This window comes from Anomaloglossus baeobatrachus, chromosome 2, assembly GCF_048569485.1.
Source record: "Anomaloglossus baeobatrachus isolate aAnoBae1 chromosome 2, aAnoBae1.hap1, whole genome shotgun sequence".
NCBI classification, from domain to species: Eukaryota; Metazoa; Chordata; class Amphibia; order Anura; family Aromobatidae; genus Anomaloglossus; species Anomaloglossus baeobatrachus.
Genome location: NC_134354.1, coordinates 591907110 through 591979198, shown reverse-complemented (window position 1 = coordinate 591979198; position 72089 = coordinate 591907110). Strand labels below are relative to the sequence as shown.

The 72089-nt window shown below is 46.3% G+C and overlaps 1 protein-coding gene and 1 long non-coding RNA gene across 2 annotated transcripts; one reads left to right on the top strand and one right to left on the bottom strand.

The window, feature by feature from the left end:
* Positions 1 to 21102: 21102 nt before the first annotated feature.
* COMMD6 (COMM domain containing 6) lies at positions 21103 to 70458 on the bottom strand. The gene is made up of 7 exons (XM_075334369.1): positions 70317 to 70458; positions 67588 to 67646; positions 55974 to 56039; positions 54063 to 54139; positions 50758 to 50923; positions 45484 to 45636; positions 21103 to 21443 (listed from the first exon to the last, which is right to left on the bottom strand). Exons 1-7 carry the CDS (start codon positions 70399 to 70401, stop codon positions 21393 to 21395), a joined length of 657 nt encoding a protein of 218 aa, XP_075190484.1. The 5' UTR covers positions 70402 to 70458; the 3' UTR covers positions 21103 to 21392.
* Positions 70459 to 70699: 241 nt separating this feature from the next.
* LOC142290418 (uncharacterized) lies at positions 70700 to 71186 on the top strand. Its single transcript, XR_012750302.1, has 3 exons — positions 70700 to 70772; positions 70895 to 71058; positions 71132 to 71186. It is a non-coding gene; the product is annotated as an uncharacterized LOC142290418 (long non-coding RNA).
* The last annotated feature ends 903 nt before the right edge of the window (positions 71187 to 72089 follow it).

Sequence of the window (72089 nt, the reverse complement as noted above, 5' to 3'; positions counted from 1 at the left end):
AACGCCTTTATTATACTCACATAGGGTACAGTCCAGTCCGATTGGTGTCGCTGGTCTTGGTCTAGTGCCTCCATCTTGTGTGATTGCCGTCCTCCTGCCCAGCCCCGTGTGCATGACGAGTCATTCATACAGAGGCCTCCATTGCGATTCTGCGCATGCGCACTTTGATCTGCCCTGCTGAGGGCAGAGTAAAGTACTGTAATGCACAGGTGCAAGGAAAGGTCAAAGACCGCCTTCACATGAACCCTCAGCTGGGCAGATCAAAGTACTGTACGTGAATGATGCAGGAGGTGTCATGCACACGGGGCTGGGCAAGAAGATGGCAATCGCACAAGATGGAGGAGGCGCAGGACTGAGAGCAGAGACACTCATTGGACTGGATCGCCCCCTAGGTGAGTATTATAAAGGTGTTTTTTTATGTTCAACAGAGTGGCCTGGGCTCTTACATATACAGTATTCTGGAATGCTGTATATAAGAGCTCACTGGTGTTGACCACAGCTCATAAGGGAAAAGCTTGGTGACAGGTTCCCTTTAATGGTCAGCCAACCCTGCAGATGGAAAGAGTTGTTTGGCAGTAAGATGAGAGTTACATCCTGGTTAGAGTGAGTTTGTAGTGAAGTGAAGCTGGTCACAGGTAGAGATGAGCAAACCTGAGGTTCGGTTTTTGAACCGAACACCAAATTTAAAAATCAAGGTTTGGGTTCGGGGATCGGATGCTTTACGTGTGAACAAAAGTCGTGCCAGCAAAAGGGTGCTCAGGTACGCTTAGTGCTCAGCCCTGTTAAAGCCGCTTGCAATGTTTGAACAGCGCACACTGGGGGTAAACAGAGAATGCTCAGATGTAGTGTGCAACAAAAAAAAGTTTGAAAAAGCCTGCCCACGCTCCGCGGAAGTGATCTGCTTATGGCTGGCTGTATATTAGCGGAGACTCAAACTGTCAATCAGTGACTTGATCTGGGGTTCAGGTCAATCTTGAGCCTACGGAGCTAGGCTTGTTTCCTGCCGGCGAACCAAGCCTCAACAGAACCACTCATCTTTAATCACAGGGAGTGTGACAGACTGGGCTACACCGTAATGAGTGTGTGAATGGAAGAATAAGAACAAAGATAGCAAGATTCTGTAACTGGATAGGAAGCAGAGTAATGTGGCAGGAGCATCCTGAACCTTGTGTGGTATAGTAAATTAAAGACAGGGGAGCTCAGCTACAGTGGATACACCCAGGAGCCTAAAGGGGGTATAACTGAGTGTTAGCGGGCAGTCTTAAGATAGCACAGGTGAAGTGGGGCTGAAGAGAAGGCAACCTGTAGGTCAGACATGAGAGTGATAGTGACTAAATACAGCATTGATGATGGACAGAATTGAGTCAGTGTCCAGTCAGACAGCCTAATAACAGCAGTGTGATAGTGAGGCTCCTGACAGGGGTTTTAAAAATGATTTGTGAGAGCCAATATGAAGACCATTACGCAGTGAATGAGTACTGGCGAGGGCTTGGATCCCCATGCCTGGCCTGGGTGTCTGATGACCACTGTCAAGTACATCCAGAATTACCAACATCTTTTGTGTTTCGACCTGAAGTGATATCCCCTGTCGAGGACAAGACAGAGAAAGCAGCGCCCGTTGCAGAAGGTTTGCAGGTTATGAGGTCTAATATAATAGAGAGGCAGGCCACATCATGTCCAGTGAGGTCAGTGGTAGGCCTGGGACTGTGGCAACGCATCCTGTTATCACCTAAAAAAGGATGTAGTGAATTCCTCAGAAGTGTTGAGTGATGGTACACCGAGGGGAGGTACGTGAATGGTTTAGGGCCTTGTGTTCTTCCTAGAAACCTGATGCAGGTGTACAGGAAGTTCCAGTGGATGTCTCCATCTGGGAATTACTTAGCCCTGGTTGAAAGAAGTCTGGAGATGATACAAGATAAAGCTCTGACTGGGCCATGTAGTAAGGGTGCTTTCACATCAGCTTTTTTTCAAATGCGACACGAATGTTTTTTTTGCCACAAAACTGTATCCTTTACAAATGCGTTGTCATTTCAATGCATTTGCAATGGAATCGCGGCAATATGCGGTCACATGCGGCACACACTGGATCTGTTGTTTTGCGGTATTTTACCATGTTTCAGAAATGCTACTTGTTGCATTTTTGACCTTGGTGAAAATACTGCATCTCACCGCACCCTTCATATTGCGGTGGTACCGGCAATGTAGTTCAATGAGCGCCGGATCGTGCTGTACCGGAAGTCACCGCTTCTGATAGGCAGGATTCTGTTGTCTGTACTGAGCATGCCCAGAAAGTGTTTCTTACCCCGTGTTTTCTGATACAGTAGAGCTAGATCGGTGACAGATGACAGAAGACCAGGATTGTGGAGGGGTGAGAGGGAGTAATAAATATGGAGTCCCTAAATGTGTCTGTGTATTTATTTCTAAAAAAGTGTCTATGTATTTTTTTCTAATAAAGTATTTTTTCTCTGTGTGATGTCTTTTTTTAATCCTTTATTGGAGATTCTTAATGGCCGGGTCAAACTTGGCAATCTCGGGCTTAATACTAGCTGGTAAAACAAAGCTGGTATTAATCCCTTATTACCCAAAGTGCCACACGCCACCAGAGCTGCTGCAAGAGTTGGTACAGCGCCAGAAGATGGCGCTTCTATGAAAGCACCATTTTCTGGGGTGGCTGCGGATTGCAATTCGCAGCGAGGGGCCACCCTGCGCTGCGGATTCCAATCCCCAGTTTCAGTTTCTACTGTGAAACACTACGAACAATAACTTGTCCTTCCTCCAAGCCCTGATGACTGACAAATATTCTTGATGGCAACGCCTGACATCCAGGCAATGCCACCCTATCTCCTCCTGATTTGATGTATTATCAAAAAATGAAGGAAGGACAATCTCATGAAACTTAAGAAAAGTGAACATTTTCTTTTCGGAGATAAGCCAGGTCAGGTTTCAGTCCTACTCTAGCTTCAAAAAAATTGAGTATAGGGTGGATCTATGGAAAGGGCCTGAATGTCACTAACCCTGTGTGCTGAAGTTAAGGGGATAAGGATAATAGCCTTGAGGGACAGATTTTTGAGTGATATAGACTCTAAGGGCTCAAACGGGGGCTTTATCGAGGCTGATAGGACTAGATTAAGATCCCATGAAGGCAAAGGTATACTGCGTCGGGGTATGGATCCAGAGCAGGCCATAATAAATTGGGAAATCCAGTGGTCTCCTGCTAAGTCATAATTATACAAGGAGGCCAAAACCTGAACTTTTAGGGTGCCAACTGACAGACCCCGCTCTAAACCTTTCTGGTGGAACTTTAGGATGACCGCAACTGGTACCGGGCTATCAGTACTTGCACCTGTGGAGGACTAGAATTCCTTTCAGGATTTTCCGTAAATCTGTGTACTAATTGGTTTCCTACACTGCATCAGGGTAGCAACTAGACCAGGAGAGAACGCCTTGCCTCCTAAAAAGTGACCTCTCAAATTCCACGCCGTTAGATGCAACCAGCTGATCAGGGGGTGGAAAGAGAGACCTTGAGAGAGAAGGTCTTATAGTTACGGCAGAACCCATGGTCTGGTTATCAACATTCTGGTCAGCCAAGTAAACCACGGTCTTTTTGGCCAAAGGTGGGCTATCAAGATAACGGCTGCTCTGTCTTCCCGGACTTTCCTCAGAACTGTTGGAATGGGGGCTATTGGAGGGAAAGCGTAGGCGAGGACGAAGTTCCACTTGACCAACACAGTGTCCACTGAGTGATGTCGATCCCTTGGGTCTAGGAAACAAATTCGGTGAACCTTTCTCTTTTTCCTGGTCACAAAGAGATCTATTTCTGGGATAGCCCACATCTCTGTTATCTGTTTGAAAAAGGACTGTTTTAAAGTCCATTCACCTTGACGCAACCTGCTGCGACTGAGAAAGTCTGCCATAGAATTTTCCTTCCCTCTTATATGCACCGCTATTAGGGATTTCAGATGATTTTTTGCTACATCCAGGATTCTGCTTGCTACGTCCATGAGTGATATTGAACGAGTACCTCCCTGGTGATTGAGGTACACAACTGTCGCTTGATTGTCTGAAAGGACTTTGACATGGTGATCCCTGAGAGATGGCAGGAACTGACCTATTGCTTTTTCTACCGAGAGTAATTCTCTGGTATTCGAGGAACCTCGAGCTTCTCTTCCAGACTGCACTCCTTGGATCAGATGATCATGCAAGTGGGCTCCCCATTCGTGCAGTCTTGTGTCAGTGGTTACCACCTTGGAAACTTGGATCATCCAAGGCACACCTCTTCCTAAATTTTCTGGATTCAGGCACCAATAAACAGATTCTATCTTGCGAGGCTGGAGTACAATATTTTTGTCCAGGCGATCTCCCTGATTCTTCAGGATGTCCCACTGAAGGATCCTGGTGTATGCCTGGGCCCAAAGGACTGCCGGCATGGTTGACGTTCGAGAGCCCAGAAGGGACACTGCCCCTCTGAGAGACACCTGTGTGGCATTTATTACACGTTCTATTTGGACTTGGAGACTTTTCATCTTGGAATCTGGGAGGCAACACTCCTGGGCGTCCGAATCCAGGGTTAGTCTCAGAAAAAGCTGAATCTAGTTTGGATGGAATGTCGATTTTTCTTGGTTTATGAGCCATCCCAGTCCTGACAGGAAAGAACACACTCTCCTGAAGAAGGGCTGCACAATGGTGGGCAGATCTCACAACAATCAAGAAGTCGTCCAGATAAAGTATGATGAGGAATTCCTCCCGGCGTAGATGAGCGTTTCCACCGATATTATCTTCGTAAAAACCCTCGGTGCCACTGCCAGGCTGAATGGAAGGGCCCTGTACTGGAAATGTTTGATCTTTCAGCTCATATTCAGGGCTACTCTGAGGAACTTTTGATATTGACTTTATCGGGACATGACAGTACGCGTCGCACAAATCCACTACCGCCATGTGACAATATGGAAATAGGTATTTCAACGTGGATCTCACCAACTCCATCTTGAAGCTCTCTATATGGAAAAAACTGTTGAGGGCTTTCAGGTTTATTAAAGTCCGATATGAACCATTGGGCTTCCTCACCAAAAAAAGGGTGGGATAGAATCCCTCTCCCTCCTCGTGTTGGGGAACTTTCAACAAGACTTCTTTTTGTAGCAGGTGTTGGATTTCTGTTTCCAAGGCAAGCTGTTCTGTCCGTGAGGATCTTGAAGGTGTAAGTACAAATCTTCGAGGAGGCATTCTTTGAAACAAAATTGTGAGGCCAGATTTCAACAGGCCGAGTATCCACTGGTTTGAAGTTATTCCTTCCCAGGATGGAAGGAAACGAGAAAGTCTCCCACCAACCTGGAGAAACAAGTCACTGGGAGGATCTTTTATGGTCCTTTGAGGGTCCATTAAACATGAACCCCTTCCCCACCTTCTTTCTATTTGACCAACTACTTTGATCTCTGTGTGGAGCCCTGCGGCGAAATCTTCTTTTCCGACAAGACTGGAAATGGAAATCTCTTCTTCTTATCGCCTGCTTTCTCTAGAATATCATCTAGGACCCGGCCGAATAAATAATAAATATTCCCCCTGGCATGGGATGGTGCAGAGTTTTGACTTTGTCTGCATATCTCCTGGCCAGCATTTCAGCTAAAGGGCTCTTCTAGCTGCATTGGATATTGGATAACGACGCTGACTTAGCTGCTAACGTAGTAGAGTCTGCCAGGAAGGCCGCTGCTCCACGTAACCAGGGAAGTGATGACAAGATCTCCTCTCTTGAGGTTTTTGCTCTTAGCTGATCTTCCAGCTGGTCAATCCACACTGCTAGGGACCTCGCCGTGCAGGTAGCTGTGACAGATGGTCTCAAACCCCCAGCAGAAGCTTCCCAGGCATTCTTCAGAAAGTGATCTGCTTTCTTGTCTAGTGGGTGCTTCAAAGTTCCCATATCCTCAAAAGGCAGAGCAAATTTCTTTGATGCTTTGGTGACTGCCACTTCCAGTTTAAGGGCTTTGTCCCAGGATGAACACAAGGCTTCCTCAAGGGGATATTTCCTTTTCAAGGCTGCAGGAATGCAACCCTTTTTATCTGGCCTCTTCCATTCACTCGTAATCAGGGCCTGCACCCTATCTATGACAGGGAAGGCGCGCCATGTTCTTTGCTCCAGCCACTAAACTTACGATCCTGGACTGCCTTCTGGGCCTTCTCATCCAGGATGCCCATAGTGGACCTTACAGCCTTTACTAGCTTAAACGTATTCTCAATTGGGAAGCACTGACGACCCCCTAAGTTGCTATCCAATGAGGAGGAAGAAATAGACAGAAGAACCATACTCTCCTTCTGATCTATCTGATTCTTCATAAGCAGGGGAGGAAGGTCTAGATTTCTCCAAGCTCTATCTTTAGATAGGCATCTAGGGAGTCCCTGACCTCTTCCCTAATCTTGGACTTCAGGTCTGAGGCTAATCCTGGGGCTTCTTCTGACAGCGTCTGCTGAACGCAGTCCCTTTAACACTAGAAGTCCCAGAAATTTCGAGCTCCCCCGTGAAGTCCCGAAAGAGGGTCAAATGACCCTTAGTCCAAACTGAATAGAACTAACTAGAAATTAAATGGCTAAACTCAATGGAAAACAACAACCTCCTGTGGTGTGACAGTAATGGCCTTAATTACAGGACAAAAGACGGTGATTATAGGATGTCTCTGGGTTCCAAAGGTAGAAATGTTAAATGACCCCTCTCTGGGACTTCTAGTGTTAAGTCCAGGAACAAGACAGCTCTTGTTTACACAGAGCGCATTCCCTATGCCTGGTTTTGGGGACACATTTTTTGGATTTGTCCTGAATCTGGAAGGAAACAGAGACAATGAGAGCTTACAAAGTGAACTTTCACAAAGATCACTTACCACTCAGATCCAGAAGTGATGCTATCTGACAATTCTCCCCTGGAGGATCTCCTGACCTGTCGGGTCTATCAGACTTTGTACTATGCTGGCTGGACCGGGCTTCAATTTTCCCGGAGTGTTTTCCACCTGAGCCCGTGGCACTGTTATCTCGACTATGCTGAGCTTTGCCTCTTTGCTGCTGCTTCTGAGTTCAAGTTGCGGCTTGTGGTGATGTCAGTGGCTGTTGCTCATCCATGTTACTGGAGGGGTTTGAGGCTGTAGCATACCAGCCTTCTTAGTTTGCCGCTCATTTTTAAATGAACCTGCCAACTCCGCCCTCGAATTCCGTGTGGCTGACGTGACAAGCAGGAGCGCCCAATAGGACAGGGTGCCCTGCGCATGCACAGTAATTATGCGCGGCGTCAGCCTGCCACTCACAAGGTGGTGCCCCTCAGCTCCTGCACCGGACACGCTGTCGGAGACCGGAAGCCCTGCAGCTGCCAGCTACATGCGATGAGGCACTGTCCCTGCTCCAGACATCCTGGGTAAGCAAACAGCATGTGGCGGCCCCCCTCCGACGGCACCGCCACCCACTACACCGCCCTGGTCTCTCACCCATCCACCTGTTATAGGGAGTCTCTCACTGCCCCCATGAACTCATTGATGCAGGGGAACACTGCCATCCCAGTCACAGCCCCCAAGAACTTGCTGTGGTGCACTCTGACAGTGGTGATCCCACACACAGACACATCTCCCTCAGCCAGCCGCAGCAGGACGCGTGTCTCTGGCAACACCGGCTGGTCAAGGCTGGAACTTCACTTGTTCAGTCTCAAGGAAAATCCTGAATCCGCCGATTCCTGGAGGCTCCCTGTTCAAGAACAGGAAACCAACTGATGCGGGGAGAGGTACTGCCCTTTTTATCCTGTAGGTTTCCTGTCCTGGAAGTGCGGATCCCCTCTCTCATGGTGCTGTTATGGGTGCTGGAAAAAAGTCTTAAGCTATGTGTGCACACTGCGGATTTATTTATCCAGCAAAAAACGCACCTACCTGCGAAAAAAACGCATGCGTTTTTGGTGCAGATTTACCGTGTTTTTGCCTGTGGTTTTGTCCCTGCGTTTTTTTTTAACATTTTCAATGGCAAAACACAGGGAAAACGCAGAAAAACACAGAAAAGAAGTGACATGCTACTTCTTTTTGCTGCAGAAATTCTGCAGCAAAACCTGTAAGTAAAAAAGACGCAACGTGCGCACAGCATTTTGGATTTTTCATAGACTTTGCTGGGGAAGAACTGCATGAAGCTTATGAACAAAAACTGCACCAATTCTGCAGCAAAAACCGTAGCAAATCCGTGGCTAAAAACACAGTGTGCGCACAGGGCCTTAGAGCTTTTGACTCATGAAAAATGGGAGCAAAAACAAAAGTGCTGCGTTTATATTTCTGTTCAGTGTGGTACATCATGAATTAACGCTGTATCTAGAATAATTGTATTTCAATCTGCTTTCAAGTGATGCCAGTATGAAAGGAGAGCAATGGTTTGAAGTCAGATCTGCGTGAGGTTTTTACTTGTGTTTGAAAGAGACGATGGAAGGAATCTACAAGTGATAGTAAGAAGCAGTAGTCTGTCACTGTCATTGTCCTACTGTACAGCCTTTTAGTGACCCCAGGTGGGGATATATTAGCTTTACTTTACGCTTATCAGCTCCTTTTTTCAACTAAAAGGTGAGAACATTAGCAGATTGTTGGCATAATTTTGATATTTTTGTTTATGATGTATATAGGAGGGAGGCATAATGGTCTACTCACACATTTGTGGGGGTTTTTTAGCACTGAAAATACGTGCCCATTGGAGTTTATGAAAATGTTCAATGTGCCAAACAGACAGAACAAGGATGACATATCTGTCACCAACTCTCCCAACATCCTGATACACAGGAATGCTTGGCCCAGCCTTCCTGTATTCGCTACGCAAAAATCACTGCAAGAATCATCTTACAGTGGCTTGTATTTGTACAGAACAAAAGAATCAAGCAATTGAGTTCCCACCACCTGGTCCTTATGTTCTCCGATATAAATTGTTTGTGGGCAGATAGTGGAACCATACACATCGGATGGTCAGCTGATCCCGCTGAAATTATCAAGTTCAACTGTGTTCTATTTGATGTGTATGGGGGTGTTAAGTAATATGCATAAATTTTTTTTTTTTTTTAGACTAGAAGGCATCATCTTGTACAGTATTTTGTAAAACCAGGAGTTGGAGTATGCATGAAGATGTAAAGCAATATGTGTCATTTTCCCATTGTGTCCATTTCTAGACAACATATAGAATGGGTATGACGTTAGAAGTACTTTTTATTCTTTATTTTTGTTATATTGATGTATGTAAACTTGTAAAATTATCCTCTTCAAGAGTATAAAAAATAGAACATTTTGCGCTGCTAAAAATCTATACATCACCATAAGGTACATTACTTATCTATAATTCATATTTAACATATGCCTGCATCAAATATTTAGATGTAGTTTAGTTGCTACAGGACCACTTTGCCCTCCTCAATCCTCTAGAATAGTAGCTGCATTTTCCAAGTAATTAGAAGTTGATTTTTCCAGTACTTTATTTCTAATTAATAGCTGATCGTCTGCCATTATAGTGAGAAAAGTGACATGTGAAACTTTCATTAATAAACATGTTACATTTTGAAACATAAAAGTTGGAATCACTGTAGGTAACCCCAACATCTGTAGCATTCATTAAGGTTTTATTCCAATCTTATTTATTGGCATATTGCTTCTGTATATGCCATTGCGTTATAATCGGTCCCCAGGGAAACAGAATATAAAAGAATTATTCAGCACTGTATCTCATTTGCTTTATTCTTGCATAGTGGCTCACCCGGTCACCTCATTGTACAAGGAACCACAATACAGCCCGACTGACGTGTACAGGGTCGGGCAGCAGTTGACAGCACCGCCTGACTGTAGTGCCCGGTACAGCCTGACTGCAGTCCCCAACACCGCCTATGTCACCACCCAAAACTGAGACTAATGGTGACACAAAGCTAAATGAGCGCTACAGCCATTTCATTCACAGGAAAGATTTAGAGGACCCAGGAGGACTGACCACCATCATAAAGTGATGTCATACCCTAGTAACAACATCAGATGAATAACCCTTTCCAGAAAACAGGTGTCATCCAGTTTACATTGTAACTATAGTTTTAATGCTAAAAAAAAGGCAGAAATGAGGATCTATGGACTAACAAACATATGGTATTAAATTCTGAGAAAAAAAATTGCTAATTTCCAATAATGACCCTATCACGCTATTAGTTTTTCAAAATATGATTGCATTTGAGCAATTTTAATGTTTCTTTTTTGTTATTTGGACTGTATAAAGCGGTAACTGTGGGAGATGTATTTTTTGAAGGTATTTTAGTTATACATAATGCAATTTTTATTTCTTCAAACATAAGGGGGGAAAAAGCAATTCCATTTCGGTTTTACTTAAATCATAAATACATTTATTGTACAATTGTGAATATGCAAAAATAAGTGTACAGGAACCTATGTTTAAACATTTTTATTCATTCATTTTTTAGATTGTTTTATCCTATAGGGAGACATATAATTTTGATTTTTTTTTTTTAAAATGATGTATTGGCATATTCCTGTATATGACTGCCTTTACATGCATACGTTTCCAGACCAACGCTACAACCTCATATATTTGTGCATATGAAGTTGAGTTGTGGTCTGGAGACAAGGGGAGCTCTTGTCATGGCCAGATCTGGAGCCCTTCAATGCCCTGCTCCTGGTCACACAGGCACCATAGCAGCACAATCAGCTTGGTCATCATGATGTGGCTACTGCCTGACACTTATGACAAACAGGCACTTATTAAAAACTAGAAGGTGGCCCGATTCTACGCATCGGGTATTCTAGAATTTACGTATTGTGTAGTTCATGTATGATTTTTGTTATATATATATATAGATGTTGTTGTGTGTAGTTACCAAGTGTTTGTGTAGGGCGCTGTACATGTTCTGAGTGTCGCGGGGGGTGAGAGCGGTGTTGTATGTGTGTTGCGTGTGTTGCGTTGTTTGTGGAGCGCTGTGTGTCTGTAGCGTTGTGTGTGTGTGTGTTGTGCGGTTTGTGTGGGTGTGGTGTGTTTTGGGGGGAGGTATGTTTTGAGCAATGTGTGTGTTGTGCAGTATGTGCGTATATTTGTGTGTGCAGCGTTGTCTGTGTGTGTGGGTGTCTGTGTAGGGCGTTGTTTGTGATTCCTAGTGTGTGTGTGTTGTGCAGTGCGCGTGTGTGTGTGTGTTGGGGGGAGGTGTGCACCTCCCATCGTGCTCCATCCCCCATGCTGCGCACCCCCCATCGTGCTGCATCCCCCATGCTGCGCACTCCCAAACGTGCTCCATCCGCCATGCTGCGCACTCCCAAACGTGGTCCATCCGCCATGCTGCGCACTCCCAAACGTGCTCCATCCGCCATACTGCGCACTCCCCATCGTGCTGCATCCCCCATGCTGCGCACTCCCAAACGTGCTCCATCCGCCATGCTGCGCACTCCCCATCGTGCTCTATCCGCCATGCTGCGCACTCCCAAACGTGCTCCATCCGCCATGCTGCGCACTCCCAAACGTGCTCCATCCGCCATACTGCGCACTCCCAAACGTGCTCCATCCGCCATACTGCGCACTCCCCATCGTGCACCATCCGGCATGCTGCGCACTCCCAAACGTGCTCCATCCGTCATGCTGCGCACTCCCAAACGTGCTCCATTCGCCATGCTGGGCACTCCCAAACGTGGTCCATCCGCCATGCTGCGCACTCCCAAACGTGCTCCATCCGCCATGCTGCGCACTCCCAAACGTGCTCCATCCGCCATACTGCGCACTCCCCATCGTGCACCATCCGGCATGCTGCGCACTCCCAAACGTGCTCCATCCGCCATGCTGCGCACTCCCAAACGTGCTCCATCCGCCATGCTGCGCACTCCCAAACGTGGTCCATCCGCCATGCTGCGCACTCCCAAACGTGGTCCATCCGCCATGCTGCGCACTCCCAAACGTGCTCCATCCGCCATGCTGCGCACTCCCAAACGTGCTCCATCCGCCATACTGCGCACTCCCAAACGTGCTCCATCCGCCATGCTGCGCACTCCCCATCGTGCACCATCCGGCATGCTGCGCACTCCCAAACGTGCTCCATCCGTCATGCTGCGCACTCCCAAACGTGCTCCATTCGTCATGCTGCGCACTCCCAAACGTGCTCCATCCGCCATGCTGCGCACTCCCAAACGTGCTCCATCCGCCATGCTGCGCACCCCCCATCATGCTCCATCCGCTTGGGAGTGCGCAGCATGCCGGATGGTGCACGATGGGGAGTGCGCAGTATGGCGGATGGAGCACGTTTGGGAGTGCGCAGTATGGCGGATGGAGCACGTTTGGGAGTGCGCAGCATGGCGGATGGACCACGTTTGGGAGTGCGCAGCATGGCGGATGGACCACGTTTGGGAGTGCGCAGCATGGCGGATGGACCACGTTTGGGAGTGCGCAGCATGGGGGATGCAGCACGATGGGGAGTGCGCAGTATGGCGGATGGAGCACGTTTGCTCAGCCTCTCTCCTTCCAGCCTCCCTCAGCATCAGCCTCCCCCTCCCAGCCTTCCCCAAGATCAGCCTCTCTGCTCCCAGCCTCCTCCAGCACGCCGTGCTCCTCTGCCGACACTCACCCACACCCGATCGCATCCACTCACCCACACAACCGATCGCATCCACTCACCCACACAACCGATCGCATCCACTCACACACACCCGATCGCATACACTCACACACACAGACACTGACGATATTGCACATACGCGCTGATACTCACAACATCTGGGGATATCACATGCTTCTGGCCATGTGATCCTCCGTCAGGTCCTGGAAGCTCACAGCACAATATCGCCGCCGAGAAGCAAGCGATATCCCAGGATGTTGTGAGTATTTGGATGCGATGTGATGTGTGTGTGTGAGTGAGTGTGATCTGATTTGTGTGTGTGTGTGTGTGTGTATGTGTGTGTGTGTGTGTGTGTATGTGTGTGTGTGTGTGTGTGCTGTTATGTGTCTGTATGTTCCGCAGCTGCAGGACCTTGATGTGTGGATGCGATGTGATGTGTGTGTGAGGTGTGTGTGAGAGTGAGTGTGAGCCGGTGTACACTGGTAACTATGATACACATCGGGTAACTAAGGGACCTTAGTTACCCGATGTGTATAATGGTTACCAGCTTTCACGGCCTCCGTTAAGATCCCAGCATCGCAAGGTTATGTCTGGCGCTGCCGGTATCCTGACGGAGCCGGTGTAGAAGCAAGTGATATCCCAGCATGTTGTGATTTGTGGATGTGATGTGTGAGGTGTGTGTGAGAGTGAGTGTGATCTGATGTGTGTGTACTCACCTGGGAATCGGAGCCCCGTGTCAGTTGGGCCACAGCGAGCGTGCATTGCGTGAGGGGGGCGGGGCCTGCAGAGAGCCGGGGCGAGAGGCCAATCCGTGTGGGGGGGCGGGGCCATGGCGAGCCCAGCGGCCAATCAGCTTTGTGTCACCGTAAGGACACAATTTCGGAGCATGACAGACAGACAGACAGACAGACAGACAGACAGACAGACAGACAGAATAAGGCAATTATATATATAGATGAGAGAAGGCAAGCACCAACAAGAAGACTGTGCGAGTCTACAATAGTCTGCAGCAATATTCTTCTTCAGTATTCTGCAGTAAAGTGGAGTAAAGGCGGGTTCTTCTCACAGAGCTGTCCTTTCTGGATAAGCTGTGTCTGAGTTGAGAAGTGAATGGATTTATAATTACGGAAAAGGGTTTTTGAGACTTGTACCAGCTCCGGCTGGTATTTTCATACTCAAGTACCTACTATGAATTGGTGGAAATCATTACCAATATTCTTGTCATCATTATGATGGACCCAATTATAAACTGCAAATGGATCCAACATAGCATAAGGTTGACACAATTAAAAGATACCAAATATGTATTTATAACAAGTCGCCATAGAAATGTAAAACAGACCTGAATAAATGGTAAGCTATTAAAGATAATTCTACAACTTCATGTCCTAGTAAGAGGGCAACCAAAACTATAATAAAACCAGTACTGATATCTGGGATTTCTGGGACCACTTTGATCTTACTCTTACAATCTTATCTTTTTCTGATGTCTATCAATAATACCATATGTCTGACTGTAGATGACAAACTTCTGTTATTGCACTGTAGCAGGTACAGATACATCGCTCAGTGCACTTCGTTTGCTTTGGTCTGAATGTGTAATGTAGTCAAACGGCTGTTGATCAGTAAAAGTTTATCAATCAGCAGTCGTATCATGTTGACGGTAGGTCTGTGTAAAATGGACCTCAATTCACTATATAATGAGATGCAAAACTCTCATTATATAAATGGAATATGTCCCCAGACAGACACTAGTATTAACCTATATGCAGCTCTTTATGATCTGATTTTACTGATATGCCATTCAAAAGCTGTATGGAAACTACATCGCAACTGGCTGTTGCAACTACTTTGGTCCATATAGAGTGGGAAATAAGTAAATTTCTCATCAGATGTCGGTAACAACCCTTCCAATCCACATAGGCAAAAAAAAATCAAACCATAGATATCCATAAATTAAATATGTAATAATTAGGGATGATCGAATACCTCAAATATTCGGCTTCGCGAATATTTGCCAAATAGCTCGCCGCTATTCAACTATTCGCGAATATTCGATGCGCAATGTAAGTCCATGGGAAACCCGAATAAAAACAACTATTCGGAACTATTCAGGCTTCCCATAGACTGACATTGTGCATCAAATATTCACATAGCGGCAACCTATTCGTCAGATATTTGCGAAGCCGAATATTTGAGGTATTCGATCATCCCTAGTAATAATGAGAAATTACAAAGGGAAAAAGTATTGAACACATGAAGAAAGAGGTGCAAAAAGCCATGGAAAGTCATGACACCATCTGAAATCTATCAACAATTAGAAATAAATCATGACACTTAGTGACAAATAATATCAGCTGGTTCAATTGATGGTCTATATAAAAAAAAAAAAGGTGTCTCTTTACCAAGGTCCTACACGAGAAGCATCTCATGATGAGACCTTAGCAACCTTATTTTTGCAAAACATACTGATGGCATGTGTTACAGAAGAATTTCAAAACTACTGAAGGTTCCATTGATCACTGATGGGGCTATAATTCGGATGTACGAGGAACATCATTTTACCATAAACCAGCCACAACCAGGTGCTCCCTGCAAGATTTCAGAAATAGGAGTGAAAAGAAGTATCATAAGAATTGTCCAAGAGCCAAGAACCATCTGTAGAAAACTACAGCAGGTACAATTGTTTCAAAGAAAACTATAAAAGTAATGCTCTGTACCTCCATGGCCTCTATGCACGCTCCCCACACAAGACTTCATTGACGAACAAAAAGCATGTCCAAGCACGTTTAAAGTTTGCTCAACAAAATTTAGACAAGCCTGTGAAATATTGGGAGATTAAAGTCTGGTAAGATGAAACTAAAATTGAACTCTTTGGATGCCATAATGTACACCGTGTTTGAAGGTGAAAAGGCACTGCATATCACCTTAAAAACACCAAACCAACACTGAAGTTTGGAGGTGGGAACATCATGGTCTAGGCCTGTTTTTCAGCATACAGCACTGGCAAACTTCATATAATTGAGGGAAGGATGATGGACAAATGTACAAAGACATTCTTGATAAAAATCTGCTGTCATCTACCAGGATGATGAAGATGACATGAGGATAGACATTTCAGTAAGACAATGATCCCAAACACACAGCCAAAGAAAATTCTCAATTGCTTTGAAAGAAAATAAAGCTGCTAGAATGGCCCAGCCAGTCACCTGACCTGAATCTAATAGAAAATTTATGGAAGAAACTACAGCTCAGAGTTTATAGAAGGAGCCCATGGACCAATCAGGATTTGATGAGTGATTGTGTGGAAAAATGGCCAAAATCACATCTGAGCAATGCATGCAACTAGACTCAGCAACTACAGGAGGCATCTTGAAACAGTCATCACCATCAAAGGCTTATGTACAAAGTATTAAATACATTTCAGTAAGCATGTTCAATACTTTTTCCCTGTGTCATTACTCATCATTTCACATCACTTCATTTTTGGACATCTATGGTTGATTTGATTTCTTTGCCTGTGTGGATTGAATGGGTTGTTAGACATCTAATAGGAAATTTATGTCAATACTACCTTTAAAAATATATTTACTCAGAAAAATGGTGACATGTTTAATACTTATATATATATACACACTGTGTTCCAAATTATTATGCAAATTTTTTTTTTCATATTTTCCTAAATTACCTTTATGAATTGCAGTCATTGTTATTTTCCAGTCATCTACTATTTGAGTATAATTGAAATGTTTTTGATCAAACTGCCTATGAAAACAGTATATTTTTAAAAATAATAACTCAAAATGCACTCAAAATACATGTTCCAAATTATTATGCACAGCAGAGTTTTCAACCTTTTTATTTTGAAAAACAAAATAGTCAATTGTAAAATTATAAGCATTATCAGCTTATTACAATAATGAAATCAGTTTTCAAGTCAAAACTTAATTCTAGGTGATGCACATAGGATCCCTTGTTTGAAAGAAGCTTCTGGACTCTCTCGTCCATTAAATTTGTCAGTTTTTGGATGGTTTGTGCTTCAATTGTTTTGCATGTGGACAGAAAACCCTCCCAGAGCTGTTGCTTAGATGTGAACTGCCTCCCGCCATCATAGATACTCCTTTTGATGATGCTCCAGAGATTCTCAATGGGGTTGAGGTCAGGGGACGATGGTGGCCACACCATAAGTTTGTCCTCTTTTATGCCCATAACAGCCAGAGATGCAGATGTGTTATTTGCAGCATGAGACGGTGCATTATCATGCATGAAAATGATCTTGCTGCGGAATGCACGGTTCTTCCTCCTGAACCATGGCAGGAAGTGCTGTTTTAGAAACTCCACATAGATTATGGAGTTCATCTTTACCCCTTCAGGGATCCTAAAGGGGCCGACAATCTCTCTCCCCATGATTCCAGCCCAAAACATTACTCCACCTCCTCCTTGTTGGCGCCTTAGCCGTGTTTTCATGGGGTGTCCATCAACCAGCCATCCTCCACTCCATCCATCTGGACCATCGAGCGTTGCACGGCACTCATCGGTGAATACAAAACAGTTTGGAAGTCAGTCTTCATGTGTCGTTTAGCCCACTGGAGCAGTTTCTGCTTGTGTGCAGTGGATAGAGGTGGTAGACAGGATGGCTTACGCACAGCTGCAAACCTCTGAAGGACCCTGCATCTTGTTGTTCAGGGGACGTTGGAGGCACCACCATCTTCAAAAACTTGTCTGCTGCTATGACAAGGCATTTTAGCAGCTGTTCTTTTAACCTGATGTAATTGCCTGTTGGAAAGAGTCCTCAATTTTTCCTTATCAGCACGCACACGTGTGTGCCGTGAATCAGCTACATACTTCTTGATTGTGCGATGATCACGATGAAGTGTCTTGGCAATGTTGATTGTGGAGTATTTAGGTGAAGGCATGACTACAATTTGTTGCTTCTCCGCAGCCGACACATCATTTTTCATTCCCATTTTGGCAAAAAATGTAGGCTGCTTAATAATGTGGAACAGTCTTAAGTATTCTTGCCTGTATTTAGACACACCTTCCAAACTAATTTGCACAGGTATCTGCAATTGCTTTCAGTGATATAAAGAGCCCTGACACACATCACCATCAGTGAGTTTAAATGACAAACAAAAAATTTATAACCTTATCACTCCTAAACTCTTTTTGCATAATAATTTGGAACACAGTGTAGATGTCATGACCACAGCTCTCTGGAGGAAATCAGCACTGAATGTGCGGTAATTATAGGGTTTTTCCAGACAGTGTCCAGAACACCTGCTAGGGACATGCCATCTCTAGCTAAAAAAAACCATTTAAGGCTATGTGCCCACAGGACAATGTACCAGCGGGCTTTGCCGCAGGTTTGTTCGCAGGTTTACTGCAGCTGCTTCCCGGAATCCGCAGCTATCCATTGCTGCGGGATTTGAGCATTTTTGTTGCGGTAAACCTGTGGAACAAATGCGGAAATACCTGCGGAAGTCCCGCTCTGTATCTCCATAGTGGAAAGGTGGGACATCCTCAGATATTTCAGCATGAATAATTGACATGCAGTTATGTGCGGCTGTGGGAAATCCGCAGCATTGATATAGCACTCCCCAAATCCCATAGGATAACATGGTGAGTGTCTGTACTTGCGCAAACCTGCGGATTTATCTGGAAAATGCAGAAAAATCCGCAGGCATCTGCGGCAAAATCCGCAGGTACGTTGTCTTGTGGGCACATAGCCTAAAAGTCCTGTTCACACACAATGCATTTGGGGATTCTGACTGGATTCCCCTAAAAATAAGATTTACTGTATTTTTCAGACTATAAGACACCCTTTTTTCCCCCAAATGTGGGGGGTGCGTCTTATAGTCTGAATTTAGGGCTGCGGGGAATAAGGGTGCTGCGGTGGAGCGGGTCATCGGCGGCATGAGCAGGCTGTAGCAGCGTCTGCCGTGACCACGTGGGCCCGCTCATTTCATATGCATACATGCATCCTCCCGCTCATCATCTCTCAGCGCTGAAGCGGCGCTGACGGGTGGGCGGGATGATGGGCTGGGGATGCGCGCATAATAAACAGCCGGCCCTCGTGATCACCCCTGGCAACTACAGCCTGGAGTGATCATGTGCGGCTATATTCACTGCCTCCCGTGCATCATCATCAGCACGGGGGCCAGTGAAAAAGTACAGTATACTCACTACTCACCGTTTCCTGCAGCTTCACGATGTCATCCTGTCTGCCGACCCGCTGATCTGTGTAGAGAGCGGTGAGCACAGGGATGACGTCATCACTGTGCGCACATGGCTCCACACACATCAGCGGGCCGGCAGACAGGAGGACATCACGATGCTGCAGGGGAACGGGTCTACACAGGTCAGCGGCGCTGCTGCTGACACAGAGGGGAAGACGAGCGATGCTTCAGGAAGTGAGGAAAGGAGAGTATAAACGTTTGTTTTTTTTTCTGTGCCATAGGATAAAGGCCATATAGCAGGATGGGGTATATAGCAGGATGAGGGCATATACCAAGATGAGGGCATATACCAGGATGGGGGTATATTATGAGCAGGATGGGGGTATATATGAGCAGGATGGGGGTATATATGAGCAGGATGGGGGTATATAGCAGGCTGGCGGTATATAGCAGGATGAGGGACATACAGTGCCTACAAGTAGTATTCAACCCCCTGCAGATTTAGCAGGTTTACACATTCGGAATTGACTTGGCATTGTGACATTTGGACTGTAGATCAGCCTGGAAGTGTGAAATGCACTGCAGCAAAAAACAATGTTATTTCTTTTTTCTTTAAAATTGTGAAAAGTTTATTCAGAGGGTCATTTATTATTCAACCCCTCAATCCACCAGAATTCTGTTTGGTTCCCCTAAAGTATTAAGAAGTATTTCAGGCAAAAAGAACAATGAGCTTCACATGTTTGGATTATCTATTTTTCCAGCCTTTTCTGACTAATTAAGACCCTCCCCAAACTTGTGAACAGCACTCATACTTGGTCAACATGGGAAAGACAAAAGGAGCATTCCAAGGCCATCAGAGACAAGATCGTGGAGGGTCACAAGGCTGGCAAGGAGTACAAAACCCTTTCCAAGGAGTTGGGCCTACCTGTCTCCACTGTTGGGAGCATCATCCGGAAGTGGAAGGCTTATGGAACTACTGTTAGCCTTCCACGGCCTGGACAGCCTTTGAAAGTTTCCACCCGTGCCGAGGCCAGGCTTGTCCGAAGAGTCAAGGCTAACCCAAGGACAACAAGGAAGGAGCTCCGGGAAGATCTCATGGCAGTGGGGACATTGGTTTCAGTCAATACCATAAGTTACGTACTCCACCTCAATGGTCTCCGTTCCAGACGAGCCCGTGAGGTACCTTTACTTTCAAAGCGTCATGTCAAGGCTCGTCTACAGTTTGCTCATGATCACTTGGAGGACTCTGAGACAGACTGGTTCAAGGTTCTCTGGTCTGATGAGACCAAGATCGAGATCTTTGGTGCAAACCACAAACGTGACGTTTGGAGACTGAATGGCACTGCATACGACCCCAAGAATACCATCCCTACAGTCAAGCATGGTGGTGGCAGCATCATGCTGTGGGGCTGTTTCTCAGCCAAGGGGCCTGGCCATCTGGTCCGCATCCATGGGAAGATGGATAGCACTGCCTACCTGGACATTTTGGCCAAGAACCTCCGCTCCTCCATCAAGGATCTTAAGATGGGTCGTCATTTCATCTTCCAACAAGACAACGACCCAAAGCACACAGCCAAGAAAACCAAGGCCTGGTTCAAGAGGGAAAAAAATCAAGGTGTTGCAGTGGCCTAGTCAGTCTCATGGCCTTAACCCAATTGAAAACTTGTGGAAGGAGCTCAAGATTAAAGTCCACATGAGACACCCAAAGAACCTAGATAACTTGGAGAAGATCTGCATGGAGGAGTGGGCCAAGATAACTCCAGAGACCTGTGCCGGCCTGATCAGGTCTTATAAAAGACGATTATTAGCTGTAATTGCAAACAAGGGTTATTCCACAAAATATTAAACCTAGGGGTTGAATAATAATTGACCCACACCTTTATGTTGAAAATTTAACTGAGCAACATAACTTGTTGGTTTGTAAGATTTATGCATCTGTTAATAAATCCTGCTTTTGTTTGAAGTTTGCAGGCTCTAACTCATTTGCATCTTATCAAACCTGCTAAATCTGCAGGGGGTTGAATACTACTTGTAGGCACTGTATATACAAGGATGCTGGATCATATACAAGGCAGGAGGATCATTGCCAGGATGGGGTACCTTAGTAGAGAATTTGGGGACATTAGCCCATAACAGTGTCAGCAGCAGATCCTTGCCCCATAACAGTGTGTTATGACCACATTTTTTGCTTAAAATTTAAATTTTCCTATTTTCCTCCTGTAAAACTAGGGAGTGTCTTATGGTCCGGTGCGTCTTATAGTCCGAAAAATATGGTAGATGTAATCCCTGAAGGAATCATAGATCACGTTTCTCTGTCAGAAAAGAGATACACTTTCAGAAAAAAAAAATAAGAAAAAATAATTATAAACAATTTCTTTTTTTATTTGTGTTCATCTCATGGCAGTCTATGGCTCTGCCAAGTGTACAAAATATATGGGATTCAGACGAAACCCCTGGACACACTGCAGAAATTAAATGCAGTATGAACAAGGCCTAATATTTACATGAAATAGAAAGTGAGAGATGAAAAAAAAAGACAAAGTCATTGATAAGGAATTATTACATGTTCACATAATGAAATTATCTGCTTGAAATTCAATAATCTTTTCTTGGTTTGGCCATCACAGGAAGCCTCGGTAAGTACTGCATCAAACATTCTCCAGAGCTGCCGACATCTCCTTAAACTGCTTGGAGAAATGCTGAGAAAAATAAAGACAGGGCAATACTTTAGCACAAGTCACGCAAATCTGTATTACACATATTGTCTGAAACAAATTCACAAAAAATATTGTCAGATTAATTTGTGGCTGGTTAGCCTTTGAGGACATGGGCACAATGGGGCAAATTCATCAAGAGTATCTAATTCTTACACAATGTAAACATAAAAACAAGAGGAAAAAAAAATATCAAAAAAGCCCAATCATACAAAGATAGTGGTTGTATCAAAAGTTGAATTTATTATCACATATATTTAATTTATACAAGTACTTTGTTCGGGCAACTAGTATGCATCATAAATATATATGTATAAAACGGAACTGTGGATATTACTCTCAATTGTATATTCCCCCAAATGATATCTAAATACGGATAATACATATAATCTGGTGTATCAAAAATTGAATAAGTAATTACATCCGGACCGGTAAGGGTCACGATTGCTGTAAATATTACTCTCAATTGTATATTCCCCCAAATGATGTCTAAATAGGGATAACTACATATAATACTGTGTATCAAAAAATGAATAAATAATTATATCCAGACCACTAAGGGTCACTATTGCTATATTAAACAGCAAAATATGGAGCTGTAGAGAACAATGTGTTAAATGTCGGAGCACACTGTGTCAGGTATCAAATCATATATTAAATATTCAAGTATGTCATAAATCCCATACTTGACTGATGCATGACATACACAATAGAGATAATTGCGTCCAGACCACTAGGGGTCACTAATACTATGTAAGACAACCAGGTGGCCCTGTTTATCACATGGATCTAAACAGCGCTTCCAATATCAAAAGGGAAATGATCCGCACAGATTCACAGTATAATTAACACAGTACTATAGCATTTTTATACATGTAACATCAGTTTAAATAGTTACCGTTAGAGAGAGGAGAGGATAAACACCCGACACGTGTTTCGATCTCTTCGTCAAGGGGTGTGTCTCACTGACCGGAGAGGTTTAAATACCGCCCACCTCCAATCACGACATATTTGGCTGTTTAATATAGCAATAGTGACCCTTAGTGGTCTGGATATAATTATTTATTCAATTTTTGATACACAGTATTATATGTATTATCCCTATATAGATATCATTTGGGGGAATATACAATTGAGAGTAATATCCACAGTTCCGTTTTATATGTATATATTTATGATGCATACTAGTTGCCCGAACAAAGTACTTACAATATTATGTATATCATGTAGCGAAATAATATGTATTTGAAATCACTGATTATAAATGTTTTTACAATGTAAACTTAGACAACACCGTCTGAGAATATGCCACATTTATCACAGTGGTCCATGCTGCTTGGGAAATTTAAGACGTAAATTTAAAGTCACACTGCATCAATGCCTTCAAGATAGATGATAAATGCTAGGTCACAGGGGCTTCACTCCTGGGATCCCTATTGATCAGTATAATCCAATACATCCGAAGAGATGGAGCGGTGTATATAAGCGGCAGTAAAGCATGGACGCTGCTGATCCACGTAGCTCTATACAGAGCTCAATATATTTGTCGACTATGTATTTTTATTAGATCACACTTAAAACTAACATTTTACAAAATTACATCAGGGTAAAAGACACACATTGAGTTGAAAATGGCGATGGCAGGCCCTCAAAGGCTCGATTACACACTCTGCGACCACTATCGTTTTCTCCCTCCCAGAAAGTGATCATTAGTATTTCACCCAACAATGACATGAGATCAGTATCATCAATTAATATACTCCAGTATTTCTCAGGAATAGATCTTACTTCTCTATTGGCATTATCCATATGATACAAATTGATTTCTCAAACTCTGATCTGTGTTTGGGTATAAGATTACTCAATTTTTGCCTGCTAACATTCTCAAAGGCCAGTCTAAGAACCTCATTTGGATAGCCTCGATCTCTAAACCAGGATGGTAAGTCGTCAGCTTGTAATAGGCACTATCAATAGGTTCTCACCTAATAAGAAGCATTCTAAATGCTCTGGTAGAAACATGACGTATAAAAGGTACCGTCACACTAAGCAACATCGCTAGCCACATCGCTGCTGAGGCACAACTTGCTAGCGATGTTGCGGTGTGTGACATCCAGCAACAACCTGGCCTCTGCTGTGAGGTCGCTGGTTGTTGCTGAATGTCCTGGACCATTTTTTAGTTGTTGCTCTCCCGCTGTGAAGCACACATCGCTGTGTGTGACAGCGAGAGAGCAACAACTGAATGTGCAGTGAGCAGGGAGACGGCTTCTGCGGACTCTGGTAACCAATGTAAATATCGGGTAACCAAGGAGCCTTTTCCTTGGTTACCCGATATTTACCTTTGTTACCAGCGTCCGCCGCTCTCAGCTGTCAGTGCCGGCTCCCTGCTCCCTGCACACATAGCCAGACTACACATCGGGTAATTAACCCAATATGTACTGTGGCTAGGAGTGCAGGGAACAGGGAGCCGGCACTGGCAGTGTGAGAGCGGCGGACGCTGGTAACGAATGTAAATATCGGGTAACCAAGGGAAGGGCTTCTTGGTTACCCGATGTTTACCGTGGTTACCAGCGTCCGCAGAAGCCGGCTCCCTGCTGCCTGCACACGTAGCAGAGTACACATTGGGTAATTAACCTGATGTATACTGTGGTTAGGTGTGCAGGGAGCCAGAGCTAAGCGGTGTGCGCTGGTAACCAAGGTAAATATCGGGTTGGTTACCCGATATTTACCTTAGTTACCAAGCGCAGCATGCTTCCACGTGTAGCGACGCTCCAGCGATCCCTGCCAGGTCAGGTTGCTGGTGGGATCGCTGGAGCGTTGCTTAGTGTGACATCTCACCAGCGACCTCCTAGCATCTTACCAGCAATCCCTATCAGGTTGTATCGTTGTTGGGATCGCTGATAAGTTGTTTAGTGTGACTGGGCCTTAAAACCCTTGTTCCTAATCCTAGTGAAACCTACTGACTCTCAAAGTCTCAGAGGCTTCCAAACTATGGACCCAAAACAGTCCTGCCGGTAAATTTATTACCAAGAAATTGGGTACAAGATAAGACCTTTGGGGAAAGACTTTCTGGATGCTGTGGGTTGTGCAATAAAGAGTGAGAGTTCTGGACTCAAAGAATATGGCGCTGGCATTCCAAATTTTCAGCCCCAACTAGGGATGGAGAATCCTTCCGTCACCTACTGGGGAAACCTCTAGTGGAGTAGGTAGGCTTCTTGGGAGACGATCAGAGATGTAAAATCTCCAAACACAAAATAAGTTGATCTTAACAACCTGCCTTAAAACTCAAATGAGATGTACCTGGCCCGTGCTACCTTAGGAGGCGAAAAGATGGAAACGCTGTTAGTATTCTCTACCTAGCTACGATAAGGTGGGGACTAAGATAGTGTAAAGTATGACATAATGTATTGAACTCATTTCAATAGCCACTCAATATGTCTAAAAAAGTGGCGTCATCCTAAGGGACAATGCCTTTTCAAATGGCAGAAAATCTGGGGAATTTACAGAAAAATTAATCCCACTTAATTAAGGTCAGAGGAATATGGGGTGACCTGACAATAGGCTCAGAATGCGGAAATCCCCAGTGTATTTAAGCAATTGTTTAAGATATAATAAACAAAAAGACTTCTACTGGCTGCAGAGGCCTATACTAGTGTAACCCGCCAGCATGCCGCACTGCAAACAAACAAACAAAAAAAAAAAAAAGAAGGAGGTAAATTCTTAATCTATATGAATCAAGGCTAATTTAGATCTACTACTCAGACCCAAGTCTGGTGTGGAGGAGTCAGCTCTTTTTCCAAGATGCATTCTTAGTGTCAGCCTCCAAGTGTCAGCATATTACCTCATGGTTACTGTGTCCCCCAAAGTAGCAACTGAGAAATTAAAATATCGTTGCTGAATCTAAGCCATGGGTCTTTCATCTGATGCCAATGGCTCAGATCATCTGCAGAAAATAGGACATTGGTCTCCCTCCAGCATAGGAGAAAATTTGCATATTTGACGCTAAAGGCAGAGCGAGGTTGGTCTAGGACAGGGGTCTCAAACTCAGCTGGAGGAATGGGCCGCATATGGAAAAAAAAATAAATTAAAGAGGGGCCGCATTACTGGCAGGACAAAGTGAACATTTTTAGTGATTCCATGTTTTTTTCTACACACCTTTGGATCACTTTTTTAAACATTTTTTGTTTGTATATTATAGCAAGCGTGCACTTTTTTTTCGTTAAGTTTATATATAAAAAAGTATTTTTAACGGCAGAAAAAAGTCATGCTTTATTAAGATTTTTTTTTTACATTTTATCACCTTCTTGTAATATTGTTTTAATTAACATAGTAATCTTAGCCAACATCTTGTAGTAATGTGCCCATGCTGCAGTAATATCCCCATCCGTGTGCCCTGTAGTAAGGTGCTCATCCTTGTGGTATTGTGCCCAGTAGTATCTGCCCAGTAGTATAGTGCCCTGTTGTATTGTGCCCATCCTTGTGCCCTGTAGTATTGTGCTCAGTAATATTGTGCCCCTCATTGTACCTTGTAGTATTGTGCCCATCCCTGTAGTATTATGCCCATCCCTGTAGTATTGTGCCCATCCCGTAGTATTGTGCCCTGTAATATTCAGCCCGGCCTTGTAGGATTGTGGCTATTCCTGTAGTATTGTGGCCATCCTTGTAGTATTGTGGCCATGCCTGTAGTATTGTGGCCATCCCTGTAATATTCTGCCCACCCTTGTAGTATTGTGTTCTGTAGTATTCTACCCATCCTTTAGCAATATGCAAAAAATAAAAATTCTCCTCACCTTTCCTCTGTTCCCTGTGTGCCCACGATCAGTATTTGCAGAGTTTTGGATGCAGCATGCTTCAGCTCCTCCTAAGGAGGAGACTTGCGGCCCCGCCGATCAGGACCAGCTGTGTTCAGGACGCAGCAGGTCCTGATCTTGAGCACGTACCTTACCGGCTTGTTTCCGCACGTGACGATCGCGGCTCTATGCTGAGGGTCGGCGCCGGCAGGAACTTTACTGCATTTGAATCCATTTGCGGTGCCGCTCAGAGGAGCAGTGCCTGGACCAATGGCTGCTGCCTGCCAATCAGATACAAGGAAGTGACGTCGCTGTATGACATCACCTCCTTGCATCTGATTGGCAGACAGCAGCAGCAACTGGAATAGAGCTGACAGCTCCTCTGCGCGGCACCGCAAATGTATTCAATTGCAGTAATGTCCTGCTGGCGCCGACCCTCAGCATAGAGCCGCGATTGTCACGGGGTCTGCGGCCCGCAACAAGCAGCCTCAGGGGCCGCATGCGGCCCGCGAGCTTGAGATCTCTGGTCTAGGAGGTGCGCGAGACCTAATCTGGACAGTGATAATCTCTTGTTGATGAAACAATCATTGTTTTGAGACAAACCTGCTGACAGATTGTCTTTAAACGCCCATCCATATTATATACAGTGCTGGCCAAAAGTATTGGCACCCCTGCAATTCTGTCAGATAATACTCAGTTTCTTCTTGAAAATGATTACAATCACAATTTCTTTGGTATTATTATCTTCATTTATTTTGCTTGCAATGAAAAAACACAAAAGAGAATGAAACAAAAATCAAATCATTGACCATTTCCCACAAAACTCCAAAAATGGGCCAGACAAAAGTATTGGCACCCTTAGCCTAATACTTGGTTGCACAACCTTTAGCCAAAATAACTGCAAACAACCGCTTCCGGTAACCATCAATGAGTTTCTTACAATGCTCTGCTGGAATTTTAGACCATTCTTCTTTGGCAAACTGCTCCAGGTCCCTGAGATTTGAAGGGGCCTTCTCCAAACTGCCATTTTGAGATCTGTCCACAGGTGTTCTATGGGGTTCAGGTCTGGACTCATTGCTGGCCACTTTAGTAGTCTCCAGTGCTTTCTATCAAACCATTTTCTAGAGTTTTTTGAAGTGTGTTTTGGGTCATTGTCCTGCTGGAAGACCCATGACCTCTGAGGAAGACCCAGCTTTCTCACACTGGGCCCTACATTATGCTGCAAAATTTGTTGGTAGTCTTCAGGCTTCATAATGCCATGCACACGGTCAAGCAGTCCATTGCCAGAGGCAGCAAAGCAACCCCAAAACATCAGGGAACCTCCGCCATGTTTGACTGTAGGGACCGTGTTCTTTTCTTTGAATGCCTCTTATTTTTTCCTGTATTTTTTCCTGTAAACTATGTTGATGGCTTTTCCCAAAAAGCTCTACTTTTGTCTCATCTGACCAGAGAACATTCTTCCAAAACATTTTAGGCTTTCTCAGGTAGGTTTTGGCAAACTCCAGCCTGACTTTATGTCTCGGGGTAAGAAGTGGGGTTTTTATTTTCCTTATTTTTTTCCACCCCCTTCTTTATGTTTGATGTGGAATTATATCCAATTTGGCTTTATGACAATTTTTTTTATTTTTTTTCATTGAAGACAAATTAAATGAATATAATAATACCAAAGAATTTGTGATTGCAATAGTTTTCAAGAAGAAACTGAGTATTATCTGACAGAATTGCAGGGGTGCCGATACTTTTGGCCAGCACTAAAAATTTTTCTTACATACATTATATATATATATATATATATATATATATATATGTATGTGTGTGTATATATATATATATATATATATATATATATATATATATATATATATATATATATATATATATATATATATATATATATATATATATATATATATATATATATATATATATATATATATATATGTATGTATGTATGTATGTATGTATGTATGTATGTATATATATATATATATATATATATATATATATATATATATATATATATATATATATATATATATATATATATATATATATATATATATATATATATATATATATATATATATATAGTTAGGTCCAGAAATATTTGGACAGTGACACAAGTCTTGTTATTTTAGCTGTTTACAAAAACATGTTCAGAAATACAATTATATATATAATATGGGCTGAAAGTGCACACTCCCAGCTGCAATATGAGAGTTTTCACATCCAAATCGGAGAAAGGGTTTAGGAATCATTGCTCTGTAATGCATAGCCTCCTCTTTTTCAAGGGACCAAAAGTAATTGGACAAGGGACTCTAAGGGCTGCAATTAACTCTGAAGGCGTCTCCCTCGTTAACCTGTAATCAATGAAGTAGTTAAAAGGTCTGGGGTTGATTACAGGTGTGTGGTTTTGCATTTGGAAGCTGTTGCTGTGACCAGACAACATGCGGTCTAAGGAACTCTCAATTGAGGTGAAGCAGAACATCCTGAGGCTGAAAAAAAAGAAAAAATCCATCAGAGAGATAGCAGACATGCTTGGAGTAGCAAAATCAACAGTCGGGTACATTCTGAGAAAAAAAGGAATTGACTGGTGAGCTTGGGAACTCAAAAAGGCCTGGGCGTCCACGGATGACAACAGTGGTGGATGATCGCCGCATACTTTCTTTGGTGAAGAAGAACCCGTTCACAACATCAACTGAAGTCCAGAACACTCTCAGTGAAGTAGGTGTATCTGTCTCTAAGTCAACAGTAAAGAGAAGACTCCATGAAAGTAAATACAAAGGGTTCACATCTAGATGCAAACCATTCATCAATTCCAAAAACAGACAGGCCAGAGTTAAATTTGCTGAAAAACACCTCATGAAGCCAGCTCAGTTCTGGAAAAGTATTCTATGGACAGATGAGACAAAGATCAACCTGTACCAGAATGATGAGAAGAAAAAAGTTTGGAAAAGAAAGGGAACGGCACATGATCCAAGGCACACCACATCCTCTGTAAAACATGGTGGAGGCAACGTGATGGCATGGGCATGCATGGCTTTCAATGCCACTGGGTCACTTGTGTTTATTGATGACATAACAGCAGACAAGAGTAGCCGGATGAATTCTGAAGTGTACCGGGATATACTTTCAGCCCAGATTCAGCCAAATGCCGCAAAGTTGATCGGACGGCGCTTCATAGTACAGATGGACAATGACCCCAAGCATACAGCCAAAGCTACCCAGGAGTTCATGAGTGCAAAAAAGTGGAACATTCTGCAATGGCCAAGTCAATCACCAGATCTTAACCCAATTGAGCATGCATTTCACTTGCTCAAATCCAGACTTAAGACGGAAAGACCCACAAACAAGCAAGACCTGAAGGCTGCGGCTGTAAAGGCCTGGCAAAGCATTAAGAAGGAGGAAACCCAGCGTTTGGTGATGTCCATGGGTTCCAGACTTAAGGCAGTGATTGCCTCCAAAGGATTCGCAACAAAATATTGAAACTAAAAATATTTTGTTTGGGTTTGGTTTATTTGTCCAATTACTTTTGACCTCCTAAAATGTGGAGTGTTTGTAAAGAAGTGTGTACAATTCCTACAATTTCTATCAGATATTTTTGTTCCAACCTTCAAATTAAACGTTACAATCTGCACTTGAATTCTGTTGTAGAGATTTCATTTCAAATCCAATGTGGTGGCATGCAGAGCCCAACTCGCGAAAATTGTGTCACTGTCCAAATATTTCTGGACCTAACTGTATATACATACATAAATATATACACACACATACATACATACATACATACATACATACATACATACATATATATATATATATATGTATATATATATATATACACACACATACACACACACACACACACACACACACACACACTAGCTGTACTACCCGGCTTAATAACTGTTGTTAACAAAATAGAATGTATTAACAAAAATTTATTCTGCACACAGCAACCACAAAACAAATAGATAGAAATGTAATTATTAAAAGGAAAAGCTAAGCTAATAGAAGCATTTCACAACATATATTTCAACACCACAGATATTCCACACAGATTTAACTAAATTGGCCAAGTAATGTGCTCTGCCTGTCTCTTTCCCTGTCCGCCTGTCTTTCCCCCAGTCTGTCTCTCTCTATCCGTCCCCTCACCGACATCTTATTACCTCACATATACGCTTCTTATACTATGAATGTCTTTTGTTCCTATAGCAACCACTCACAGCTCCTACTAATAACCTGTAGTTCCAGGTGCCATTTACTTTAATTTAAACAATAGACTCTATTTGTAAGTACCGTAAATCAGTAAATGAAGGCTACGTGCCGAAAGATTTACAAAAAATACAAAATTTGTTTTATTAAGCAATGCGATACAGGGACACACAGTTAGTGCAATGAGTGAAAATAAAATCAATAACACACAGACAAAAAAGAGAATTTTGTTTACTTACCGTAAATTCTTTTTCTTATAGTTCCGTCATGGGAGACCCAGACCATGGGGTGTATAGCTACTGCCCCCGGAGGACACACAAAGTTACTACACTCAAAAACGTGTAGCTCCTCCCTCCTAGCATATACACCCCCTGCTAGCCAGATCTAGCCAGTTTAGTGCAAAAGCTGAAGGAGGACATCCACCCACAAGAGAGACAGAGTAAAAACCGGAAGAACCGGAACCTCTGTCTACAACAATAACAGCCGGTGAAGACACACGGAACAAGAAACCTGCCAACAGGCATAGGGAGGGTGCTGGGTCTCCCATGTCGGAACTATAAGAAAAAGAATTTACGGTAAGTAAACAAAATTCTCTTTTTCTTTATCGTTCCTATGGGAGACCCAGACCATGGGACGTTCAAAAGCAGTCCATGGGTGGGAATAAACAGACAACTGAGAAGCAGGCAAACCTAACTTCACAAATGGGCGACAGACGCCGGAAAAATGCGTCTGTCCAAGCCCACGTCTGCCAAAGCATGAGCATGCGTTGGGAGTGCTTCGAAAAAGCATGCAGACTAATTTGAGCTGCAGTCTGACAGACCTATTGAGCCGCAACCTGGTGCCTGAAAGCCCAAAAATAAAGGCGCCGACAGGTCTGACCAAATGTGCCCCGATCCCCAGCGGGGAAGGCACCTGAGTACACTCATAGGTCTCGGAAATGGCCGACCTAGGCCAACATCAGGGTCAGCTTAGATGCCGAGAGACCGTTACGCTGACGACCAGTCAGCACTAGAGAGGTGCACCGCCTAATAACGGCGGTGCGAGACACATAGATCCGGAGCGCCCGCACCCGATCCAGGATATGCAACGCTTCCTCAAGCGATGAACAGGAGCCGGACAAAAGGAAGGCAGGAAAATTGCCCCGGATAAGGTGGAGGCAGAAACCACCTTAGGGAAAAAAATCCGGAGTCGGATGAAGACCACCTTGTCTTGATGCAAAAGACCAAAAAAGGGGGACGACTCCGAGAGAGTGCAGCCAGAACTCTCAGGCGGGAAATTATAGCCACTAGAAGGTGTACCTTTCTGTGAAGATGAAACAACAAAACCTCCCCAAGAGGCGCAAAGGGGGGTTTCCGGGAACCGGGAGGACCGGATTAAGGTCCCAGGTCTCCATAGGCCGCCGGAAAAGCGGAATGATGTGAGATGCGCCCTTAAAGGAGCGCACCGGAGCCAGCCGGGCGATACGCCGCTGGCACATACTGACAGGGCCGAGACCTGTCCCTTAATGAGGGATAGTCCTAGCTGTAGACCGGACTGTGGAAGGGACAGGAGGGTCGGCTAGGCCAAAAAGGTCAAAGGACACTTTGGAGCTCGAGTCATAGTGGAGATGACTTCAGGAAGGATACCAGAAGTCGTCAAGATCCAGGACTCAAGAGCTACGCCGTCAATCTGAGAGTCCAGAATTCTGGCGGAAAAAACGGACCTTTTGAGAAAAGGTCTGGACGGTCCGGAAGATGCCATGGCAACCCAACGGACAGAAGGAGCAGGTCAGAGGACCAAGCCCGCTTGGGTCAGTCTGGAAGAATGACCCGACGGCCCCCTTTACCGATCTTGCGCAGGACTCTGGACAAGAGGTAGAGGGTGAAATTCGAAAAGAGACAAGCTGGGATCAAACATGAACCAGTGTGTCTACCGCAAAACCTGAGGATTGTGGACCGCGGTTGGACAGCTGAAATAGCCTGCCTCGTAGTTTTCACATCTAGGATGTGGACTGCGGATACGGTGGACTAGGAGTCCCTTGTCCACTGAGGAATGTTGAGCCGCCAAGATTGCCAGGCGGCTGAACGTCCCGCCCTGGAAGCTGAAATAGGAAAACGCTGTCACGTTGTCCGACTGGACTCGAATGTGCCTAGCCGCTCACAGATGGGGAAGGCTTGGAGAGCCAGAAATACAGCAGTGATTTCCAGCACATTGATCCAGAGGGCTGATTCGGACAGAGTCCAAGCGCCCTGCGCTCCACGGTGGAGATATCCTGCTCCCCAGGCGGATAGGCTAGCATCCTGGTGAGGATCACCCGGGACGGGCCAGAGAGGAGCGCCCTTGAGACAGAGTGGCCGAAGCCACCACTGAAAACGAGCCTCTGGTCAGTGGCGAAGCCACCACCCCGTGGGAGGATTGAGTTCGCTTGTACAGCGGAAAACATCCAGTCTCAGAGGACGCAGGGGAAACTGGGCAAGGAACCGCTTCCATTGACGCCCCTGGTTCGAAGTCAGAGTGGACTTAGACAGAAAGACAAGCCACCCGAATAGGTCAGCGTGGCGAGAGTGAGCGAAGCACTCTGCTAAGAGTCAGCACTGAATGAAGCCCCAACAAGAAGGCTGACCAGGGCAAAAGATCACTGCCAAACCCTAGGGGGGCAAGGACCGTAATCACAGCTGCCTCAATGATAATACTCGAGGGGCCTTGGCTAATCCCAAGGGAAGAGCCACGAATTGGACCACTCCGATTGTCAAAACGTAGTCAACGCTGGTGAGAAACTGCGATTGACTCCTGCCGATAGGCAGCTCTGATGCCGATGGCTGCTAAGGAATCTCCTTGGGCTCTTGATTGATCCGGTGCGAAAAACACACGGAACAAAACCGAGACTCCATGTGAAAACGCCCCACCTGGCTATGCTTGAAAAGCTAAAGATCCAGGTCGGAAGGCACCGCCCTCTTCGGGGACTAGGAATAGATTTAAGCAAAATCTCAGAACCGTTCCCAGTCGGGAACCGGTACAATTACTCCATTGGCCAGCAAGAAATGCCACAGCCTGTGAGAAGGCGGCGGCCTTGGAGCCGGGAGGAGTTGACAGAAAAAATCTGTTTGGCGGGTGGACAGAAGTCCATCCTGTAGCCCAGGGAGATATAATGTCGCCCCCATTTAACGGAGACGTGTTAGAACCCTACATCGCCAAGTGGAGAGAGCCTGCCAACGACCAAGGAGGTTGTTGGCGTGGCTAAATAGCTCGGAGGAAACTGACTCAGTGACAGCATCTCCTGCGGTTTTCTGAAGACGCAGCTTCGAGCCATTTGGTTCCATGAACCTAGGCTGAGCTAGAGGACGATCAGCTGGAGGAACGGAAACCATCGAAACCTCAACTGATTCCTGCCCTGGACAGGTTCCCTGGTTTAGGTTTGTGGCGAGGAAGCACACTCCCCGCCAAGAGCTTCCTTAATTTCACCCAGCTTGGTTCCGGGGAAACTGGGCCCACCAAGGGGGAGCCCAGCCAGGAACCTCCATAGAGGCATCTGCCTTCCAATTTCGAAGCCACAGGAGCCTGCGGATAGCGAGGAAGGTAGCCCAGACCACCGCCGTGCGGCGTCTAGCATGGCAGACCTGGCAGAGGATGAAAAGACTGAAGTCTGGAGTTCAGGCAACCGTTTTGGGGATAGAGTCCCTGTGAGAGAATGCATTTCCTCCAGAGAAGCAGAGAAGTTACAAAAAAAACCGCACTGCTGTAAGCTGAGGAGAACAAGCTCCTGCCGTTCCCATACCGACTTGGCCCAAAGGACAACCGGGCGGACCGCAGAACCTTAAGTGAGGAGCCATCAGCCACTGACATAACGGTCCGGGCTGAGCCACCTGAAGTGAATGAGCCCGCTTCTTGACCACCATTGGTGGACAGGGGAAACACAGTCCTCAGAAACACGCTTCATCTCAGAGCGGATTGAGGTCCAGTACAAAATTAATGTACGGTAGAATCCTATAGAGGTGCCGTCAGCCACTGATACAACTAACCGGGCAGTCTAGACCGGAGTGGCTACCCTCTCTGAAGGGAGGGGGAGACAGGCAGCAGAACCCCGCTGTGGGGTCTGCAGGATAGGCTGTGGGCTTGGACGCAGCGGGCTGAAAACTGGAGTGGTTAAGTAACACACTCCTTGACCTGCTAAAGGTAAACTGTGCCTTTCTGCCAGCGGGGAATACTCCCCTGATCAGGCGGACACAAGAATAATGGACGCAAGCCAATCATTCGCATCTGCGTCACCTACGTCACCTACGGACGGATCAATGTACATAAAGTAGCGTCCGTGTCCGCGGTAGAGACATCTTCCTCGTCCGGTGAATCAGCTCGTAATCAGAGCTGCGGGACGGGGAGGACAGGGGACCCTGCGTCTCCCTGTCAGGAGAACGGGGTCTGAGCCCAGAAGGAGAGTCCCTTGTGAGCTTGGCCGAGCGAGCAGAAAACGCCCTGAGAGGGGGACTGCATGCTCAGCAGATGCCGGGACAGCCGACCCCTGGAAATAGGAATCCCATGGGGGTCAGCCACCGAAACCGGAGCAGCTGGAGGGACCATTAATGAGCCCCCATGCTGAGGGGTCACAGTGGTTAGGAGCTCGGTATAGCCGTACGAGACTAATAAAAAAACAGCCTGCAGCCTCGCTCTGTGAGACATGCTGCAGAGGTGGGGGCTCTGTCTAGCATGCGTAGAATACCCAAGACAGGGGTTCAGCCTGGGGAGACTCCCACCTAAGAACCATTACAGTGTGCCGGTTCAGGCAATATGAGGTTACATGCAGCACATGTAGAGTACAGCCTTGTAGCTTTGCTGCTAGAGTGAGACATGCTGCTGAGGAGGAGATTCTATGATAAAGAATTAACTCCTTCAGAATGCCTGAGAGTGTATAAAAAGTGCACAACCAGAGGTTGTGACTTATCAGGCCATATTATGAGTGCCCTCCGGATTCCAAGCCTGGACCCTCAGCCAGTATTCCCTCCCTGTGCTGCAGGGCAGCCAGCGCCGACCAGTGTACTAAGACGCTGAGAAAATGGCGCCAGAGTGAGGGGGGGGAGGCGGGGGTTAACCCAGGAGCGGGAATCGGAGGGCGAAGGAGATGTACAGGGGAGGGAATCATCACCTCAAAAAGGAGCGTCCTCCCCTGTGCAGAGCGGCCGGCGGGCGGCTCTGCAGCGTCCCCCTGCATGCCTGACATGCAGGGGAACGAAACGAAACTAGGCCGCGGCTGAAGCCGGGGCCTAAAGTTATGCATGCGGCCGAAAATCAGGCCTCATCGGCGCGGTTCTCAGTAAAAACTGTGGAACCGGCCGGAAACACAGTAAACAAGGCAGCATTATTCAGCAATCACTGTCCCCCCCAATAAAAGAGCCCCACATTGCAGAAAGACCCTCTGAATAAACGTCTCTATACTTAGCTTTGAGACGCAGGGTCCAGTCCCTGTGGGGTGGGGGTCAGTGCTCCGTCCAGCAGGGTCCTGCACAAGGGCTGCGGATGGAGGCCGGTCTCCTGCAAGGCAGTGAGAACCGTGTTGGCTCCCACTTCAAATCAGAGCCCCTAAGGGATGTTGAAGGAGCGCGGCATGAAGGGCTCCTGCCCTGAAGTCAACCTTAACAGCACCGCCGCCAGGGGGGTGAGAAGGGACATGCCGGGAGTCCAGTGGACCCGCTTTTCTTCCAAATCTTTGTAAAAATGAAAAATCAAAAAGGGATGCATGTGTGTGTGTGGATCCTCCTGACACAAAGCAAGAAACTGGCTAGATCTGGCTAGCAGGGGGTGTATATGCTAGGAGGGAGGAGCTACACGTTTTTGAGTGTAGTAACTTTGTGTGTCCTCCGGGGGCAGTAGCTATACACCCCATGGTCTGGGTCTCCCATAGGAACGATAAAGAAAAACAGGGCAGCTATGCGTGTCAGGATAAAATATCACGCCAAAGTCTTGGTTACAAGGAAGATGTAATTATTAAGAGACCAAAAGTGATTGGAAGTGGTACAATGCAAAATAGCATGAATGTAAATATATCTGAATGGATTGTACCAAAATCAACCACTAGAGGTCGCACAAGGTTAGGTCACAGATTTAATGCAGGATAGTGCAATCCACAGCTTAACAGTGTAGCAACAATGTGGCACAGATATAATAAATATGGGAGTTTATAATACATAAATAATGACCAGAATTGGTCTTTTACACTCTCAAAATTCATCACAAAAAGAGTCATAAACCATAAACATGCCAACTGTTTCAGCAAAGATGTACTATACATGCAATGTGCATTATATGGTTGCAAAAAGATTTTTTGTATACAAGTGATTGATAATGGTTCTACAAGAAAATAGTGCAACCAAAAGATAGTAAACCTGTATAATGTGCAGCCTCACATCCCCTATGTAAAGTTACAGACCATGAGGTAAGCAGTAAGAAGGCATGTTGCCAATGATCAGCAGGGGGAGATCATGCTGCACATAAAGGAGAAAATACTCCATAAAGATGGAGCGACCCACCGAGGATAAAACCTGACTGAACACGCTGCCCTGCACCTCAACATGTGTTTCGCTCCGCTTCATCAGGAGGTGCAGGGAGTGTGCTGCCAGCGGTTTAAATCCCCCCATTGTGGCGCTTACCTGCCAATAACGGCGCGCGTCGGCACACCGAGGACCATCCTCCAGAGCACATGGGCGTCCAGGAATCATCAGCGTGCACACGTGCAGCACAGATGATCCTGCACGTGTGCACGCTGATGATTCCTGGACGCCCATGTGCTCTGGAGGATGGTCCTCGGTGTGCCGACGTGCGCCGCTATTGGCAGATAAGCGCCACAATGGGGGGATTTAAACCGCTGGCAGCACACTCCCTGCACCTCCCGATGAAGAAAAAACAAAAAGCCAGCACCAAATGTGCACTTCAGCACTAAACATTCCAAACTGTACTTATTATAAAAATTTTGAGATTTTTGGCAAAAAATTGCAATTTCTTGAGCTGCCTCGCCACGTCACGGCAAATCTCATTAGAGGCAGTCCTACACTAAAATATTTTTATAAAATGTGCCATACGGCCTCACATATGAACAGTAGAACTGCTCTCAGCAGCACTCACCTGGTCTATTTCAATCCCGTACCCATGACTGAGTCATGGCTGTGGGCGGGACAGGTCCAAGCAAATGCTGCATGAAGTAAATAGCCTGTGGACAAAGCCTGATGACTCAATGTGAACAGTCACCAACCGCCAAAATCTAGACAGATGGAATACATCCCAAATTGGGGTGCATAGCAAGGTGGAGGTCAACCACCGACCAATTCAATGAAGAAAAAACAAAAAGCCAGCACCAAATGTGCACTTCAGCACTAAACATTCCAAACTGTACTTATTATAAAAATTTTGAGATTTTTGGCAAAAAATTGCAATTTCTTGAGCTGCCTCGCCACGTCACGGCAAATCTCATTAGAGGCAGTCCTACACTAAAATATTTTTATAAAATGTGCCATACGGCCTCACATATGAATAGTAGAACTGCTCTCAGCAGCACTCACCTGGTCTATTTCAATCCCGTACCCATGACTGAGTCATGGCTGTGGGCGGGACAGGTCCAAGCAAATGCTGCATGAAGTAAATAGCCTGTGGACAAAGCCTGATGACTCAATGTGAACAGTCACCAACCGCCAAAATCTAGACAGATGGAATACATCCCAAATTGGGGTGCATAGCAAGGTGGAGGTCAACCACCGACCAATTCAATGAAGAAAAAACAAAAAGAAAGCACCAAATGTGCACTTCAGCACTAAACATTCCAAACTGTACTTATTATAAAAATTTTGAGATTTTAGGCAAAAAATTGCAATTTCTTGAGCTGCCTCGCCACGTCACGGCAAATCTCATTAGAGGCAGTCCTACACTAAAATATTTTTATAAAATGTGCCATACGGCCTCACATATGAATAGTAGAACTGCTCTCAGCAGCACTCACCTGGTCTATTTCAATCCCGTACCCATGACTGAGTCATGGCTGTGGGCGGGACAGGTCCAAGCAAATGCTGCATGAAGTAAATAGCCTGTGGACAAAGCCTGATGACTCAATGTGAACAGTCACTAACCGCCAAAATCTAGACAGATGGAATACATCCCAAATTGGGGTGCATAGCAAGGTGGAGGTCAACCACCGACCAATTCAATGAAGAAAAAACAAAAAGCCAGCACCAAATGTGCACTTCAGCACTAAACATTCCAAACTGTACTTATAAAAATTTTGAGATTTTGAGCACACCGAGGACCATCCTCCAGAGCACATGGGCGTCCAGGAATCATCAGCGTGCACACGTGCAGCACAGATGATCCTGCACGTGTGCACGCTAATGATTCCTGGACGCCCATGTGCTCTGGAGGATGGTCCTCGGTGTGCCGACGTGCGCCGCTATTGGCAGGTAAGCGCCACAATGGGGGGATTTAAACCGCTGGCAGCACACTCCCTGCACCTCCCGATGAAGCAGAAGCGAAACACGTGTTGAGGTGCAGGGCAGCGTGTTCAGTCAGGTTTTATCCTCGGTTTCGTGGTCGTTTATCCATTTACTTTAATGGAGGCATGAATTTTGGAGAGTAACTGTAAAGCGCGGGGTTAAATTTTCCTGTCAAAAGTCTACGACGTTCCCTTGGTCACATGAGGTGTCTGTGCAAAATTTCGTGATTGTAAATGTGACGGTGCGGATACACTTTTCGTTTCATGGGGTCCAGAAGTGTGAGTGTACAAAATTTTGTGGCTGTAGCTGCGACGGTGCAGATGCAAATCCCGGACATACACACATACAGCTTTATATATTATATATATTATAGTACAGACCAAAAGTTTGGATACACCTTCTCATTCAAAGAATTCTCTTTATTTCCATGACTATGAAAATTGTAGATTCACATTGAAGGTATCAAAACTATGAATTAACACATGTGGAATGAAATATTTAACAAAAAAAAGTGAAACAACTGAAAATATGTCTTATATTCTAGGTTCTTCAAAGTAGCCACCTTTCGCTTTGATTACTGCTTTGCACACTCTTGGCATTCTCTTGATGAGCTTCAAGAGGTAGTCACCGGAAATTGTTTTCACTTCACAGATGTGCCCTGCCAGGTTTAATAAGTGGGATTTCTTGCCTTATGAATGGTGTTGGGACAATCAGTTGTGTTGTGCAGAAGTCTGGTGGATACACAGCTGATAGTCCTACTGAATAGACTGTTACAATTTGTATTATGGCAAGAAAAAAGCAGCTAAGTAAAGAAAAACAAGTGGCCATCATTACTTTAAGAAATTAAAGGTCAGTCAGTCTGAAAAAATTGGGAAAACTTTGAAAGTGTCCCCAAGTGCTGTGGCAAAAACCATTAAAAACGCTACAAAGAAACTGGCTCATGAGTCGACCATCAGGGTTTTCGATAGCGGGGTAGTCGGCGCCGGGACTACGGATACTTTACTCTCGATGAGGTTATCAGAGGTGGTCGGTCCCGGCTTCGTGCCCTGGGCGCTCACTCTGCGGCTGTGGAATGGGGTACAGGGATGATTTTTGGGGATATACGTGACGCCACCTGTGGTGTCTGGTAAACGGGATACACCAGCGCTGCCCACCTCTGAGACGGTGGTGACGGCAGCTTAAGATCTCTTAGCTCCCCACAGGTGGAGCTATTTTACCTCAGGGCGGCGTGTCGCTGACCAGGAGGGAAGCGACCGAGCGGTGATGGCTGCCTTCTTCTCTGACGTCGCAGGGTCCTGTCGAACGGCGGAGAGACGACACACCGAGTCCACATCAGCTTAAACAAGTCCTTTTTACTGGCATCTGGTTTGTTTCGCACAGTACACAGCAGAAACAGTTCGGTTACCAGAAGGCCAATGGTCACAAGTTTCGGAGGAGAGTTAATGACAGAGTCTCTCTGAGGTAACCTTCCTTTGTCTCTTTCTCGGTCCCTGCTTTGAGGGCTCTGTGACTCCCTCTTTAACCCCCTCATTAGTCTCCAACTAGTTTTCCCAGGGGTCTGATGCTGCACGATTTCTTTATCTATCCCGCAACAGCGTCGTGAACTCGGCTTGGAGTTAGTAGTCAGACTCTTGATGGGTACCGGGACTCCTCTAATTTAGGATCCCAGGTTAACAGTCAATGGTTTGGGGATGAACCTGACAAACCTCCTTGGTTCCGTTATACCGGTGTCGACCTGAACTCTTCAATCGGCTCTCGCCAGACCTAAAGTGTCCCCTTTCCGTCTGGGTTACCCCTTTTCCTGTGTTTTTCTTTTCTTTTGGGGTACCCTCGCTCAGGACGTCGGGCCTATGTTATTTGTAGCCCTTCTTTTAGTCATCAATTTACTCGTCTCTTCTTGTCACTCCTTACTGACTGACTGTTAACTGACTGTCACTCAGTCGTCCTGTCAATCACGTCGCGTCTCACGCTCAGCTAGGCTCAACCCCCTTATGGACCTACTATATAAAACAGTCCCAGGAGTTCTTCTCTCTTTCACCTGTAACCAAAGAGCACTGCACCTTGCTGTTAAGGTGCGGTATTTCCCTGTAGTGCCTAACCACAGGGGCGCTGCACTCACATGAGGACCGCCCCAGGAAAGGAAGACCAAGAGTCACCTCTGCTGCGGAAGATAAGTTTATCCGAGTCACCAGCCTCAGAAATCGCAGGTTAACTGCAGTTCAGATTAGAGACCAGGTAAATGCAACACAGAGTTCTAGCAGCAGACACATCTCTAGAACAACTGTTAAAAGGAGACTTTGTACAGCAGGCCTTCATAGTAAAATAGCTGTTTGGAAACCACTGCTAAGGACAGTCAACAAGCAGAAGAGACTTGTTTAGGCTAAAGAACACAAGGAATGGACATTAGACCATTGGAAATCTGTGCTTTGGTCTGATGAGTCCATATTTGAGATCTTTGGATCCAACCACTGTGGCTTTGTGCGACACAGAAAAGGTGAACGGATGGACTCTACATGGCTGGTTCCCACCGTGAAGCATGGAGGAGGAGGTGTGATGGTGTGGGGGTGCTTTTCTGGTGACACTGTTGGGGATTTATTCAAAATTGAAGGCATACAGAACCAGCATGGCTACCACAGCATCTTGCAGCGGCATGCTATTTCATCCGGTTTGCGTTTAGTTGGACCATCATTTATTTTTCAACAGGACAATGACCCCAAACACACCACCAGGCTGTGTAAGAGCTATTTGACTAAGAAGGAGAGTGATCGGGTGCTACGCCAGATGACCTGGCATCCACAGTCACCAGACCTGAACCCAATCGAGATGGTTTGGGGTGAGCAGAGTGAAGGCAAAAGGGCCAACAAGTGCTAAGCATCTCTGGGAACTCCTTCAAGACTGTTGGAAGACCATTTCCGGTGACTACCTCTTGAAGCTCATCAAGAGAATGCCAAGAGTGTGCAAAGCAATAATCAAAGCAAAAGGTGGCTACTTTGAAGAACCTAGAATATAAAAGACATATTTTCAGTTGTTTCACACTTTTTTGTTAAGTATTTCATTCCACATGTGTTAATTCATAGTTTTGATGCCTTCAATGTGAATCTACAATTTTCAGAGTCATGAAAATAAAGAAAACTCTTTGAATGAGAAGGTGTGTCCAAACGTTTGGTCTGTACTGAGATATATATATCTATATATATAATTGCCTTATTCTGTCTGTCTTGCTCCAAAATTGTGTCACCGTGACAGTGTCGTTAGCGTGACAACTGTCGGATTGGCCGCTGGGCTCGGCCTGCCCCCCCTCCCCCCACGGATTGGCCGCTCGCCTCGGCCTGGCCCCGCCCCCCGCATGGATTAGCCGCTCGCCCCGGCCCTCCGCACGCATCGCCCGCTCCAGCGTACACCGGCTCCCGGTACACATGTGCAGGGAACTGGCATACGCTGACGCCTCGCCCGCTCAGCCCCGCTAGAGCGTACACCGGCTCCCGGTACACATGTGCAGGGAGCCGGCACCCAGCCCTCCGCACGCATCGCCCGCTCCAGCGTACACCGGCTCCCGGTACACATGTGCAGGGAGCCGGCATACACTGACGCCTCGCCCGCTCGCCCACGCCACACGTTGGTACACTCGGCCCCGCTCCCGGCGGACATAACCTTGCGATGCTGGGATCGTGACGGAGCCGATGTACGCTGGTAACCATGATACACATCGCGTAACTATAGGAAGCGCTTCCCTTAGTTACCCGATGTGTATCATGGCTACCAGTGAACACCGGCTCCCGGTACACATGTGCAGGGAGCCGGCATACGCTGCGGTCAATAATGAAGTGTCATGCAGCGGTGAAAGAGTTAAAGACACTGCAAGACACTTCATTATAGGCAGCGGCACCCCCAGAAGAGAGAAGACAGAAGAGAGAAGACCCCGCAGTCATACCCACCAGACGCCGACCGGGAGCAGGTGAGCGCATCAAGGTCCTGCAGCGGCGGAACACAAACACACACGCACATACATAAGAACAGACACACACACCTCAGATCACACTCACTCACTCTCACACACACCTCAGATCGCATCCACACACTCACAACATCCAGTGATATCGCTTACTTCTCGGCCGAGATCCTGTGCGTGCAGTGACCTTCCAGGACCTGCCGGAGGATCACATGGCCGGAAGCATGTGGTATCTCCGGATGTTGTGAGTGTGTGAGGACGTATGTGCGATATCGTCAGTGTGTGTTTGTGTGCGCGTGTATGCGATCGGATGTGTGCGTGTATGCGATCGGATGTGTGCGTGTGTTCTGATGTGTGAGTGTATGCGATCGGATCTGTGAGTGTCGGCAGAAGGCAGAGGAGCACGGCGTGCAGCACAGCTGCTGGGACCGCCCACCGGAGGGCACAGGGAGAAGTAGGGTGTGAGTGTATGCGATCAGATGTGTGCGTGTATACTGTCTGATGTGTGACTATGGAGCACGATGGGGGGTGCGCAGCATGGGGGATGGAGCACGCTGGGGGGTGCGCAGCATGGGGGATGGAGCACGCTGGGGGGTGGAGCACGATGGGGGGTGCGCAGCGTGGGGGATGGAGCACGATGGGGAGTGCGCAGGATGGAGCACGATGGGAGTGCGCAGGATGGAGCACGATGGGAGTGCGCAGCATGGGGGATGGAGCACGATGGGGGGGTGCGCAGCATGGGGGATGGAGCACGATGGGGGGTGCGCAGCATGGGGGATGCGCAGCATGGGGGATGGAGCACGCTGGGGGGTGCGCAGCATGGGGGGTGCGCAGCATGGGGGATGGAGCACGATAGGGGGTGGAGCACAATAGGGGGTGCGCAGCGTGGGGGATGGAGCACGATGGGGAGTGCGCAGCATGGGGGATGGAGCACGATGGGAGTGCGCAGCATGGGGGATGGAGCACGATGGGAGTGCGCAGCATGGGGGATGGAGCACGATGGGAGTGCGCAGCATGGGGGATGGAGCACGATGGGGGGGTGTGCAGCATGGGGGATGGAGCACGATGGGGGGGTGCGCAGCATGAGGGATGGAGCACGATGGGGATGGAGCACGATGGGGGGGTGTGCAGCATGGGGGATGGAGCACGATGGGGAGTGCGCAGCATGGGGGATGGAGCACGATGGGGGATGCGCAGCATGGGGGATGGAGCACGATGGGGGGTGCGCACCTCCCCCCAAAACACACACACAGCGCCACACGCGCACCGCACAACACACCACACAAACACACACTGGGAACCACAAACACCGCCCTACACAGACACCCACACACAAACACCGCGGCATACACAAATATACGCACATACCACGCAACACACACACACACACAGTCCCCCAAAACACACACACGCACTCCACACCCACCGCGCAACACACACAGCACCACACACAGACAAGACTGCAGACTCACAGCGCTCCACAAACAACGCAACACACACAACGCAACACACATACAACACCGCTCTCACACACCCCCACACCCAGACAACACCCAGAACATTTACAGTGCCCTACACAAACACTGGCAACTACACACAACATCGATATATAACAAAAAACATACATTAACTACACAATAAATTCTAGAATACCCGATGCGTTAGAATCGGGCCACCTTCTATATAATACATACATACATACATACACGCACACGCGCACACACACACACACACACACACACACACACACACACACACACACGCAGTTTATATTGTAATTTGAGCCAAGAAATGAATACAATCCCCCCTCACAATGACCATCCAAGTGAGACGTAATGGGAGACGTTGGTCCTATGTAAGTGATTAAACATTTTTCACCTGTTCTGTAGATAAGTGAGGTGATTGGAAAAACCCAATAAAAACGCACCTCCACTAACACAAAAATGATTGTTGAGCAGCACTCTGCGGTATAATCATTCTTCTAAATCATAGTCTGTCACAGCTCTCACTCCTGCACTGAAGACAGCAGCTGATGCCACCACGCATTACGCTGCAGTGCAGCCTGAAACATACACATCATACGGTCCAAAAACCTGCAGTAGAGTGATTCACAAAAATTATTCTACCGCACAGTCCTGCACTAGAAGTCTTTTCTGTAAAAGTGGATGTATGTCCTAAATGCAACCGGTCAGCAGATTTTTGCTACCCGAACTGAATGTAGAGACAGAGACCGCGATTCCAGCGATGAGTTACTAATTTTACAAGTTGCTGCAGTTTTGATTAAAAACTTTATCTGTTGCAGATCTACCAGTTCTATGAATGCTGTGCTCTTTATAACCCCCAACACACCACTGATTAGCAGCTGTCAGTACACTGTGCATAGGCAGAAAGCGGCCACTTATTGTTGAGGCATGGTTGGACTACCTGGTAGCAGGTTTACTAGTCCCTTAGTGACAGTCTGTTTCTGATAAAACTCATTTTATGACAATAAGCAGGCCAGTAAGTGACATATTGCTGGAATCAGGGTCCATGGCATTGTATTATGCTGCACTCAGATTAGGTAACAAAAATCTGGTGTTAGATTCCCTCCAAGTCTCATTTATACAATGAAGAAAGGCAACTAAACAAACCTGAAACTCGGGAATAGTCATCTCAAAGACTTTCCTTTGCACTTGACCAGAATGTTCTGCAACTTTTAATTCCACAGTGACATAAGGATGATTCAGGGATTTGCAGCCATCTGAACTGATGGCCATTCCAATTTTCCACTGAAAATCTAGAAGCTGCAATTGAAAACAATACAAAACTTGTGTAACTTTAAGAATCATGCAGACAACAATAAAAAAATAGAAATTACAGTAATAATAAGCAGGATTTAATTGTGACACTCAGTGAGCAAAAAAAAAAAAAAAAGGCTTAGTTAAAATGCAAGAAATTCCATTACTTAAACAAACAACATACCGTAATATCCACTCAATATCGCAAACCTATAATGAAAATACAGTCATGGCCGAAAGTATTGGCACCCTTGAAATTGTTCAAGAAACAAAGTATTTCTCCCAGAAAATTATTGCAATTACATATGTTGTGTGTATGTATAATATATATATTATATATTTTATATATATATTTTATTTTCTGAAAATCAGAAGTGGTCAAAATAACAAAAAATGCATTGCTTTCAGTCCTCAAATAATGGAAAGAAAACACGCTCATAATCATTTAGAAACAATACTAATAATGTTTTAACTCATGAAGAGTTCAGAAATCGATATTTTGTGGAATAACCATGATTTTTAATCACAGTTATCATGCGTCTTGGCATGCTTTCCACCAGTCTTTCACACTGCTTTTGGGTGATCTTATGCCACTCCTGGTGCAAATATTTAAGTAGTTCTTCTTTGTTTGGTGGCTTGTGACTATCCATCTTCCTCTTGATTACATTACAGAGGTTTTTAATGGGGTTCAGGTTTAGAGATTGGGCTGTATATAATGGCCTAAAATACAAGAGTTTGCACTCTGAAATGCTAATCTATGAAAACTATGAATGTGTGAATATAGACCTGTCTAGCCACGAATGATTTTATCCTATATAGCAGGTTCCTACTTGCCTATACACAGGAGGTTTTTTTTTAAACCCAGAGAGAAACTTCAACATAGAGTAGGTACCAAGTTACGAGATATGCTGTGACGTGGCAACGGGGCAGATAAACAAATGCAGTTTCTATATATAACTCATTTTTCTTAGATTTCCCTTAGCAGTAATGCAGGTCTATATTCACTCATTCATAGTTTTCTTACTTTAGCATTTCAGAGTGGAACTGTCTTTTTTTTGCATTTTATGTCATGTTCAGTTATGCACCTGTTCACACTTCAGTTTGGTGAGTGGTGTCAGTCTTTTTGTCTATGTTCAATATGGCCGCCATTATGCATGGTGATCATGTTCATCCTATGCATCCTATGTCTGGTGGGATGCTGCGCACTTCCAAAGTGATGTGGTCTTTGAGGTCAGCCAGGGTGTTGACATTACCCCAATAAACACATTCTTTCAAGTGTCCCCACAACCAGAAATCACAAGCATCAAGATGGGGCAAACGCGGTGGCCATGCGTTAGGGAAGGAGCGGCTCAAAATTCTGTCATTGGGAAAATGTGCACGCAGAACATTGTTCACACAATTTGCGATGTGAGGAGGTGCTCCATCATGCATGAAGGTGATCATCTGAAGACACTGCCGCTGTTAGAGTTGCGGAACGACCACTGTTTCCAGCGGTGTGTGGTATCTCGCTGCTGTCATGGAACAGGTAGCAACCCCAGTTGGCCTCATTTCTTCATAAAAGGACCGTCCAAGGATGAATGATGAGGTGAAGCCAACCAAACGATTACCTTTGGCAAATGCAGCAGAACCCCTTCGACCGTATACAGATTTTTTTGTAGCCCATATGCGACAGTTTTGTGTGTTCACGGTTCCATTCAGATAAAAATGCGCTTCGTCGCACCACAGAACATTCCATGGCCAATTGCCTTCCACGTCCACTCTCGCCAGAAACAGGAATGCAAATGTCATGCAGGTATCAATGTCAAGAGGAAGAAGTTGTTGATGTTGGCTAATTTTGTATGAGTTTACCCGCAAGAGCTTTCGGAGAACTTTCCACACTGTGCTGTACGGGAGCCCCAACTGCATGGAAACACTGCGGGCACGGCTGTTCCCGGCAGGATTGTTTGTGCCCTGTTCCACGACGGCAGTGGCAATGTCCTCCACAACCTCTCTGCTTACCGGTCATCGCCCGCGCCCTGGCTGAACACTCAGTAACCCTGTTGTCTCAAAACGGGTCATCATCTGTGTCAGTGAATTGACAGCCATTGGATCACTACGTATGTCTTTCAAATGATGAAAGGCTCTCAGTGCAGCTGTAGCATTTCTGACATTCTCAGAAAACAACCGAACTAACAGCGCATGATTCGGCAAAGGGACAGACATCTTGCAGACTGAGTTGCAATGTGAGCTCACTGTACAGCGCCACTTTTTCATCTCGAGGAGAGTTTTGGTATAAACATTTTTTTTTTTTTTAAGAGGCCTTCGGTATACATACCAATTGTCAGCCAATTCTGTCCACTGGGTCAATCTACACACGCCCCCAAACACAAAAAATTTATTTGGAAACAAACACATAAAATAATGGCAAATTGGACAGTTTCACACAAAACTCCAAAAATAGGTAGGACAAAATTGTTGGTAAACAACTATGTTTCAAGCATGTGACGCTTGTTCAAACTCACCTGTGGCAAGTAAAAGGTGTGGCAATATGAAAATCACACCTTAACAGATAAAAAAAAGGGGAGAAGTTGACTTACTTCTTGCATTGTTTGTCTGTGTGCCATACTAAGCATGGAAAACAGAAAAAGGAGAACAGAACTGTCTGAGGACTTAACCAAAATTATTGAAAAACAGCAGCAATATCAAGGTTACAAGTCCATCTCCAGAGATCTTGATGTTTCTTTGTCCACGGCGTGCAACATAATTCAGAAATTTACAACCCATGTCAGTGTAGCTAATTTCCCTGGATGTGGAAGCAGAGAAAAATTGATGAAAGGTAGTAACACAAGATAGCATGTATGGTAGATAAACGGCCCCAATGAAGTTCCAAAGAAATTCAAGCTGTTCTGCAAGCTCAGGGTGCATCAGTGTCAGTGCAAACTATATGTCAGCATTTAAATGAAATTAAACACTATCGCAGGAGACCCAGGAAGACCCCACTGCTGACACAGACAATAAAAGCTAGACTACAGTTTGCTAAAATGTATGTCCATAAGCCAAAATCTTTTGGGAAAGTTTCTTGTGGACAGAGGACATCAAAGTAGAGCTTTTTGGTAAAGCACATAATTCTACTGTTTACCAAAAACTGGACAAGGCCTACAAAAAAAGATAAGGATACTGTACCTACAGTCAAATATGGTGAAGGTTCAAAGATGTTTGGGGATTGTTCTGCTGCCTCTGGCACTGGGTGGCTTGACTATGTGCAAACATCATGAAATCTGAAGATTACCAAAGTATTTTGGGTCACAATATAGTGCACAGTGCCAGAAAGGTGGGTTTGCATCCTAGGCCATAGGTCATCCAGCAGGACATGACCCCAAACTTCAAGAAGCCCCCAGAAATGGATGGAAACAAAAGCAATAGAGAGTTCTGAAGTGGCCAGCAAAGAGCTCAGATCTAAATCCCATTGAACACCTGTGGAAAGATCTTAAAATTGCATTTGAGAGAAGATACCCTTCAAATATGAGACCTGGAACAATTTGCAAAAGAAGAGTGGTCCTAAATTCCAGTTGAGAGGTGTAAGAAGTTTGTTGATGGTTATACGAAACGATTGATTGAAGTTATTTATGCCAAAGGGTGTGCTGCCAAATATTAAGTTGAGGGTGCCAACAATTTTGGCCGACCCATTTTTGGGATTTTGTGTGAAATTATGTCCAATTTGCCTTTTTTTCCCTCAGTTTTTTTATTTGTCTTGTTCCAATACACAAAGGAAATAAGAATGAGTGTAACAAAACGTGTGTAATTGCAGTAATTTTCTGGGAGAAATACTTTGTTTTCTGGAACAATTTCAAGAGTGCCAACACTTTCAGCCAGGACTGTAAATCATGTACAAGAACCAAAGATGCATATATTAAGTTAGGGCGCTTGTTGGATGGCCCAAGTCCATTTTATTACAGAGGGGAATGCAGTGCAGAAATTTCATGGGTCATCCTCTGTTCCTGAATATTTCATACCCTCTGATATTTTGAAAAAGAAATGAACAGCCTCCCCTCATCTTCCTAATCTGATCGGAGTGGTAAATATTCATTTATGTTGCCTCCCTTACTCTTGTTAGTGAAATAGCTCTACAGGTCCTAGTAAAACAATAAATCTGACGTGCCGGTTCTGAGAAACCACATGCAGACAAGCCTGGAAATGCACAGAGTACATCAAAACCGCCTTTCTGTACTTCCGGGATAATTTGCATCCGACTTCGAAGCTTGGTTTCTCAGCCCCGGCACATCTGATTACTACAAGACACAAATACTTTTCTAATGTTTAAATAAGACCTATGCATTCACACCACTAGTAAAATCCTTGTGACAAACTCTCATTGAAGGTTTATTCCCATCTCCAAGATCCTATGCCAATACGTAGTAAGTCTAATAGTAATATCGGCAAACACCTCCAATTAGAAATGTAGTATAGTTCTTCTGATTCATTATGTCACTTACCTCATGTTCAGGGCATTGCAAGACTTTAGGTATCCATGATTACGACCACTAGCAACTGTGAACATATGCATGGTCGTACCCTGGATCCCTAAGGTTCTGCAATGCCCTGCACATGAGGTAAGCAACAGTGATTCAGAACTATACTACATTTATAATTGGAGCTATTTGCTAATATGATTATACCTGCTACGTACAGTATTAGGATAGGATCTTGAAGATGGGAATACCTCTTTAATGTTACTTTAAAGGGATTATCTAAGACATTTATGCCACAATTGTCCGATAGATGTTGGACAAATTGGGAGACCAGGACCTTGGTGCAGTCGCTTAGTAATTCTTGTAGCTCTCACATTAATTGAGAGTGTTCGGACTATCATTGATCACGGCATATATTTTATACAAAAGCTATAAATGCTTTGGATGGGAACGGGTGTGATGGGCCAACATCATAGTGCAGTAACCAAATACATGCGTGTACACACTCATAAGTCACCAAAGGAACGCACATCTACACATACCCATCAAATACAGACACTCACTCACATGGGCTTGTAAGGATCACAAGTCAAGGTCAGCTAATGGCAGCTTTACAAGAAAGGCGTTACTGAGCCCGAAATGTGATCTGCCCCAGTCAGGGAACAGCACTACACATTACCTGTGCAGCTGGTAACAGGTCTCTGGAGCATTCAATGTCGCACAGCTTCTGACCCTCTTCGTTCCACACATGGCGGATGACCTGTATAGTCTGCTTTGGAAGCTTATAATGACTTGTAACGGTGTTTAGTAATACTTCTGTGGACAGTCTGTGTTTTGCAGCATTACTGGAAAAGGAAGAAAAAACAATGTAGCCATATATCACATAAGTAGTTTACACATTAATGGCTGTGTGATGAGTTATTTAGAGGGCACCGTTATACAAGCTGCACACTGACTACTGTACATTGTATCAAAGTGTCAGATCTTCAGTGTTGTTCCATGTAAAGATTTAATAAAATAATTAGAAAAATGAAATGAGTGTACTCGCTTGTTTTCTATTGTATAATATACATGGGTGTTGTCAAACAGTTCAAAGCCCATTCCCAGCTAATCCCCCCCCCCTACACCCACCCGCTCCCATCAGGCCTTACGCTTCTGTAAAGCCAGAGCGGTCAATCAAAGAAGAGGAGGGCAAAGCTAGATGAAGACTAGTGGAAGGCGTACCTAACTGCTTGTCCACACCAAGAGTGTACCAAACAGCGCATTTGTTTGTTAAAATATTTCTGTGAAACTCAGCAACAGATAGACACTAAAGTATGATTATAATGATCACTATCGCTTACACGTGCTGTGCTTGATTTGAACCATCATTTTGTGCTAACAGACATCCTTTATATGTATCAGTGCCAAAATTGTTAGTGGTTTAATTGCTTGGTACAATCTCATAAACATGATTATCAGCTGATCACAGCGCCTACCGATCCGTCCCATCTGCCACACCGCTCCTACCGATCCGTCCCATCTGCCACACCGCGCCTACCGATCCGTCCCATCTGCCACACCGCGCCTACCGATCCGTCCCATCTGCCACACCGCGCCTACCGATCCGTCCCATCTGCCACACCGCGCCTACCGATCCGTCCCATCTGCCACACCGCGCCTACCGATCCGTCCCATCTGCCACACCGCGCCTACCGATCCGTCCCATCTGCCACACCGCGCCTACCGATCCGTCCCATCTGCCACACCGCGCCTACCGATCCGTCCCATCTACCACACAGCGCCTACCGATCCGTCACATTTACCTCCCAGCGCCTACCGATCCGTCACATTTATCTCCCAGCGCCTACCGATCCGTCACATTTATCTCCCAGCGCCTACCGATCCGTCACATCTACCACATATGCCTACTGATTCGTAAGGGAGGAGAGTGCTATAGAAGTGATAACCAAAAATATCTGTGTATTACACTCTGCAGAGTTGAGTTGTGGCTGGAGGAAGTCACAGCAGTCTGCAACAGATTAAGAAAAGAAAAGGTGAATAACTTCAACTGGAAGCGTCATCAGTTAGTGTAAGGCAGGCTTTACACGTTGCGACATCTGTAACGATATATCGTCGGGGTCACGTCGTTAGTGACGCACATCCAGCGCCGTTCCCGACATTGCACCTTAGGAGCGACAATCACTAATCGCAAAAACGTCAAAAATCGTTGATCGGCGACACGTCGCTCCTTTTCATAATATCGCTGCTGCTTCTGCCGGTACGATGTTGTTTGTCGTTCCTGCAACACCACACATCGCTGTGTGTGGCACCGCAGGAACGACAAACATCTCCTTACCTGCCTCCACCGACAATGCGGAAGGCAGGAGGTGGGCGGGATGTTATGTCCTGCTCATCTCCGCCCCTCTGCTTCTATTGGCCGGCCGTTTAGGGACGTTGCGGTGACGTCGCAGTGACGCCGAACGCACCTCCCCATTGGAGATATTGTTCGGCAGTCACAGCGACGTCGCCGACCAGGTATGTGCGTGTGAAGCTGCCGTAGTGATAATGTTCGCTAGGGCAGCAATCACCACATATCGCATGTGCGACGGGAGCGGGTGCTATCGCGCTCGACATCGCTAGCAATTGCTAGCGATGTCTCAGCGTGTAAAGCCCGCCTAAGTCCTCAGGTAAATCCACTATCTACAGAGCTCTCAGTATTGTAGTCACTGGTAATAATGTTAGTGCTCAAGTTCTTATTAATAATTAGTATGGAAGTATTATTCAATTACTATGTAGTGGTAATATGTGGTCTGGTTGTGGTGTAGCTGTATTCGTATCTTTTATGTGGTATAATACAGTCACTATGAGATAGTAACATGTTTGCTGGTCATGGGGTGGCAGTATTTGCCCTTGTAAGTGGTATTATTTGTATGTGTACGGAGATAACTTGTTACCTTGGCTATCAATAAGGAGATGATTAATTTCCCATAAACACTTCAAAGTTTAACCCTTTCATTTGCTATCACATACTAATATGCAGTGGCAGAAATACATTTAAAAAGGATTTTTGGTGAAATCAATCCAGTTAGAGTAGCTTGTTTAATCACTGCTCCATTCAATCCCTATGGGACTACCGTGTACTGCACTTGGCTTGGTCCATCAATCATACAGAAAATTAACTGAGCGGAGATCAGACATCCGATCTAGTGCTACATTTTGAAAGTACCCCCAATTCCGCCGATCAATACAAGTCCTAAAGGTTGGACCCCTGATCAATAAATTATCACCTATACCAGGGGTCTGGACCCTTTTTGGCTGAGAGAGCCATGAACACGACATATTTTAAAATCTAATTCCGTGAGAGCGATACTCACCAGGGGGGAGCGGCTGAGAAGGTCTCAGGAGGCAGGGTAAACGATGCTGGTGCTGATTCTTCATGTGAAAAAAGAAATATGAACCGTTGATTGACAGTTATACAACGGTTCATATTTCTTTTTTCACATGAAGAATCATCAATAAAGCAAACGTTTGTTCAAAAGAACATATTTTTTCCATTTCTTTTGAGTGCTTTGTATTTTCTGATATATTTTACTTCATAGAATCAATTCTAACGGTTGAGCCAGATTCTCTCTTCTTTATTATACTGTAGTCTCAGACTGTAAGTAGGGCTCTCAATACTCATTTGAATTGTTGAATAATGTCTTATTTTGTTTGTACTACTCCTCTTTGATTTGTAAAGTGCTACAGAAGATGTTGGTGCTATAGACATAAAATTATTATGGTGATAATTTGTTTTCACCAAACAACCCTTTAAATGTAAACCATGGTAACTGTACATCCCAGCTATGGTGTGGAGACACAGCTGGCTCCTGCTCAGCTACTATTTTACAGTCGGCACTCTGCTGTTTCAGGGTCAGAACCCATAACAGGCATGTGAATGCAGCTGTAGAGTAGACTCTACCTGTGGACCCTGGGGACCCCTTCCCTACAATACATTCTTACCTGAAGAGATAGGTGACTGCATTTATTACATTTCTAACTTCATCCACGTTTGTGTCCACTCCGGCTGCTTGAAATCTCTATTAAATGAGAATGATAAACAGTTTTCAAGCTGCCATAATCCACTGCTCTCTGTTATTAGGAAACCACAATTTGTAGACCATCTTTACATAGGGTGAAGAATAAAAACCACACAAGATTCACGGAAATACCTTACCAAAATCTGACAAAGATTGTTTAAAATGTATCAGATTGTGACAGGAGAATTGGTTGGCTGTCAATAAATGTCCCCAAGAATCTGAAACAAAGTGGCTATTGCCAAGTCTGTCCATGGTAGCCATCTTTAGAGCTGCCATGTGACCACTTACAGTGCTCCTGTTATAGCAGGGTTAAAGGGGGCCAAGAATAACTTGTTTCCTGATGAGGATTTTTCTGCCACAAAAAGCAATTTCTGAAACCTGAAGAGGCTTATGGTGCTTTTTTTTTTTCTTTCCGATTTCCATTGTTTTTTGTTTTGGGCTTTTTTCAGTTTCTGGTTCATTTAGTGGCCAAATGTGGAGCTTATTTCAGGCAGAAAAGCCTCATGAATTCATGTTACTTTTTTTCGAAGTTGAAAAAATACCACTGAAAAACATTGTACTATATATTCATGTTTTCTTTTGAAACCAATAGGAAGCTTATTCAGAGAATTTTGTATGCAGATTTTGATGAAAAATTTGTCCAAAATCCCCATCTCTGGCCCTGGACAATCCTAACATTGGGCACAATCCACATTGTGAGGACTCCCAAGTCTCCGGACACAGACTGACTGCAGCCTTGTTCCCCAAGCCTGCTCACCTCCTTAAATTTAGAATTAACAGTCTTGAAATTAAAGAGATTTATCAAACGGCATGATCCACGTTGATAAATGTGGTGCATTTTAGGACTGTCTAGTCCAGGGGTCAGGAACCTTTTTGGCTGAGAAAGCAATGAACACCACATATTTTAAAATGTAATTCCGTGAGAGTCATACTCACCAGGGAAAGGCAGTGGTGGAGCGACTCAGAAAGTCCCAGGAGGCAGGGGAGGCGATGCTGCAGGCACGGAGGAAGGGGTGTCGCGGCTCAAGAAGGTCAGTCTGCGGAGGGTCAGCAATACTGCTGCGGGCTCGTGAGGTGTCAAGGTGGTGGGCGCCATTGATCTGTTCATGTGCTGCTTTGTATCTCCCACAGTTGACGAGATCGACTTAAAGAAAATGGCTGTGGCGCGTGCGCAGATGGCTGCGGAGTCCTATTTGCGCATGTGTCACCTCTGCGGCCATTTTCTTGAAGTCAATCTCGTCAACTGTGGGAGATTCAAAGCATCCACCAAGTCCACCATGTCCACCATCGGCAGATCAATGGTGCTCGCCACTGCGCCACCCCATGAACCCGCAGTATCGCCGACCCTGCGCCACCACTGCCACCCCAATAAGCCATATGCAGTTTGTAAGACGCTCCCCCGTTTTTGGGGGGGAAAAAAGTGCGTCTTACAAACCGGAAAATACGGTATTTTTTTAAATTAAAGATTTGTCTGCAAGCCAGATGCAGCCAACAAAAGAGTCACATCTGGCTCGCAAACCATAGGTTCCTGACCCCTGGTCTAGTCTAATGTTTCATTGGCTAAGAATTAGACAAGCTTTCATAATTCTGCTGGTGTGTGTGAACATACCCTTACAGAAAAACTGGTCTCCGTGATCACAGCAACCAATCAAAGTTGAGAATTTCACATTGCAAACTGTTCTGGAACACTGTACAAGATCTGTAGGTTTGTTAGGCACTTTTTAAATATGGGGCCCAACGTATACAATCATCACTGTACACTGTAACTGTGCGTTCATAGTGATATAATAAAGTAGTGTGCAGCAAGTCTTATTAACCACTCACTACTTCTTACCTGACAGAGAAGCGTCTGATCCACACCCACGTTCGGACATTGGAGATGCTGAATACTTTGTTGGCACTTAAAGAACAAGATTGAAACATTTAGGGAAAAGATCTTTATTATGTTTCCCCACTATGAAGGGGGCTTTACACGCAGCGATATCGCTGGTGAAAGCTCCCGCCCCTGTCGTTTCTGCGTCACGGGCAAATCGCTGCCCATGGAGCACAATATTGTTAGGAGCCGTCACACGGACTTACCTGCCTAGCAACGTCGCTGTGGCCGGCGAACCGCCTCCTTTCTAAGGGGGGCAGTTTGTGCAGCGTCACTAAGCGGCTGCCCAATAGAATCGGAGGGGCGGAGATGAGCGGCCGTAACATCCCGCTCACCTCCTTCCTTCGGCATTGCCGGCGGCCGCAGGTAAGCTGTAGCTCGTCATTCTCGAGGTGTCACACGTAGTGATGTGTGCTGCCTCGGGAATAACGAACAACCTGCGTGCTCAACAATCAAAGATTTTTGGAAAATGAACGACGTGTCAACGATGGACGATTTGGTGAGTATTTTCCATTGTTAGCGGTCGCTCGTACGTGTCACACGCAACAATGTCGCTAACGATGCCGAATGTGCGTCACGGAATCCGTGACCCCGGCGATATATCGTTAGATAAGGCCCAGTTACACGCAGTGACGTAAGTGATAACATAAGAATATGATTGGGGTACAACTGCCAGGACCCCCATGTGCCCTCACCTCGCTTTCCTCCCATTGCCGAACTCCACTTTCCAACAAAACTGTGGGAACAATTACTGAACGACTATTGTTTTTCAGCAGAACTCACAGTGCAGTGAATGGGATGTAAAGAAAGTAATGGGAACTTAGAAAATGCTTCATACAAATATATACTTTGTGCTGTAAAATTAACATACAGCATTATTTACACAGGGGTCAAGGAGGAAGGACGTCTGTGTGCTGCAAGACAAGGATCATTAGGGGGCGTTCACACACAGCTTTTTTGAGGCTTTTTTTTCTGCATGAAAAACACAAAACTGTAAGGGTATGTGCGCACGTTGCGTACTAGCCCAGCACCGTAAAAGGTGCGCTTCAGAGCGCAGCTGAAAAGCTCCGTTCTGAAGCGCATGGTGCCGGCGAGAACGTGCGCTCTGCCTGCAGCTCCTGCCATAGACAGAGCAGGAGCTGCCGGCAAAGCGCACGGAAGAAGTGACATGTCACTTCTTTTTGCGCAGCGCTTCGGCAGTAGCCGAATCGCTGCGCTCTAAAACGCCACGTGCGCACGGCCCCTGCACAATCTCCATAGACTGTGCAGGGGACGCAGGACGCATGCAGTTACGCTGCGCTACAAAGCGCAGCGTAACTGAATGAATTTACGCAACGTGCGCACATAGCCTAAGGGAAATGATGCGCATCAATCAACATCAAACCTTTCTAGTTTATGTAGTTGGTACTCTGACCCCATTTCAGGTATTTAAAAAAAAAAAAAAAAAAAAAAAAAAGCAGTTTTATTACTAACTACAAAGTCTGCTCTATATCAAAGCTGATAGAATAATTCCTATTCTCTCTTATGTATGAGGATTGGGCGATGGATCTTTTGAAACAGAAGGAAACCAGGTTTTTCTAATCTGTAGTTGGGGGCTACTGTGCATTGGCAAACAGGTCAGGAGACACCGGTATAGGAGATAGAAGGCGTATATGACTGAGAAGAGAGAACCCCTTAAGGAATCTGTCATTGAGAGCAACCCTCCTAAGCCGATTACATGGGCATTTAGGTCATAGGAAGCTGAATAAAACGATACCTTGATATCTGCAATCTGGTGTCTTATTCCAGAGAAATCCATGTTTTTTTATACATAAATGAGCTGTTCCAGGCTATGGGCCAGACACTGAGCAGCGTGAAAATCTGCCTACAGGGATTATAATAAATATAAGGGCAAGTTACCAGTGTGATGGCCGCTCACTGCTCTCACTGCAAAGCTGTGTGATTATAACTCATACATCTGCATCCTCAATCTCATAAGCAGGCAGAGTTATATTATAGCACAGCAGTGAGAGCTGCAGCAAATGTGTTTGTAAGAAGACAAAGTTCAGTTCTACTGTTATGTATTAGTTACATTTTTCACACTGGTAATGTCCCCTTTTATTAAAAATTTGCTCTGAAAGCAGATTCTCCTGAGGATCAGTGTCCAGCGCATAGCCTGGGACAGCTCATTTACATATAAGAAAAGAAGGGAATTTTGTTTACTTACCGTAAATTCCTTTTCTTCTAGCTCCTATTGGGAGACCCAGACAATTGGGTGTATAGCTTCTGCCTCCGGAGGCCACACAAAGTATTACACTGAAAAGTGTAACCCCTCCCCTCTGCCTATACACCCTCCCGTGCATCACGGGCTCCTCAGTTTTGGTGCAAAAGCAGGAAGGAGGAAACTTATAAATTGGTCTGGGGTAAATTCAATCCGAAGGATGTTCGGAGAACTGAAACCATAACCAAAAGAACAATTCAACATGAACAACATGTGTACACAAAAGAACAACCAGCCCGAAGAGAACAGGGGCGAGTGCTGGGTCTCCCAATAGGAGCTAGAAGAAAAGGAATTTACGGTAAGTAAACAAAATTCCCTTCTTTGTCGCTCCATTGGGAGACCCAGACAATTGGGACGTCCAAAAGCAGTCCCTGGGTGGGTAAAAGAATACCTCAATAAAAGAGAGCCGAAAAACGACCCCTTCCTACAGGTGGGCAACCGCCGCCTGAAGAACTCGCCTACCTAGACTGGCATCTGCATAGGTATGCACTTGATAGTGTTTTGTGAAGGTGTGCAGACTAGACCAGGTAGCTGCCTGACACACCTGCTGAGCCGTAGCCCGGTGTCGCAATGCCCAGGACGCACCCACGGCTCTGGTAGAATGGGCTTTCAGGCCCGAAGGAAGAGGAAGCTCCGAAGAACGGTAGGCTTCAAGAATCGGTTCCTTGATCCACCGAGCCAAGGTTGACTTGGAAGCCTGCGAACCCTTACGCTGGCCAGTGACCAGGACAAAGAGCGCATCTGAACGGCGCAGGGGCGCCGTGCGAGACACGTAGAGCCGGAGTGCTCTCACTAGATCTAATGAATGCAAATCCTTTTCACACTGGTGAACTGGATGAGGGCAAAATGACGGTAAGGAGATATCCTGATTGAGATGAAAAGGAGATACCACCTTAGGGAGAAACTCCGGGACAGGACGCAGAACCACCTTATCCTGGTGAAAAACCAGGAAAGGGGATTTGCATGACAGCGCTGCAAGCTCTGACACTCTTCGGAGTGAGGTAATTGAGATAAACCCGACGACGCTAGGAGCCAGGACTCAATGGCCACACAGTCAGGTTGAGAGCCGCAGAATTCAGATGGAAAAACGGCCCTTGTGACAGCAGGTCTGTGCGGTCTGGAAGCGCCCACGGCTGACCCACCGTGAGATGCCACAGATCCGGGTACCACGACCGCCTCGGCCAATCTGGAGCGACGAGAATGGCGCGACGACAGTAGGATCTGATCTTGCGTAACACTCTGGGCAACATCGCCAGAGGAGGAAACACATAAGGGAGTCGAAACTGCGACCAATCCTGAACTAACGCGTCCGCCGCCAGAGCTCTGTGATCTTGAGACCGTGCCATGAAGGCCGGGACCTTGTTGTTGTGCCGTGACGCCATGAGATCGACGTCCGGCGTTCCCCAGCGGCGACAGATCTCTCGAAACACGTCTGGGTGAAGAGACCATTCCCCCGCATCCATGCCCTGACGACTGAGAAAATCTGCTTCCCAGTTTTCTACGCCCGGAATGTGAACTGCGGAGATGGTGGAGGCTGTGGCTTCCGCCCACAGCAGAATCCGTCGGACTTCCTGGAAGGCTTGACGGCTGCGCGTGCCGCCCTGGTGGTTGATGTACGCGACCGCCGTGGCGTTGTCCGACTGTATGCGGATCTGCCTGCCCTCCAGCCACCGATGGAACGCCTTTAGGGCTAGACACACTGCCCTTATCTCCAGAACATTGATCTGAAGGGAAGACTCTATCGGAGTCCAGGTTCCCTGAGCCCTGTGGTGGAGAAAAACCGCTCCCCACCCTGACAGGCTCGCGTCCGTCGTGACCACAGCCCAGGTTGGGGGTAGGAAGGATTTTCCCTGCGACAGAGAGTTGGGAAGGAGCCACCACTGAAGTGACGTCTTGGTTGCAAGGGAAAGAGAGACGTTCCTGTCGAGGGACGTCGACCTCCTGTCCCATTTGCGGAGAATGTCCCATTGGAGTGGGCGCAGATGGAACTGCGCGAAGGGCACTGCCTCCATTGCTGCCACCATCTTCCCCAGGAAGTGCATGAGGCGCCTCAAGGGGTGTGACTGACCCCGAAGAAGAGATTGCACCCCTGTCTGCAGCGAAAGCTGTTTGTCCAGCGGTAGCTTGACTACCGCTGAGTGAGTATGAAACTCCATCCCGAGGTAAGTCAGTGATTGGGTCGGTGTCAACTTGGACTTTGGGAAGTTGATGAGCCACCCGAACTGCTGGAGAGTCGCCAGAGCGACGGTCAGGCTGTGTTGACACGCCACCCGGGAGGGTGCCCTGACTAGGAGATCGTCTAAGTAAGGGATCACCGAGTGTCCCTGAGAGTGTAGGACCGCCACAACGGATGCCATGACCTTGGTGAAGACCCGTGGGGCTGTCGCCAGGCCGAAAGGCAGTGCCACGAACTGAAGGTGTTCGTCCCCGATGGCGAAACGCAGGAAGCGTTGATGTTCGGGTGCGATCGGCACATGGAGATAAGCATCCTTGATGTCGATTGATGCTAGGAAGTCTCCTTGTGACATCGAAGCGATGACCGAGCGGAGAGATTCCATCCGAAACCTTCTGGTGCTCACATGCCTGTTGAGCAGTTTGAGGTCCAGAACGGGACGGAATGATCCGTCCTTCTTTGGCACCACGAACAAGTTGGAGTAGAAGCCGTGACCATGTTCCTGAGGGGGAACGGGAATCACCACTCCTTTTGTCTTCAGAACGCCCACAGCCTGAAAAAGTGCGCCGGCCCGAGATGGGGGCGGAGATGTTCTGAAGAAACGAGTCGGAGGACGAGAGCTGAACTCTATCCTGTAACCGTGAGACAGAATGTCTCTCACCCATCGGTCTTGGACATGTGGCCACCAGGCGTCGCAAAAGCGGGAGAGCCTGCCACCGACCGAGGATGCGGTTCGGGGAGGCCGAAAGTCATGAGGAGGCCGCCTTGGAGGCAGTGCCTCCGGCGATTTTTTTGGGGGCGTGACTTGGACCGCCACGCATAGGAGTTCCTCTGGCCCTTCTCCGGCCTGTTGGACGAGGAGGATTGGGACTTGGCTGAGGGCCGAAAGGACCGAAACCTCGGTTGTATTTTCCGTTGCTGAGGTCTCTTCGGTTTGGACTGGGGTAAGGACGAGTCCTTTCCCTTGGATTCCTTAATAATTTCATCCAATCGTTCGCCAAACAATCGGTCTACAGAAAACGGCAAACCGATTAAGAACTTCTTGGAAGCAGAGTCTGCCTTCCATTCGCGTAGCCACATGGCCCTGCGGACTGCCACCGAATTAGCGGATGCTACCGCTGTACGGCTAGCAGAGTCCAGGACGGCGTTCATGGCGTAGGACGAAAAAGCCGACGCCTGAGAAGTCAAAGACGCAACTTGCGGAGCAGAGGTACGTGTGACCGCATTAATCTCAGACAGACAAGCTGAGATAGCTTGGAGTGCCCACACGGCTGCAAAGGCCGGGGCAAAAGACGCGCCTGTGGCTTCATAGATGGATTTCACCAGGAGCTCTATCTGCCTGTCAGTGGCATCCTTGAGCGATGAGCCATCTGCAACTGATACTACAGATCTAGCCGCCAGTCTAGAGACTGGAGGATCCACCTTGGGACATTGAGCCCAACCCTTAACTACGTCAGAGGGGAAGGGGTAACGTGTGTCATTAAGGCGCTTAGTAAAGCGCTTGTCCGGAAATGCTCTGTGCTTCTGGACAGCATCTCTGAAGTTAGAGTGATCGAAAAACGCACTCCGTGTACGTTTGGGAAACCTAAACTGGTGTTTCTCCTGCTGCGAAGCCGACTCCTCTATAGGTGGAGGTGGGGGAGAAAGATCTAGCACCTGGTTAATGGACGATATAAGATCATTTACTAAGGCGTCCCCCTCAGGTGTATCAAGATTGAGGGCAACGTCAGGGTCAGAGCCCTGAGCTGCGACGTCCGCCTCGTCCTCCAGAGAGTCTTCAAGCTGAGACCCCGAGCAGCGTGAGGAAGTCGGGGAAGATTCCCAGCGAGCCCGCTTAGCCAGTCTGGGACTGTGGTCCGTGCAGGAGTCCTCCACGTGAGACCTAGGGGCCACCCCAGGAGCACGCTGCGGCGCAGACCGAGAGGGGCCTGGAGGCGATGATCCAACAGTGCCCGGGGCCTGTGTAAGGACCGGTCTGGACTGCAAGGCTTCTAGTAGCTTGGCAGACCATTTGTCCATAGACTGAGCCATGGATTGTGAAAGTGACTCAGAGAGTTTCTCAGCAAAAACTGCAAACTCTGTCCCTGCCGCCTGGACAGTGGAAGCAGGAGGGTCTGCCTGATCCGAGGGGCCCACTAGTGACCGAGGCTCCGGCTGAGCAAGTGCAATAGGGGTCGAGCATTGCTCACAGTGAGGGTAGGTGGACCCCGCAGGTAACATAGCCCCACAAGAGGTACAGGTTGCAAAAAAACCCTTTGCTTTAGCGCCCTTGCTCCTTGTGGACGACATGCTGTTGTCTCCTAGGAGAGTGATCACTGAGGGTATATAGCCAAAAGTAAACAACCCGGCCTAACAGAGAAAATATATACAAATTATATATATATATATACACTCCGGCACCCTAGGGGGACAAGCACCGGGTGACCGGTGTGGCTTACCGACCGCTCAAAGCGGAGTGTGTGTCCACCAGATTCCCTGCCTTAGGTCTCCCAGAGCTGCAGAGCTCGTTCCTGAAATCCTCCACCGGCAGAATGTGTGTAAAAATGGCTGCCGGAGCTCTCAGGGGAGGAGGGAGCCGTGGGCGGCGACTAGTAAAGTGCGGGAATCTGGGGCCCCACAGTGATCAGTGAGGGGGGGGGAGGAAACCTAAAGTATGCTCCAGCCCTCACTGCCGACGTCAGGTCGACCGTCCCGCCCTTACCCCTGACTGGCTGGCCCGGGGGCGGGAGTTATGGTACTAGGCCGCAATGAAGCCGGGGACTAAATTTAATACCGCGGCCGACAAACAGGCTCGGTCGGCGCGGAAGTCCCGGTCTTCACAAACCAGCAGCTGCTGCAGCGTCTGTGAAACAAGTGCTCCATGCACAGTCCCCATGGGGACACAGAGTACCTTTAGATGCAGGGCCCTGTCCCTGAGGATACATAGACTCCTGTCCGGCAGATTCCCACAGGGGCTGCGGAGGGAGCCCGGTCCCAGTGAATGGATGACCGGTTAGGATCCCACTTCTCCCAGAGCCTCTAAGGGATGGTGAAGGAAAACGGCTTGTGGCTCCAGCCTCTGTACCCGCAATGGGTACCTCAACCTTAACAGCACCGCCGACGTAGTGGGGTGAGAAGGGAGCATGCCGGGGGCCCTGTGGGGGCCCTCTTTTCTTCCATCCGATAAAATCAGCAGCTGCTGCTGACTAAAATGGGAATGCATGAGTGGATGTGTGCCTCCTTCCACACAAAGCATAAAACTGAGGAGCCCGTGATGCACGGGAGGGTGTATAGGCAGAGGGGAGGGGTTACACTTTTCAGTGTAATACTTTGTGTGGCCTCCGGAGGCAGAAGCTATACACCCAATTGTCTGGGTCTCCCAATGGAGCGACAAAGAAATGTGGATTTTTCTGAAATAAAACATTTAAGGTATTATTTTATTCAGCTTTCTATGACCTACATGCCCACATAGGTGGCTGAGAAGGCTTGATCCTACTGAGAGATTCCCTTTAAATAATTCTGAGCCATTTCCTATGACATTTATTGAATAAACTGTATATAATTATAAATAAAAACAACAATAACTGGTACTCTAATCAATGAATCAATGCCTTATTATAGTGTGAAGTGTACTTGTTAAATATTGTAGGAATGAAGCAGCTAGTAGGCACGGGGTATCGTGTGTATACCCCCATAATAAAAACCTTAAAACAATCATTTAAAATGCACTACTGCGCTAAACATTCACACACTATTGAGTGTATAGTATAATACAATTACCTGTAGTATATTTGAATGGCAGTAAGAAGAAAATAATGATGGTAACTGCCGGTGGAAGATAAAAAAGTGAGACATCCTATTGTACAAAGCAAAAAAATTAAAAATGTAATTAGTTGATAGATGCAATGATGCTAAAGCAGATATCTTTAAAAATTGCAGGAATAATAATTAGTTTAATATTTACTATATCTAATTGAAGAGGGCTGATATGTATATTGTATAATAGTCGACCTATAATTACTGTCCTGCACAGCATTAGCTCTGCAGCACACAGGAGATCGGGGCTAAATCTTTGGAGCGTACATTGTTTACCAGGGAGATTAATTCACACACTGAGAGAATGGTCAAACAGTGAGTTTTTAACTTAGGGTACCGTCTCACTAAACGACGTACCAGCAATTCCGACCACGATACGACCTGATCAGGATCGCTGGTGCGTCGCTACATGGTCGCTGGTGAGCTGTCAATCAGGCAGATCTGACCAGCGACCAGTGACCAGCCAGCAGCGACTCGTGGAAACGATGCTGCCCTTGGTAACCAAAAGGTAAATATCGGGTAACTAAGCAAAATGCTTTGCTTGGTTACCCGATATTTACCCTGGTTACCAGCGCACAACGCTTAGCGCTGGCTCCCTGCACTCGTAGCCAGGGTACACATCGGGTTACTAAGCAAAGCGCTTCGCTTAGTTACCCGATGTGTACTCTGGCTACGTGTGCAGGGAGCCAGCACTGGAAGCCTGAGAGCGGCGTACGCTAGTAACCAAGGTAAATATCGGGTAATCAAGCAAAGAGCTTCGCTTAGTTACCCGATGTGTACCTTGGTTACCAGCGTCCGCAACTTCCAGACGCCGGCTCCCTGCACATTCAGATCATTGCTCTCTCGCTGTCAAACACAGCGATGTGTGCTTCACAACGGGAGAGCAACGAGCAAAAAAATGAACCAGCACTGTGTGTAATGATCAGCAATTTCACAGCAGGGGCCGCATCGCTGCTTAGTGTCACACACAGCAAGATCGCTGATGAAGTCACTGGTACTTCACAAAACCTGTGACTCAGCAGCGATCTCGCTAGCAATCTAGCTATGTGAGAAGTACCCCTTAGGGATCCCTTGGTTGTTTGTTTTAGTTACTTAAGTTGATAAATCACCCTTATATGTACAATTACCTGTTACTAATCTCATTATAGATCGTACCTCTATTGTCATCTGACTACTACTTATCTTGAAATACATCCAACTTAAGAATATATTGAGGCTTGTTTATTGACTGATTTAAGGTACCGTCTCACTAAACGACATACCAGCGATTCCGACCACGATACGACCTGGTCAGGATCGCTGGTACGTCGCTACAGGGTCGCTAGTGAGCTGTCAATCAGGCAGCTCTCACCAGTGACCAGCCATCAGCAACTCGTGTAACCATGCTTCTCTTGGTAACCAGGGTAAATTTCGGGTAACCAAGCAAAACACTTTGCTTGGTTACCCGATATTTACCCTGGTTACCAGCGTACACCGTTTACAGGCTGCCATCGCTGGCTCCCTTTATACGTGGCTAGGGTACACATCGGGTTAGTAAGCAAAGCGCTTTGCTTGGTTACCCGATATTTACCCTGGCTACATGTGCAGGGAGCCAGCGCTGGCAGCCTGTAAACGGTGTACGCTGGTAACCAGGGTAAATATCGGGTAACCAAGCAAAGCGTTTTGCTTGGTTACCCGATATTTACCCTGGTTACACAGAGTCGGTGCTCGTTGGTCTCCCGCCGTCAAACACGCCGATGTGTGCTACACAGCGGGAGACCAACGAGCAAAAAATAAACCAGAACAGTGTGTAACGATCAGTGATTTCACAGCAGGGGCCAGGTCTCTGCTTAGTTTCACACACAGCGAGATCGCTGATGAGGTCACTGGTACGTCACAAAACCTGTGACTTAGCAGCGATCTTGCTAGCGATCTCGCTGTGTGAGAAGTACCCCTTATCCTGTGCAGGACAGTAATTATACGTCGACTATTATACAATATACATATCAGCCCACTTCAATTAGATATGGTAAATATTATACTAATTATTATTCATGCAATTTAAAGATATCTGCTTTAGCATCATTGCATCTATCAACTAATTACATTTTTAATTTTTTGCTTTGTACAATAGGATGTCTCACTTTATCTGCCACCAGCAGTCACCATCATTATTTTCTTCTTACTGCCATTCAAATATACTACAGGTAATTGTATTATACTCTCTACTTCATAATTAATTATATTATACACTTATAGGTCTACTTCACAGGTAATTAATTGTATTCTATACTCAATAGTTTGTGAATGTTTAGCGCAGTAATGCATTTTAAATTTTTGTACATAATTATAACTATGGCATAGACTTCAACTTAAAAGCAATACATTATTAAAGTGAACCTGACAGGTCCAATATGCACCCAGAGCCATGAGCAGTTCTGGGTTCATATTTCTTATCCCTGCCTAAACGTCCTTGTATCTAGTAGAATAGAGGAAGATATATTTAAAAAAAAGTTTTTCTAAAGATCCTCTATGATATGCTAATGAGTGCAGGGACTAGTCACAAGGGTGTAATATCCACAGGACTAATCTGCCCTCTTAGCATGTTAGCACGCCCACAGGGTGCATACCTGTGTCCATTGTCACCCCCTCAGATGCCGGGGTTTAGGCTCAGTGCACATTATCAGAAGTCACCGCACTTCCGGTCATGCACACTAGACCTCTCTGAAGCCGGGACGCGTACACCCAGCTTAACAGTGTCCATGACTGGAAGTGCAGTGACTCCTGATCATGCTGTGGAGGTGGCCTGAGCTATAGCTTGTTTGTTCAAACGTAATAAGAATATTTGTGTATGTAAATAATCAAAATGTAAATGTAGCAGCATAATTATCTGTATGTCTATATATCAATTGCATAGACCTATAATATGATTCTAAGCTGTATGGTCATGAAGGGGTTACCAAGGATAAGTGAACAGATGTACAAACAATGGAAGTTTTTATAATGATGAGCAAAAGTCTTAATCCGTAGTTTTCACACAGAAAGAATGTATAATGAACAGAGATGTATTTCATAACATGCTGGGAGAAATTGGGGAGTGGAACACTCCCTAGACTCTGTGTTTTAGTTTCATTGTTAATGATGCATACTGTATAATTGAATCTATCCAATACACGAGTTTCAGTGGGTGACGCTGGCTCAAAGAGAGAACATGTCTTGTTTGATCATGGTCTGATATATTAACATCAGCTCTGATATACAGCTAATTCATTCTCTTTTCAGAAACTTGATAATTCGTCACCGTTTTCTCACGTAAAGACGTGAAGATGCAGCAATGTAATAACACAGACACAGTAAATGGCACATACCAGTTCAGCAAACAGATCAGGCGGCAACAATTTCATCAAATCGCTTGACTTTTCACATCCTGCAACCAAAAGATAAAATTAATTAATCAGTCCCCTTGGGCGGAGCAAATGAAGCAAATATGAAGCAGGAACTGAACCAGGATCTTTTACAGTCACTTCGGCTCTCTCTTGAGACTGCACTTTTACTCATTTTTCGGACTTAGTAGCAGGGCTGTGGAGTCGGTGTTCATTTTAGTGGAGTCGGAGTTGGTATAAAATGAACCGACTCCTTAAATATATAATAAATTGGGTACAGCGGTTCAATCCAGTATGTGATGAATATTTTTCATAAGAATTTGGGAAAGTTGTGGGATTGTTTAGCTACAGGAGGGACTGGTGCACTTCACAAAATAGATGGCATCATGAGGAAAGAAGATTATGTGGCAATACTAAAGCAACATCTCAAGACATCGTCCAGGAACTTAAAGCTTGGAAGGAAATGGGTCTTCTAAATGGGCAATGACCTGAAGCATATAGGAAAACTGGTTACGAAGTGGCTTAAGTCAATGTTTTGGAGCGGCCATCACAAAGCCCTGATTGCCAATGTACATAAAGCGCTATGGAATGAATACACTATATAAGTGAATAAATATTATATTATCTCAATTCTATTGAAAATTTATGGGGAAAGCTGAAAAGGCACGTGCGAGCAAGACGACCTACAAACATGGCTCAGTTACATCAGTTCTGTCAGGAAGAATGGACCCAAATTCCTACCAACTACTGTGAGAAACTTGTGGAAGGACATCCAAAACGTTTCACCAAGTCATGGTACCAAATACTAATGAAATGGATGGAAACTTTTGACTTCGCAGAAAGTAATAAAAATGCCTTAAAACGTTCTCTCTCTCATTATTTTGGCATTTTTCAAATATAAATAATTTTGGTTCCCAATTGACCTAAAACGGGAAAGATTTATACTGATTTCATGTCAGATAGTGAGAAAAACATGCATATGTGTCTTTATAGGGAGCGGAGGGAAACTTCTGGAGGAGTTGGAGGTTTGGCTTACTGACTCCACAGCCCTGCTTAGTAATCAAGGGGTCGGTCCTAATTAGGGATTGACGGATTCCTCTGTATAAGTGTCAATTTCTGGTCAGGACAGTCCCCTGACTCCTATCCCAAGAATGAGCAGAGATGTAAATGAATAAGATACAAGTTATACTGATATAAGTGGACGTGGGCCGCAAGAAGCAGTCAACTATGTTTTATACGTCTTGGTGCGCGCCTCCAATAGGTGAAACAATGCACAACAGCACACACCGACTATCTGCATCATCATAGTGAATGGCACTGTCAGTGCATACGTTCGAATCCCATTTGTGTTGGGGGTCTGGACATAAGCCCCAATGGAGCCACTGATTGGAGGGTAACCGCTGTGTGAACCCCACCTAACACTGGATACAGTTGGGATAAAGTTTACACATTTTCCTTGTTTTCTATAACCATTTGATGGTTCTGCTCCTACTGTGCACTCATCCATGTGGTGTGAGTTTATTAAGAGGGGCTTCCTACAAAATACACCTCTGACCTATCTATAGGATATGAGTGGGGGCCGGCTGCTGGGAGCCAGTCTACTTCTGAGAAAAGAGGTTAAGATGTAGGGGTATAATCACAGTAGCAGAGAGCGTGACCGGGCCCATGCAGCTGAGAGACCCACTGACCCCAGCACCTACTTCAGCTGCATGTGCCTCCTCGGACACACATTCAGCTGAATTATATTGTGGATGGGGGACACGCATACCTGGAAGGGGGCCCAGGATGGGGGACACGCATACCTGGAAGGGGGCCCAGGATGGGGGACACGCATACCTGGAAGGGGGCCCAGGATGGGGGACACGCATACCTGGAAGGGGGCCCAGGATGGGGGACACGCATACCTGGAAGGGGGCCCAGGATGGGGGACACGCATACCTGGAAGGGGGCCCAGGATGGGGGACACGGATACCTGGAAGGGGCCCAGGATGGGGGACACGCATACCTGGAAGGGGGCCCAGGATGGGGGACACGCATACCTGGAAGGGGGCCCAGGATGGGGGACACGCATACCTGGAAGGGGGCCCAGGATGGGGGACACGCATACCTGGAAGGGGCCCAGGATGGGGGACACGCATACCTGGAAGGGGGCCCAGGATGGGGGACACGCATACCTGGAAGGGGCCCAGGATGGGGGACACGGATACCTGGAAGGGGCCCAGGATGGGGGACACGCATACCTGGAAGGGGGCCCAGGATGGGGGACACGCATACCTGGAAGGGGGCCCAGGATGGGGGACACGGATACCTGGAAGGGGCCCAGGATGGGGGACATGCATACCTGGAAGGGGGCCCAGGATGGGGGACACGCATACCTGGAAGGGGGCCCAGGATGGGGGACACGCATACCTGGAAGGGGGCCCAGGATGGGGGACACACATACCTGGAAGGGGGCCCAGGATGGGGGACACGCATACCTGGAAGGGGGCCCAGGATGGGGGACACGCATACCTGGAAGGGGGCCCAGGATGGGGGACACGCATACCTGGAAGGGGGCCCAGGATGGGGGACACGCATACCTGGAAGGGGGCCCAGGATGGGGGACACGCATACCTGGAAGGGGGCCCAGGATGGGGGACATTACTACAGACAGTGTTTCCTGTAAGACCCACAATCATAAAATAGCATAACCCCCATACACACGAGTCACATACCCGCTTCTGACAGCTCATACATCTCCCTCGTAGCCATATAACCCGTCACACCCCGCGAACAGTCACGTGAGCCCCTGTAACTCATGTGACCCGAGCATGCAGGTTAAACCACCATTTTTAAACCGGGCATCACATCCCGACTTCACTGGAGTATTCTAACAACCGCCTATATAAGGGTCCGGTCACGTGCTGTACTGGGGTCGGTGCTGGTTGAAGCTTTTACAGAACTGCTAATAAAAGCAGTTTAGAAGATCAGAATAAAACAATAACGTGTCTGATTCCAGTGCGAGGCCTGGAACGCAAAGAAATGGGTGTGTCCGGATTACCACGCCCCAAAACGTCACACGTTACAGCGCGCAAGTCTATTGGGCAGACTGCGTTCCACAGCCCGCTCCCTGATTTGGGAACAGCCTATCTGTAGCCGACAATAGGGGAGAATATTGTCTTCTCCTTTCTGTAAGATTCAGCACATTATCGCTTTATTAAATAACTTGTGATCATTTCTGCTTAAATGTAAGTAGATTATTTTTTTCTTTCGTACTTTAATGATCACCCTGTTTCCATGTGTATAATTATAGGAGACAAGTGCAACCCCCCCCGTATGGGAAACATGAAGTGGTCCATGGGTGAAGTTTGGGAGCAGGTAGACTGTGCGGAGAGTGCTGTCAGATAGCATCCATAGAGGATAGGCGGAGGCATCATGCAGGCCATGCGCTGGCTGCCGCTGGAGGCCAACCCTGAGGTAAGCGGCGGCTGAGGGGAGAGCCGCATCACAGTGTGCACAGGGTCCTGACAGTCTCTCTGCTTCTTTACAGGTTATGAACCAGGTGAGTGAGGGGCAATCCGCTGCCATAGTGCTACTAATAAGGGGCTGGAGATCATTAACGCCAGTGATCCGTAAGTATGGTGTGCACAGGGGCAGACATGGGTGGTGTACACAGGGGCCCATGTGCAGTGATTGCCGGGGAGCAGGTCCCTACAGAGCGCCCTCCCTCCTGTAATCACCTGCTGATCACTGGGTGTAGTAGGTCAATTACTCATCAGTGCTCTGTGGGAGGTGACTGGGCACGTGTGCGCGCGTGTGTGTGCGTGTGTGTGTGTGTGTGTGTGTGTGTGTGTGTAGATGATTGGGCACGCGTGTGTGCGTGTGTGTAGATGACTGGGCACGCGTGTGTGTGTGTGTGTAGATGACTGGGCACGCGTGTGTGCGTGTGTGTAGATGACTGGGCACGCGTGTGTGTGTGTGTGTATATATGACTGGGCACGTGTGTGTGTGTGTGTGTGTGTGTGTGTATATATGACTGGGCACGTGTGTGTGTGTGTGTGTGTGTATATATGACTGGGCACGCGTGTGTGCGTGTGTGTAGATGACTGGGCACGCGTGTGTGTGTGTGTGTATATATGACTGGGCACGTGTGTGTGTGTGTGTGTGTGTGTATATATGACTGGGCACGTGCGTGTGTGTGTGTGTGTATATATGACTGGGCACGTGTGTGTGTGTGTGTGTATATATGACTGGGCACGTGTGTGTGTGTGTGTGTGTATATATGACTGGGCACGTGTGTGTGTGTGTGCGCGTGTGTGTGCGCGTGTGTGTGTGTGTGTGTGTGTGTGTGTGTGTGTGTAGATGATTGGGCACGCGTGTGTGCGTGTGTGTAGATGACTGGGCACGCGTGTGTGTGTGTGTGTGTAGATGACTGGGCACGCGTGTGTGCGTGTGTGTAGATGACTGGGCACGCGTGTGTGTGTGTGTGTGTATATATGACTGGGCAC

Coding starts and splice junctions, on each gene's coding strand:
- COMMD6 (XM_075334369.1), bottom strand. CDS start 70,401: ATGAGTTACAGGGGCTCACGTGACTGTTCGCGGGGTGTGACGGGTTAT. Junction 56,040..67,587: donor CTGATCTGTTTGCTGAACTG/GTATGTGCCATT, acceptor TTGTTCTTTAAG/TGCCAACAAAGTATTCAGCA. Junction 21,444..45,483: donor TGACTATTCCCGAGTTTCAG/GTTTGTTTAGTT, acceptor TATTTTTCTCAG/CATTTCTCCAAGCAGTTTAA.